Source organism: Primulina tabacum, chromosome 8, assembly GCF_025594145.1.
Source record: "Primulina tabacum isolate GXHZ01 chromosome 8, ASM2559414v2, whole genome shotgun sequence".
NCBI classification, from domain to species: domain Eukaryota; kingdom Viridiplantae; phylum Streptophyta; class Magnoliopsida; order Lamiales; family Gesneriaceae; genus Primulina; species Primulina tabacum.
The window spans coordinates 39,527,793-39,589,659 of record NC_134557.1 but is presented as its reverse complement, the minus strand read 5'-3'; the positions used below and the strand labels follow the sequence as shown (position 1 = coordinate 39,589,659).

The 61,867-nt window shown below is 36.6% G+C and overlaps 3 protein-coding genes and 1 non-coding gene across 13 annotated transcripts; 3 read left to right on the top strand and 1 right to left on the bottom strand.

Moving 5' to 3' along the window:
* The first annotated feature begins 6,927 nt into the window (after positions 1 to 6,927).
* TRNAE-CUC (transfer RNA glutamic acid (anticodon CUC)) lies at positions 6,928 to 7,000 on the top strand. The gene has a single exon. It is a non-coding gene; the product is annotated as a tRNA-Glu (tRNA).
* Positions 7,001 to 10,868: 3,868 nt separating this feature from the next.
* On the top strand, positions 10,869 to 17,913 carry LOC142554110 (kinesin-like protein KIN-7F). The gene is made up of 16 exons (XM_075664753.1): positions 10,869 to 11,021; positions 11,500 to 11,643; positions 11,817 to 11,890; positions 12,274 to 12,726; positions 13,120 to 13,209; positions 13,356 to 13,456; positions 13,610 to 13,723; positions 13,796 to 13,877; positions 13,964 to 14,031; positions 14,133 to 14,198; positions 14,301 to 14,425; positions 14,717 to 15,044; positions 15,492 to 16,427; positions 16,576 to 16,865; positions 17,212 to 17,513; positions 17,638 to 17,913. Exons 4-16 carry the CDS (start codon positions 12,504 to 12,506, stop codon positions 17,658 to 17,660), a joined length of 2,748 nt encoding a protein of 915 aa, XP_075520868.1. The 5' UTR covers positions 10,869 to 11,021; positions 11,500 to 11,643; positions 11,817 to 11,890; positions 12,274 to 12,503; the 3' UTR covers positions 17,661 to 17,913.
* Positions 17,914 to 47,038: 29,125 nt separating this feature from the next.
* LOC142554109 (carbamoyl phosphate synthase arginine-specific large chain, chloroplastic-like) lies at positions 47,039 to 52,649 on the top strand. Of its 4 annotated transcripts, none has more exons than XM_075664748.1 (4): positions 47,039 to 47,175; positions 48,456 to 49,823; positions 49,930 to 50,622; positions 50,906 to 52,649. In XM_075664748.1, exons 2-4 carry the CDS (start codon positions 48,507 to 48,509, stop codon positions 52,454 to 52,456), a joined length of 3,561 nt encoding a protein of 1,186 aa, XP_075520863.1. In that variant the 5' UTR covers positions 47,039 to 47,175; positions 48,456 to 48,506; the 3' UTR covers positions 52,457 to 52,649. The 4 variants fall into 4 exon arrangements, with proteins under 4 accessions (XP_075520863.1, XP_075520866.1, XP_075520865.1 ...); XM_075664751.1 differs by having other exon boundaries at positions 47,045 to 47,187; XM_075664750.1 differs by having other exon boundaries at positions 47,048 to 47,262.
* Positions 52,650 to 52,949: 300 nt separating this feature from the next.
* On the bottom strand, positions 52,950 to 55,029 carry LOC142554108 (uncharacterized). 7 transcript variants are annotated; one of them, XM_075664741.1, is made up of 3 exons: positions 54,738 to 55,029; positions 53,751 to 54,433; positions 52,950 to 53,711 (listed from the first exon to the last, which is right to left on the bottom strand). In XM_075664741.1, the coding sequence occupies exons 1-3, from the start codon at positions 54,889 to 54,891 to the stop codon at positions 53,169 to 53,171; spliced, it is 1,380 nt and encodes a 459-aa protein (XP_075520856.1). In that variant the 5' UTR covers positions 54,892 to 55,029; the 3' UTR covers positions 52,950 to 53,168. The 7 variants fall into 7 exon arrangements, with proteins under 7 accessions (XP_075520856.1, XP_075520860.1, XP_075520861.1 ...); XM_075664745.1 differs by having other exon boundaries at positions 52,950 to 53,696; XM_075664746.1 differs by having other exon boundaries at positions 52,950 to 53,731; positions 53,798 to 54,433.
* Positions 55,030 to 61,867: the final 6,838 nt, after the last annotated feature.

Genomic DNA, 61,867 nt, shown 5'->3' with positions numbered 1-61,867 from the left:
TTTCAGAATTATGTCGAAGATTAATTGAGACAAATAATTCAGGAACCTACGGTTTGATTGACAGGTGATTTATACATTTTTATCTACGTCATTTACTTATTTATCGAATCTGATATATTTATTTAATTGACAGGTTGATTCGTCTTGTTTTAACTCTCCTCGTTCTACGGCAACAACGGAACGAGCATTTTCAGCAATAAAACTTGTTAAAAAAAGCTATTCGTAACAAGATAGAACCAGAGTTTTTCGGAGATTCTATGGTAATCTACATCGAAGAAGACTTGATTGAAAAAATTGATAATGATTTAATAATTAATGAGTTTTATTTTAAGAAGAATCGAATAGCACAACTTCAATAATATTTTAGCTCCATGTTTTTGAAAGTATTAAATATTAAATAATCTTGTTTTATGTTTTCATGAAATCAATATTTACATCATTTTTATTTTAAATCTTGGCTCCGCCCCTGAACACCACGCTCCAGTTCAGGGAGCTTATGCCACTGGCGGAGTGGAGAAATACTCTTTCGGCCATTCGATGGGCCACGGATTACTTGTTGAAAACAGTTTCATAACCCAATAGCATTTTTGTCCAGGTTGGCGAATTCTCGTAGCTCAAAGAGAAAGATGAACAATTTTTTGAGTTGCTTGAAAGGGTCAAAAGAACAAAAAATCTAGCATGAATTCCCGGAATGTGAATTATAGTTGGAGTAAATATGGATATAATTGAGTGTGTTTGCAACCTCTAACACGCAAGAGTCGGGAATGTAATTTGTCAATATTTTTGGGTGTTTTGTCAAATTTTATGAATATTTTATATTTGACCAGTTTTAAATATATGAATGTAATGAAGATGACTGATGATGCCCGTGTAGATTGGGTGAGCTGGGGTGGGCAATCTACCCGAGCAGAGAAGAGTGCTCTCTCTGTAAAGATTGTGATACGATAGGATGAATATGAACTGGCTTGATAGGATAATCCCGGGTGGTCTGGCCCGGTCTCCCAGGTGCTCTGGCCTGGTCTTCCCGGGTGTTCTGGCCTGATCTGTCCGGGTGCTTTGTCCTGGGCTGCCCGGGTGCTCTAGACTGGGCTGCTTGGGTGCTCTGGCCTGGACTGCCCGGGTCAGACAATCTGCACACACTCAACAAGATAATGTCAGTGGGGGCGCCGGAAGGGTTTCCGACGTAGCCACTCCGACGCTCAAGTAAGTACAAGGTTCACCAAGTAGATAGAAAATTTATAGAATGCAGTAGGTTGCCATATCTGTTTAAATGAGCAAACCTGGGTATTTTTAGGGGAAAATATGACCTTGATTATAGTGCATGGACATTGTTCCTGATTAGACAGCTGCCTATGCCCTGTCCTCTGACAGCTGCACATGCTTTGTCATCTGATAACTGCCCATGCCCTGTACTCTGACAACTGACCATGCCCTGTACCCTGACAACTGCTCATTTCCTTTCATCTGTTAGTAGGCATGGCGACCCATATTGTTCGGGTCTTGTCATGGGCACTGATTATCATGCTACTGATGCATGGTGACCCATACTGGTAGGATGACCAGAACCCTGGCGAAAGTACCCTGATCGGGCTGGAGTACCCTGGTCCGGCTGGAGTACCCTGGTCACCCTGGTCGGGCTGGAGTACTTTGTCTAAATTTTACCCACGCTCTACTCTTTGCATCAAATTGGAATTTGAATCGTGTAAGTTCTCTTTCCGCCCGAGTCCAAGAATGGCCCGAGCCCTTTCCAGGGTATCACCACTCTCTCCTTAAATAGTCGGGCTAGAGTCATACTCGCTGTCTCGATTAGTCATGCTTGGTGCTCCACCAGAAAGATAACTAATTTTGGCTATAAAAGCATCGGGGGCTTCTGTTTCCCAGAGATGGGATGAGGTGCCGGGGCCTCATGTATCCCGTGCTTAAATAGAATACCGGGGCCTCATGCCTCCCGGGTTTAAGTATAAGATGCCAGGGTTTTATGTCTCCCGGACTTAAATAGAAGATGTCGAGGCCTCATATCTCCCGGGATTTTTATCGATAAAATATGCTTCGATGGAATAATATTTCCTTTTCACTGTCTTTATAATTATAAACTAAGAATACTTGCAATATACCCGGCCTTTAAAAATAATTAGATTCTTCTTGTTCATAAACTTGCTTTTGAATGCCGAATTTGGAGACACTGTATTTTATCTATAACCAGTGTGCGGAGCCCTGGGCCGAGAGCATATCCCGGGACTTGGGAATGGTCGAGGTGTGGTGCCCGGAGCCAGGGTGTAGTGCCCTGAGCTTATAATGATCGAAGTGTGGTGCCCCGATCCAGGGTGTAGTGTCCTAGGCTTATAATGGTCGAGGTGTGGTGCCCTGAGCCAGGGTGTAATGCCCTGGGCTTATAAGGGTCGAGGTGCGGTGCCCCGAGCCAGGGTGTAGTGCTCTGGGCTTATAATGGTCGAGATGTGGTGCCCCGAGCCAGGTTGTAGTGCCCTGGGATTATAATGGTCGAGGTGCGGAGCTCCGAGCCAGGGTGTAGTGCCCTGGGCATATAATGGTCGAGGTGCGGTGCCCAGAGCCAGGGTGTAGTGCCCTGGGGTTATAATGGTCGAGGTGCGGAACCCCGAGCCAGGGTGTAGTGCCCTGGGCTTATAATGGTCGAGGTGCGGAGCCCCGAGCCAGGGTGTAGTGCCCTGGGCTTATAATGGTCGAGGTACGGAGCCCCGAGCCACGGTGTAGTGTCCTGGGCTTATAATGGTCGAGGTGGGGAGCCCCGAGCCAGGGTGTAGTGTCATGGGCTTATAATGGTCGAGGTGTGGTTCCCCGAGCTAGGGTTTAGTGCCCTGGATTTATAATGGTCGAGGTGGGGAGCCCCGAGCCAAGGTGTAGTGCCCTGGGCTTATAATGGTCGAGGTGTGAAGCCCCGAGCCAGGGTGTAGTGCCCTGGGCTTATAATGGTCGAGGTGCGGTGCCTCGAGCCAGGGTGTAGTGCCCTGGGCTTATAAGGGTCGAGGTGTGGTGTCCCGAGCCAGGGTGTAGTGCCCTGGGCTTATAATGGTCGAGGTGCGGAGCCCCAAGCAAGGGTGTAGTGCCCTGGGCTTATAATGGTCGGGATGCGGAGCTCCGAGCCAGGGTGTAGTGCCCTGGGCTTATAATGGTCGAGATGTGGTGCCCCGAGCCAGGGTGTAGTGCCCTGGGCTTATAATGGTCGAGGTGCGGAGCCCTGAGCCAGGGTACGGATCCCTGGACTTAGAGCATAGCCAAGGCCTCATGTCTCTCGGTTTTACAAGAATCTGTCGGGGCCTCATGTCTCCCGAACTTAATATATGGTGTCGGGATCTCATCTCTCCCGGACTTTAAATATGATGTCGGGGCCTCGTGCCTCCCGGACTTAAAATATGGTGTCGGGGCCTCATATCTCCCGGACTTAAAATATGATGTCGGGGCCTTGTGCCTCCCGGACTTAAAATATGGTGTCGGGGCCTCATATCTCCCGGACTTTTGACTTTTCTGCTTCTCATGTTGTATTATTTTTATTAAAAAACAAATCACTAACCTGAAAATACTGAATCCGAATTTATTTTTGGTAGAGTGAAATGGAAACCATATCTACGTCTATAGATATTATTTTCCACAGACGGCGCCAATGATGATGCCCAGGTAGATTGGGTGAGCTGGGTTGGGAAATCTACCCGAGCAGAGAATAGTTCTCAATGATGATGCCCGGGTAGATTGGGTGAGCTGGGGTAGGCAATCTACCCGAGCAGAGAATAGTGCTCTCTCTGTAAAGATTGTGATACGATATGATGAGTATGACCTGGCCTGATAGGATGATCCCGGGTGGTCTGGCCTGGTCTCTCGGGTGCTCTATCTTGGTCTTCCCGGGTGCTCTGGCCTAGTCTGTCCGGGTGCTCTGTCCTGGGATGCCCGAGTGCTCTAGACTGGGCTGCTCGGGTGCTCTAGACTGGGTTGCTAGGGTGCTCTGGCCTGGACTGCCCGGGTCAGACAATCTGAACACACTCAACAAGATAATGTAGTGGGGCGCCGTAAGGGTTTCCGGCACAGCCACTCCGACGCTCAAGTAAGTACAAGGTTCACCAAGTAGAGAGAGAATTTATTGAATGCAGTAGATTGCCATATCTGTTTAAATTAGCAAACCTGTGTATTTATAGGAGAGAATATGACCTCGATTATAGTGCATGGACATTGTTCCTGATTAGACAGCTGTCCATGCCCTGTCCTTTGACAGCTGCACATGCTTTGTCATCTGACAACTGCCCATGCCCTGTACTCTGAAAACTGCCCATGTCCTGTACTCTGATAACTGCCCATTTCCTGTCATCTGTTAGTAGGCATGGCGACCCATACTGTTCGGGTCTTGTCATGGGCACTGATTATCATGCTAATGATGCATGGTAACCCATACTGGTCGGGTGACCTGAACCCTGGCGAAAGTACCCTGGTCGGGCTGGAGTACCCTTTCTAAGTTTTACTCACGCTCTACTCTTTGCATCAAATTGGAATTTGACTCGTGTAAGTTCTCTTTCTGCCCGAGTCCAAGAATGACCTGAGCCCTTTCCAGGGTATCAACGACGATGACAGAGTTGATTTTAGGAGGTCTGAGTCGGCGACTTATATCAATGCTCCACTTGTGTGTGTTATAGCTTATTTTGTGGCAAATCCTAACATAAGTAAGGAGAAAACACCCCCAAGATTATGTGCATAAATCCCCACTTTGAATCCTCTCTGGACTAGATTAAAGTACAAGAGTCTCATCTCGCAGAAACCAAGAAGGAAGAGACTAGGTGTAGGGCAGAGTAGGGATGACAACTTTTCCCACGGGTTTGGGGCCCCGCGGGGAAAGCCCGAAACGGGGATGGGGATTCCCGATTTTTTCGGGTTCGGGGATTTAAAAAAATCCTCGATGTAATTTGGGGCGGGTATGGGATTATTATCCGCATCCTCGAAATCCCCGAACCCGCCCCGAAAATAATAGTATTATTAATATTAATAATATAATAATAATATTATTTTTTAAAATATTAATAATCTTATTATTATTAATATTGATATTAATATTAATATTATCTCTAATAATAATAGATAATAATAAGTTTTGGTTTGAGAAAATCTCCGAATTCGTCATCCTCTTGCTATATTAATATTTTTGAAACGGAGATGGGGGCGGAGATGGGAAGTTGATCCCCGAAGTTTCGGGTTTGGGGATTCCCCGAACCCGAAAAAGCGGGGATTGGGGCGGGTATGGGGGTGGGGATGGGGATGAGGATGGCAAACCCACCCCCGCCCCCGTCCATTGCCATCCCTAGAACAGAGTAGGTAAAATAGCTCCATTCACCTATTCAGTTAAGTTGACGATGCCATATAAATTTATAATACATTCATTGACATTTATGTGGTTAAGTGATGTACATACATATACACATGATCGCACCGAACATGAGCATTTGCTGGTGGTAACGATGTAATTAATATTTTAAATCGTATAATAACACGAACATCTTATTTCTATTGCTCTACTTAGCAGGATCAATTATTGCAACACAACAATCTGTAAAAAAAAAATAATCTTTTAGAACATTATGTAATTGTTGTTCTTCTGATTGTTTAGAACTTTCATAAATAACACAATCTTAATTTCATTTTATTTTCGAGATAAATAGTTTTTTAGACTAGATTTCAAAATCGATTTTTTTTATTTGGTGTTACAAACAAGAAGATCATCGTCTCCTTGAAGTCAACAATTTCATTAAAAGAACGGAGTGAAATTAATGCACACACAATTTACTATCACCAGTCAAAATCTTCGAAATTTCAAGTTTCAAGCCATACAAATTTCCTCAACTTCTTCACAAATTACATAGCCAAATCGAAATTTGAATGTCATAAATATTAATGTCTTGATAAAACCTAATTATTCTAATATTAGAGAAACACGTAACATTTTGATTTAGATACATATACATAACATTTAATTAAATATATTTTATGTTAAAAGTAGAGATATCAATTAGACAAGACATAACGGATATCCGACCAGCATTTGACTCTTTCCCGACGAGTTTGGATAAGTTAAAAAAGATGTAAGATAAGTAATTGGTTCGACGCAATTAATTATGTCGAAAAATATTATGAAACACATTAGTCTGATGGCAAAAACTTGTGTGAGACGGTCTCACGGGTCGTATTTTGTGAGACATATATCTTATTTGGGTCATCCATGAAAAAGTATTACTTTTTATGCTAAGAGTATTACTTTTTATTGTAAATATCGGTAGAATTGACTCGTCTCACATATAAAGATTCATGAGACCGTCTCACAAAAAACCTACCTAGTCTGATAAGATGGAGCCATTAATTACGGGCATGAGCTTGCCCGTGTTCTGATTTAAAATTTAACCGGGGCGGCGAACTTGATCCGAAATCGTCGGTTTGCCATCGCAAGTAAAAAGTGATGGTCCTCACGCCTAATCAATGATAATTTGATTAGTTGTGGAAACAAAATTGACGTATCACCAACCAAGATATGTGTGCGCCAATTGATGCCACCAACAAACCAATTCATATTGAATTATTTCAGCATAAGACCCAAAAGGGTTTGTTCCATATATTGAGTAAAATGACTGGAAAGCTATGTTAGATGACTTGTGATCCCGTAATTTTCAAAGAAAATATTATAATACGGGTGGGTAGATTACGTCGTCGTATGATTTATTTAGTTCTAAACAATGTCACACACTTAAAATTATACGGTTTTCTATCTAAAACAAGATCATCAATTGAAAAACAAAAGGACAACAAATGTAAAAAAAATTTAACTAACGCTAAATATGGATTAGTATGGCTGCTAAGATTGATTTATCAAAATTAAAAAGTAGTATATATATATACATATAATCTTACTACTGGCTTAACAAATCCGTTGTAGTCTAGTTGGTTAGGATACTCGGCTCTCACCCGAGAGACCCGGGTTCGAGTCCCGGCAACGGAATATTCATTTTTTAAGCGACGTCCCTTGAACTCAATATTTGTAACCTATTGCTAGTGTCTGTACAAAACCACATACAAATTTGGCTTATTACTTAAATAAAAAGAGTAAAAAAAATACATGTAACTAGAGATGTAAATAAAACAATAATTTCTGAACTATTTTTATAACTCAATTCGTTAAAAGCTCGTTTAATGAAGTTCGTTAGTAAGTTCATGTATCATCTCTATTAAAAAAATAATAGTTTTGATTTTACACATTACATGTGAAATATATTAAAAAAATATTAAATTTATTTATTATAATAAATTTACAAATTTTAATAAGAATGTTATATATTTTTTTACATATAAAAATTATTTTTTAATGAATTTAATGAAAATTCAAATGTATAATTCATATTTATTAATCTCGTTTAGGCTCAATAAAATATTGAATAAGTTCGTGAGCCATGTATATATTAATTAATAAAACTCGAGCTCGAATCGATTATAAACGAGTCTTGCTCAAACATTCAAGAGTTCGGCTCGCTTTGACTCAATTACATCCCTACATGTACGTACTTGCATGAAAAAATATTTATAAGTTTATGCACACTTTTCGGGGAAAAAATTAGTGTATTTTTTTTATTTATGAAGTTTGTTTTGAGAAAAAAAAAGTTTGTTGTTTTCTAATATCTTGGGAGAGAGAAGTGTATGCCTTGAGATTTAGAAAAGCATATTGTTTACTAACAGTAAGATCTTGTAAATTTTTTCCATTGATATTTTAGAAATATGTGCATTAATTTGTTGAATATGTCATCTTTCGTGGAAAGTGGTGTAACTAGCGTAAGGATTCAATGTTAATTATTGGGATTTGGCGATAATGATTGTAATTATTTTTGAAATAATTAATTAGCTTCGAAGTCAATAGTTTGAGTAGGTCTTCGTGAGACGATCTAATGAATCTTTATTTGTGAGACGGGTCAACCCTACCGATATTCACAATAAAAAGTAATATTCTTAGCATAAAAAGTAATATTTTTTCATGGATGACCCAAATAAAAGATCTGTATCACAAAATACGACTCGTGAGACTATCTCACACAAGTTTTTGTCCAATAGTTTTTAGGCTCGATTCCAGCCTTATCTTGGCGAGTAGGCAAACTGCCCGAGCGTAGAAATTTACTCCTTTAATTTATTTCGATTTCGTCGATTATATTGCATTACGATTTTACGTTGTGAGACAGACATCATGATACCTATAATATATTCAATGAATTTATTTATACTGCTCGCATAAATATACAAATAAAGTAAATGACATAATTGGATAAAACCATTTACATAAGAGTCAATAAAGCTCAAGCCACGGATTAATTCACTGGCACATTCACTCTAACTTTTTTTTACAGTAATTCAACATCAGATTTTATATTTGTGAGTTTGGGTCTTTTCCAAATGAGGCTTTGAATATCGTGTCAAAGTGTGCATCAAACAAGATTTTATTTCTTGGTTTTTAAAACGTACAACCTAGCATTGATATTTACTATTACTTCTCAACATATAACTAATAACAATTTCAAAATAGTAACACTACAAACTTTGAAAACTCTCGAAAAAATTTCAAATCAAATTCTAAGCATTGATTTATAAAAAATCCAAATTTAAGATGTTATCTGTCACAAATTCGAATTTAAGTATAATTCCATAGAATTAGAATAAATTCAGAGAGAAAAAAGAATGAATGATTATCTTGTAGTGTACGGAAATAAAACCTCGGGGGTTATCTATATTTTACAACATATCCTGGGCTGATTTGAATGTAGAGACAACTTCTCAATGAAGATATACAATTTTGGCAAACACTTGTGTGAGACGGTCTCATGGATCGTATTTTGTGACACAAATATCTTATTTGGGTCATCCATGAAAAAATATTTATTTATTTATTTTAAATAATTCATTAATTTTTAAAATCATAAAAATGATAGCAAAACAAATTAATAGAAGCAAACATACTTGGCAGTATACTATTTATTAAGTATGAAACTCTTTTATGTTTCACGATTTTTTTTTTTTTTTACAAAATTACCTCATCAAAATATGAAAGTACACCCCTTAAACAACAACAAAAAAATTTATTAAATACACAAAATAAAAATAAAATGAACTTGATAAAAATATTAAAATTGCAAAAAATACTCATCAAAGAAAACGATCTTAACAAACTCGACGATACGATGACAATGTTATCCTCGTCCCATCAATAAAAATCTCGGATAAGTGAATAAAAATCGAGACCAAAGTCAAAATATTGCTTGTATATATGCATGTTTATAATATCTTAATTTTATTTATTAATTTTTCAAATATTTTATATAATAATGATGAACAAAGTCAAAATTAAAGGTCAACTATAATTTGGAATAATAATAATAATAATAATGCAAAAACTTATCTGAGACGGTCTCACGAGCAGTATTCTGTGAAACAGATCTATTATTTGGGTTATCCATAAAAAAATATTAATTTTTATGCAAAGAGTATTACTTTTTTATTGTGAATATCGGTGAGATTGATCCGTCTCACAGATAAAGATTCGTGAGACCGTCTCACAAGAGACCTACTCTAATAATATTTAGTTAAAAGTGGAAAAACAGTTCAACGACCATGGATTCGCTGACATCCCGCGATGCACAAAATATTGTAAGCAAAGTTTGAAAATGAAAGTTTTATTATCTTTACTTTTCCTTGAATCTAAAAATAAAAGTGCTTCCACTAAAAAAAAGTACCTTGTAAGCACGTCCTTTTCACTTCAATTTCATATTTTAAATAATATTTTTGTACTTCTTATATATATATATATATACATATATATAAATAAATATAACAATTTTTTAAATCGTTAATAAATTCTATTATTGTCAAAAGAAAATTAAATTATAATCATTATGCAGACTAGGGCTTCAAATGAATCAAGTCAAGCTACATTATAGCTTGATAGAAACATTTTTGGCTTATATTAGATCTCTATCTCCACACAGGATTTTGATTCATCTTATAAATTCTTAAAATATCAAAATTACCCATTGTAAAAATAAAATAATCTTATAATAGCATATATATTAAAGTTTCATTATTTTATTTTATCCAAACTTGTTAATAATTTGTTTGTAAAATGTATTCTATCTATCATTTTCATGTGGTTTGTTGAGCTGAATTTGATAAAAGTCTTATAATAAGATTGTAAGATAGGAAGTTCAAATATTCCTTTAAAGTTTATAATTAGTTCGAAACAGTCTCGTCTCATGATATTGAGATGATTGCGAATGATATAACTAACAAATATGTTCATTCACAATAAAAAAAAATAATATTTTAAGCATAAAAAGTAATATTTTTCATGGATGACCCAGATAAGAGATCCGTCTCACAAAATACGATCCGTAAGGCCGTCTCACACAAATTTTTGTCTTGATACAATTAGTTATCGGGTTGGTTATAACTTCGTGCAAACAATATGTAAATTTTAAAACAATGTATAAATTATTTAAAATAAATTTAATCAAACATCCTCTTTATTTCGAACCAAAGTTGGTAGACGACGTCGATTTGACAGTGTCAAAAGTCTCCCCAGTCCTTAAATGGAAATGGGCTCAAATTCTTAGTCGGGGCCGGTGGTCCCCATCTGATCTAACGGTAAAGTGATTTTGGCAGTACAGATCCTATCGTCCGCATTATACGCCTTCATTTAATACACTTTAATATACCCAAAACACCCACGTGTCTTCTGTGCACCATGTCAGACCTCTTTTTAAAAAGGACAGGGATAAAACCGTCATTCAACAAACTCCCCCACCGTCACATTTCCCACCGCAGTGGGCGACTTCGTCACTCTGTGTTCCCATTCGAGTGTGAGTTCGAGAGAGAGAGAGAGAGAGAGAGAGAGGGAGAGGGAGGTGAAGAAGAATTTCGCGGCGATTTCTTCTTCGCAAGTTCGTGTTCCGTGGGAGCTGCATTGGAGTTTTTGCACAGAGATCGAGGTTGGTTAGCATTTTCTCCCGATTTGGTGGAGTACTCGTGAAATTGTTGTTACGGCGGAGAATCGCTGTCAAGTGTGGTTTTAGGAACAATGTCTTATTCTATTATCGATGGTTGATTAACGGCATTGTTTTCCAACTGTTTCCTGCCATATTCTGTTTGTTCACGGCTAGTTTTTCTCCGATCGTTGGTGGAAGACTCTTAAAATTGTAATTACAGAGGAGAATAGCTGTTAACTATTGATTTTGAAGCACTATCGACCATTGATGATCGGCATTTTTTTAGAACTGTTTTCTGCCGAATTGTGCGTTGAAATTTTATTACTGTTCCATTTAGTGACTTTTGGTTTTCCTTTTGCTTCGAGTCGTGTCATATTATTGCTTTCTTAAAAAACTAGTATAATATTTACTTTACTGGACTTGTAAATTATATTCACCTGAAAAAACTGACGTTATTGTTTTATTGTTATGTATTATACAGTTCACGCTTCCTCGAAGAGGCGACTTTTTTCAGATGGGCTAATTAAGGGTGATAGCTGAAGCGTACCTGAATATTTTGAGTGATTTACGGATCGACCAGATGCAGATTTTCTTTTAATGCGTGATTTTCTCCCGTTATTTAGTGGTATTTTTCCTGGTTGATTAATTGAATCTAATTCAATTTATTTTGTTACCGTTAATTGGGTGTTAATTTGGCGATACCATTACAGATCCAGCATTATTTGATGTATAGTGTGGGTTTATGGCAATTTGATATTTTGTCTTCTGATGAAATATTAAGGTTGTATTTTTTTCCAGGTCAAAGCTTCCTCTCCGCCATTTTATCGAAATCTTAATCTTAAATCTCAGTTCAGAGCCAAAACATTCCTAAGGTAAAATTCATTGTCAATTTCACTCTCCCAATAAAATAACAAATATTCTATGTTTTGTGCGAAGTGGGTGTGTGGTGTACATAATGGGGGTCCACTATTCAAGTTTGGCAGCATTTTGTACATAATCATTACTTCGAGTCGACGCATAGTCGGGGTCCGCATTAAGCAAAGTTAATCTATCTAATTGTGAGTTTTTTGACTCTGTCCCAAATGAAATCGAGAATTCTGTGGGAAGAAATTGCTTTTGGCCAGCCATTAAGCAAAATGTGTAATCACAACCAACCCCTAACAACTAGCCGTCTAGCCCTTTTACCAAAACAAATTGTTTGATAATGGTTTCTTAAGTTTTCTTTAATTATCTCTCTTGCTCTATCTTTTTGCAGATTTGCATGCATTAGAATGCTGGAATCTTTATTTCTTATTGCAAGTCCAACGACTTGATTTACAACAGTGCTAACTGTCTTTGCCTTTTTTGTCTGGCAAGAATGGTCCCTTGAGTAGTTTTGTGTTGATTTCTCTTGTTGGGGTTTTTTGGGCGAGACTTAATTATGGTTTTTCATATTTGGTGAGATTGGAGTGGATTCTAGTAGGATAAAAAGGGGTCGAGGTGAAAATGGGGGCAATTGGTGCAGAAGATTTAATGAATTGGGAGAAGCTACAAGGCATGGGGAACGGAAGTGATGAGAAGATTCTTGTGTTGGTGAGGTTAAGGCCTTTGAATGAGAAGGAGATTGCACGAAATGAAGTTGCGGATTGGGAATGCATCAACTCAACCACCATTTTGTACCGGAACAGCCTCCAGGAGCGGTCTGGACTTCCTACAGCTTACTCATTTGGTAAGTAGTGCATTTGTTGTTATGTACATCTGTATTTGATCATCTTTTTCAGTTTTGATCTTGAAACGAATTTGCAATAATATCTCTTAGTCTTTCAGTATCAGGTACTTTGAAAATGAACTGAAAGTATTTCATCTAGTTTCCCTCATTTTTATGCAAGTTAAGTTCGTTTTTCGTACTATTTCTGAACGGGACGCATCAGAATCCTTGGCAGAATATAGGTTCCAGGCTTGATTGAATATTCTGGACAAATCACAAGTTTTTAAAGTAGCCTGCCGTGTGACTTTAATATCAATTTTTTGACTTGTTTGTGTTTGCAAATCACGACAGCTGAGGAATTCTAATGAAACCATCTTTCTGCTTCCTGTATTGTGTCTGTGTTTGTGATGGTAGATCGAGTATTTAGGGGTGACTGCACAACCAGGGAAGTGTATGAAGAAGGAACAAAAGACGTTGCTCTTTCTGTGGTTGGTGGTATCAACTGTAAGTATGATACTGGATGATTTTGTTTGATGTTTGTTGATTACAACTGCCTTCGTCCAGATAAATGTTTTAATAAATTCGAATGTAGGTATGAAAAAGGAATGGCTGCAACTATTTTGCATAATCTTTTTGACCTTTTATTTCAGCAACAATTTTTGCATATGGTCAGACAAGCAGCGGGAAGACGTATACAATGAATGGTATTACCGAGTATACAGTAGCTGATATATATGATTATATACATAAGGTGTGTAAATTCTAATCCCATAATGCTCATATCAGAGAATTGATGCATTTCTTCATTAGTGCAATTTCTTCCTTTCCTATTTAAAGGAATCTTATTTGCAACCATTTCTTAAATATGGCACTTTCTTCTTTTTTCCTCCCTGTGTCCTTCCAGCATGAAGAAAGAGCATTTGTGTTAAAGTTTGCTGCAATGGAGATTTATAACGAAGTTGTTAGAGACCTCCTGAACACGGATAATTCTCCATTAAGGATACTTGATGATCCAGAGGTAAGTTTTGCATTTGTGGTCTTGTAAAGACATGCATATATATTTCTTTAAATTATATTCTTCGTTCTGTAGAAGGGAACTGTTATAGAGAAACTCACAGAAGAAACTTTGAGGGATTGGAATCACCTCAAGGAGTTGCTATCCATCTGCGAAGGTAAGACATTTTCCATCTGATTATTTGGTTTATATTTCTGAGAATATTATGTCGTATGTTTACATGTTTCTTTAACTTTTGCATAGCACAAAGACAGATTGGAGAGACCTCATTGAATGAAACAAGCTCTAGATCCCATCAAATTCTTAGACTGGTTAGCTCACCTTTCTTCACCCCCCCCCCAGTAATTTTTAGTGTAATTTTTCTGAAAATTATTGAAGTATCATGGTTTGTTGTCATTATCTCATTTTCCAGACAATTGAAAGTTCTGCTTGTGAGTTTTTAGGGAAAGGCAACTCAACAACCCTTGCTGCTAGTGTGGTAGAGTAACATTGATTTTTCACATGAATTTCTTAATTTTTCTGATGGTGGTAATAATTGTGCAAGTATTTAGACGGTTATTTATTCAATCTTTGCCTGCAGAATTTTGTTGACCTGGCAGGCAGTGAGCGCGCATCTCAAGCATTATCAGTTGGGCAAAGGCTGAAAGAAGGCTGTCATATAAATCGTAGTTTACTGACACTAGGGACTGTAATCCGAAAGCTTAGGTTGATGACTCACCCTAATATCTTAAATGCCGATAATTAAATCTGTCACTCATTTATGCACTGAACAGGACGTAGTTCCTTTTTTTATTTACTGGGACTCTGTGTGTGTGTATCTCTCTCTCTCTCTCACGCACGCACACGCACACGCACACCCACACCCAAACACTCTCGCCATTATTCATGACCTCATTAAAATCCTAATCTACAGAAGAAGCATATCGTTTGCTCCTCCTCCATCTGCGAGTCAAATATTTTTCCATTTCAGCTTTTGAATTATATGACTTCATGCAGCAAAGGAAGACATGGACACGTCAATTATAGAGATTCAAAGCTTACACGGATTCTGCAGTCTGCCCTGGGAGGCAATGCGAGAACTGCGATCATTTGCACCTTGACCCCTGCCAGAAGCCATGTTGAGCAATCAAGGAATACCCTTTTATTTGCAACCTGTGCAAAGGAAGTATCAACTAACGCACAGGTCAATGTTGTGATGTCTGATAAGGCTTTGGTAAAACAACTTCAGAAAGAAGTAGCTAGGCTGGAGAGTGAGTTAAAAAGTCCAGGATCAACGTGTGATCACGCAACATTGTTGAGAAAAAAAGATGTGCAGATTGAAAAGGTTATGGACCATTATTCATTTACATGATATTTCACACTTCGCTGGTCTAGTTCTAACAATTTTTGAATTTTTTTTGTTTAACTAGAAATAAATTTGTTTGAAGGGACTTTAGCAAATGCAATTACCTGGATAGAATTGAACTTTGCTTGGAATTATCATCTATGTCCAGTTTCAATAAAAAATTAATGTGCTCTGACATGGTTTGAACAGTTCTTCGGAGTATAAAAAATTTCTCTGTGATTTACATATCCACATAAACACAACACTATAAACCTGCATGGATCCTGTGAAAAAGTTTATGGTACAAATTTCTTCTCAATATTGTTCACAGAGAGATGCTACTATCAACAGTTAAATTTACACAGCTATTAATCTACTCAGTTTTTTCAAATTCCCATTGCTTATTTATTTGAAGTTAATATGGATCGCCTCTGTCAATATTTGCAGTTGGAGAAAGAGATTAGAGAGCTGAAGAAGGAACAAGATCTTGCTCATTCTCGGATTGAGGAATTACTACGAATTGTCGAAAACAACGCGGGTTCACAAAAGCTCATTGGTATTCAATCTGTCGATTCGGAGTTTGAACGTATGGGGATGTCAGATCCAATACTTTCAGAAAGCAGTGAGGATCATTCTTTATCTGATGCTGTATCTGATTCAAGTAAAGGAATAGATGAATCTATAACAGGGATTGGAGAATATTCTGATGACATGTGTAAGGAAGTTGGATGCATTGAGATTGCTGGATCTGAACAAGGTGAAATGTATGAGTCATTGCGTCAGTCATCAAATGGTGAAAACAGAGAAAGAACGCCAAATATGTGGCAGCCTAGGTATGAGACCATCATTGCACAGGAGACCGCAGGAGCATCACCCACCGGAATTAGTGACGCCAAGAGTGGCCATTCTTTTGGTTTACTAGAGCAGAAATTTCAAGATTTGCAGAAGACCATTGATTCCCTAGTCATGCCTTACCCCGATTCATCTTCTCCTGGGGCCACATCAACCTGTATGACTGGTTCTGGAAGATTAAAAATGACACAAAGCCGAAGTGATAGAGCTAACTTAATGGTTGGTTCACCAGACTTCGAGATGCCTGAAGAAAGTGAAAGCACACCACCAACAGTGTTGGAGAATGCTTTCACCGGAAGACCAGAAAGTGCCTTCGAAAGAAAGCACTGGAAAATTCCTCCTGTTATTTATGGTGCGAGTAACGAGACAATGTCCAGAAATGATTCTCTATCCTCACACTCTGGTAGTTTCATAGATGAAACAAACTATAAGAATGCCCAAGGGGATGAGGACATTCCCACTCTTGGTTCGTTTGTTGCTGGACTCAAGGAGATGGCAAAGCTTCAGTATGAAAATCAATCCATGAATCAGGTGAGAGTCGTCCTGTCGTCCAATCTAATCCTCATTTTGCTAGAAATCACACCTATAATTAACATGAGGTCTTCATCTTAGCATGTAGTTTAGTAACATGTATAAGGAGAGCTGTTGCAATGATTTTAACCTGATCTGATGTTCTTAGGTTGAAGAGATAGGAAAGATAACTGAAAAGAATGCCAGGGATGCTGCCTTTGACCCAGTGCAAGATTGGTCCTTGAAATTTGAGAAGCTGCAGAAATTGATTATTGAACTATGGCAGGCTTGCAATGTGTCATTAGTCCATCGGACGTACTTCATTCTCCTTATTAAAGACGACTTCACAGATTCCATTTACATGGAGGTAGAGCATAGGAGACTATCCTTCCTGAGGGAGACTTTTTCTCGGGGTAGTTCAGCAGTGCATGATGGCCGAACTCTGACACTAGGATCAAGGTATAATCAATCAAACTCCCATTCAAACTTTACTTCTTGACAGCCAATTCTTGTTATGCTTTTCATAGACATGATTCTGCATGTTTGAACTTAATTCAGACTCCCAGTATTTAAAATAATCTAGAAACATGAAACTACTTGGAGTTGACAGGAATAAGGCGTGGGAATCGAGTCAGGGTATGCACATAAGATCTCAAAGTTGCATGACGATTTTAAATTTGGTTGTTTAATAGTCAGAAATTTCATAAACACATGCATTCGAATTTCTCTTGGCTTCATTCCTTCAATTTCTTTATTTGGACACTTTACTTTCAACTTCAATTACCTACTTTTCTCGGAATGGCAGCAAGAAAGCTCTTCGACGTGAAAGAGAGATGCTGAGCAGGCTTATGCATAAAAGGTACACTGAAAATGAAAGAAGGAAGATGTACAATGAATGGGGAATCAATGTGAATTCAAAACAAAGGAGGTTGCAGCTCATTCACCTCTTATGGAGTGACCCTGAAAATATGGACCATATCACCAAGAGTGCTGCCATCATTGCGAAGCTGATTGGCTTCTCGCAGCATGGACAAGCCCACAAGGAGATGTTTGGACTTAGCTTCACGCCTCCACGAATGGCCAGAAGATCGTTTAGCTGGAAAAACAGTATGGCGTCTATTATATAATGGATTGTTTCCATAGTATTGTAGTATAGAAGTTACAGCTGGAATTGCATATAGATTCGCGGAATTCAACGATTGTTAACGGAGATTTTTCCGACTTCTGGTAGGTTTTGTTGAGCTTTTTCCATGAGTTTTCTTCAGTCAGCTCTGGCTGAGAGCCTGATGTTCACGCACTGGAAAGTGTTTCAACCGTTTGTATTTGGGCTGTGAGGTAATTCAAAGTATAATTTGAATATTAGTCTGTCATTTGGAAACTGCATTCATTCTCTATGTATGATATGTACAAATCTCGACCATTAGATCCTATAAACATGGGCTGGACAGGACACCCATAGAAGATGTATAGACGGTCAAATATTTATTTTCTCTGGAAAAATAATTATTATTTCGAAATTGTAATTCTATTTGATCTCCAAATCATTCAAATATTGCTTAAAGACCAAATCATTTAAGCTTAATCTTTTGACGTATTGTGAAGTATTTTAAGAAAAATGACTGTGAATATTGGCATTTAGCGTAGATTATGATGTACTCGGTCAACTAATCTCACTATCCGTGAAACCATCTCAATCGGTATGCGTTCTTATGATCTATAGCAAGAAACATAAATAAGTGTGGTATCAAACCACTAAAACAGACGTTGATGTATATTTTACCTTTTATGTATGTTGTGTTTTAAGTTTTATAAACTTGATCATGTTATATTTAAAAGTAAAATGGTAAACTTTATATGAATGAATATTAAATATGTAGGACCGAGTGCTTACCGCTTTACTAAAAGCTATAGCTAGTAGTAATGGTGTAACTCAAATCTTTTAAACCGCACAACAGGTCAAGCACCACTGTTCAATCGCTCTACCAAGCAGAGACAATTATTGCACCTAACAATCTCCTTCCCAATAATTTCACTCATTCCAATCAATGGGAATCGAACCCGTGACCTTGGCTCTGATACCAATTGTAGGACCGAGTGTTTACCGTCTTACAAAAAACTATAGCTAGTAGTAATTGTGCAACTCAAATATTTTATACCGCACAGCAGCTCAAGCACCATGGTTCGATCGTTCTATCAAGCAGGGACAATTATTACACCCAACAAAATAAAAATGTATAACTTAACTTACATAAAAATTAATGAAAGTAACAATCTACACAGGCAAGCATTTATACATATAGAAGGTATGTAGAAAATTTTTAATTTACTGTATACATTTACATTAAACATTATTTATCTTATAAGATAGTCTCAAGAATATATATTCGTGAGACAAGTCTAACCAATTCATATTTACGATGAAAAGTAATATTTTTGACATATAAAATAATATTTTTCATAAGTTGGGTCGGGTCGGAGATCCGTATAACAAAATTGATATATGAGACAATCTCATATGATTTTTTTGTGCATAAATAATTTTGATAATATATTTCACTAATTAATAAAAATTCATTAACATCGCTAAAAGAAGAGTGGGCGTATTGTAAATGGATAAGGGATTTTAAGAGTGAAATTTATTTTTTTTCTTTCGTTTTTTTTAAAATCAGTATCATTGAATTTTTGATAAAATGGAAATGAAGAAAAGGAATTTTAGTTTTTAAAACGGAGACTGATATTTACAACTCAATCTTATTTATTATATAAAATAATATTTTTTCATACGTTGGGTTGGATTAGAAATTTATATCACAAAATTGATCTGTAAACCGTCTCATATGAGTTTTTATGTTTGATTTATTATTATTATTAAATTAACTTTTCTTAGATCATAATATTTTTTTATTTACTTTAGAAACTCAAATACAAGACGTGTTATATGTCAATAATTAAAATTTTAATAATATTTTAAATTTTGTCTTAAATTTTTTTTATCATATCTACATATATTATAAGAAATAAAAAATTAGTTTAATTTTAAATTTTAATACTAACCTATTCTATCTCAAGTATGGGAACCAGATATTGATAATTTTTTTATAAATACATAAAAATATATTGGGATGTAAAACATCCCAATATTTTTGGGATTATATCCACAAATCAAATATTTTTGGGATTATATTCAAAAAACCTGTGGGTGAGCACAATTCATTTAAACACATGCTCTACACATCTTGTTTTTTAAATTTTTACTCATCTACAATTTTTTATTTGGAATTTTATACGTTGAATTGCTTTTTTTTTTTTTTTTGGTTGGAGATGAACTTTGTTATAATTAGGACTCAAATCGGAGACCTTATAATAAACTTAGAATATTTTGTATCAAACTAGCTATATGTCATCGACCATTGAACCATTGTTTGGGTTCTTCCTTCAAGAATCTAATTTAACATTAATTATTTTAAAAAAATACGAGTTTTTTCTACTTTTTCTTCTAATTCTAAAATTTAAAGAGATTTATGTTATTTTAATACATTTTTTAAAAATTAAGCAGACTTTAAGCCAAACAAAACATGATAACAATCGACTCAAAAAACGAAAGCGCAAGTTCTAAACAAAACATAACAATATAAATATAAATATATATATATATATATATATATTTTAAAAATATTGAAATTTGGAATCAGAAAGTTTCTTGAATTTTTAATAAATTTATTATATTTAAGGATTTTACGAGAAATGATTTTTGGGAAGTAGTGATATTTAAATTTAAATCAAGTCCTTTTTTTTTAAGGAAATGTAAATCAAGTTCTTAAAAATTTCCTTAAATACAAAAAATAATGTGCAGTTGATAGATTAATATTTATAAGTGTTGAAAAATATGAGTTGTAATATTTGAATATTAAAAATAAAAAAGCTGAATGTTGAAAATAAGAGTTGTAAATATTTAAAATTAGTGTGTGATGATATATGTAATTATTTTTGGATTATTTTCAAAGAAATTCTATAAATAGGTTTCTCAATGTGTGAAGAAAATCACAATTGAGTAGAGCGAAAATTTTATAAAGTGTGTAGTTTGGTAAATTTTGAGAGTTTGAGATTTTTACTTTTTACCATAAATTTTTACTTTTAACACGTTATTAGCACGATACTCGAAGTTTCGGTTCTCCATATTTTTTCAAGCTCCAAAACACAAGAAAAATGTAACAATATTCAAAAGTAAGAATATTTACTTTACTGTTTATTTATTTTTATTGTGTATATATTTAATAAATAATGTCATGTTATTATATAAAAGGAGTCTGAAGGAACGTTTGTTGAGCATCTTTCGGATCTTCAAACAAAATATTCTCCAATGAGCTGCAATAGCTCGTGTTCTAAGAATATTAACACCGATGAATTAAATCGAGTTTGGTTAGGAAGAAATTCGAAGTAATCCTTCGTGAAGAAAACTGTTATATTAGAAAACGTTTTAACTTATGTAAACTGAATAACCAAAAAAGGATAGATTAGTTTTTGCATTCATCAGTTTAGTTATGATGACAACTGAACTGACGGATACTCTAACTGATCCAAACAGTTTGAAAACAATAGTTAATCAGTTAAATACACAAGATCATGTTTATGGATGTTCGAAGACTTCAACTGCTCCTACGTCACCCCTTCTAACACCTCGGGTAGGATCCACTAGAAGACTTTGATTTATACAAACACTTGTACAAACCCACTCAGCTAGGACTTACTTTACTGCCTAAACTGAACTCCTAGCTACGACTGAAGGCATCACCTTCCAACCAACACTTCTTTAACGTCTATGTGTCAAAAACTACATACACAAGTTTAACGTCTTTGTGCAAGACTGTATTTGAGTGGTTGAGAGTGTTTGTGTGTGAGAACTGACAAGGATGTTCTCACACACTGAGGGAAATAAGCTTCTAATCTAAGCTGATATAACTGTGAAGAGTTCCCTCTGGGCTGATTGCTTCTGAAAGCTGATGTGCAATGAGCTTGCCCTTTCTTTTCATTCGTATATGCTTAAAAGCTTCTATTTGCTCACTCTTCTTCTTGTTGTATCCTTTTGAGTCTTCACTGATCTTCTCTTTATAGGTGGGAAAACTGAACGTATAGTGAGACTCATTTGTTGTATCCGTTGCATCTTGAATTTGTTTCTTGAACTTTGTGTCTCAACTTTTTGACTGCCCTTCTGAAACGTTTTGTATTTAATACTCTGATGCAACGTCCATTATTGCCTTTTACTGGACAATTGCTTTTGTACCTTCACGTACAACTGGACTCCACTGAAAGAGTTTGTCTTCATCCATAACTAAAAGATTCTGATTGATGCTTCGAACTGGTTAGCTGAACTGTTCTTCAGCTGGGTTGGTGAAATCAGTTGACTCGTCAGTTGAACTGATTTCACTCTTATTCAGTTGAACTGATCAGCTGGCTTTCTTCATCAGTTGAACACTCCTTCGGCTGGCCAGGCTTCTGGGGTTCTCCTGCTGAACCACCTACCAACTAGACAATCAGCTTGCCTGCTCAATTGACGTAACAGTTAGACTGATTCAGTTTGTGCGATCAGTTAAGTTTTCAGCTTGCGATGTAAACAGCTCATTATTGATCCTAGCTGCTGCACACTAAGATAGATTATTAGTAACATAATTAACAAGTTTTGTTATCATCAAAATCAAGATTGTGAACTTGAAAAGTTCCAACAATCTCCCCCTTTTTGATGATTAAAAAAATTGAGCAGTTAAGCGTAATATATTCAGTTCCAAGGTTAGTACATTCAAACATCGTTAAAAGCTCCCCCTTTATAACTGAATTTAAAGAAGTTTTGAAAACAAACAAAAACTCCATCTCCAAAACTGAATGGAAAACCTTTTAAGAGAGATAATTAAATCAAGAAAATACTTTTCAGTTGATGAAAAGGAAAGAATTTTTCTCAACAATTGAATTTTAAAACTGATTAACAATAATTTCAGTTTGAGAGAAAAACGAAAAACTCCCCCTCAGAAACTGAATAGAAACCCGTATCTGAAATATCTTTATATAATCATTCATTCAGAGATTATAATCATTCAAGCAATGTAGACAAGAAATCTGGAAATATCAATTCAGTCACAACGAAATACAACTGAACAAATATGATGTTTATTTAAATAAATTTCCTTGTATTTACATCTGAGTACATACATCAGTTGAACAAGAAAAATTACTACAACAGTAGCATATTTTAAACAACATCAAATATCAGTTGGTTTATGCTACAGAACTGGATATACCATCAACTGGTTGCTTGACTGCTTGAAATGCTGCGTCAGTTGTGAGTTCAATTTGCTAGAGAAATGAGTTAAACTGCTTGATCTTGACTTCTTCGCAAACTAACTGGTCGTGCAGACTCTGACTAGGTTCAACTAGAATACAGCTGGTGATTTAATCAAAAAACGTCCCAGCATGGATGAGTTTCGTCTGAAGAACAGCTGACCTGGTAGGCTTGCAACTGAAAACTTGTTCAATGAGCAATTTAGCTGTGCATCTTTGCAGATGATTCTCAGTCCGCTGCAGGCTGATTAAAACCCCGAAGTAAAGAAGCTAGAGAAGTGGCTACAACGTTAGTTGCAGAACCAATCATCTCAACTCTTTACTAAAGAGCGACATATAAATATTTTTAAATAGTTTTAAAAATAGTATGAAATACTTTTAAATAGCTTTTAACATTATTTTAAATTAATAAATTTTAAAACACAGTTTTCTTCGAATGTTCTTCTTAGAACAACCCGCTCTCATACCAATTGAAGGAACGTTTGCTGAGCATCTTTCGAATGCTTCAAACAAAATATTCTCCAATGAGCTGCAATAGCTCGTGTTCTAAGAATATTAACACCGATGAATTAAATCGAGTTTGGTTAAAAACCAAGCGGAAAAAACTCGAAGTAATCCTTCGTGAAGATAACTGTTATATTAGAAAAAATTTTAACTTATGTAAACTGAATAACCGAAAAAGGATAGATTAATTTTTGCATTCATCAGTTTAGTTATGGTGACAACTGAACTGACGAATACTCTAACTGATCTAAACAGTTTGAAAACAATAGTTAATCAGTTAAATACACAAGATATGTTTATGGATGTTCGAAGACTTCAACTGCTCCTACGTCACCCCTTCTATCACCTCGAGTAGGATCCACTAGAAGACTTTGATTATACAAATTCTTGTACAAACCCACTCAGCTAGGACTTACTCTACTGCCTAAATTGAACTCCTAGCTACGACTGAAGACAGCACCTTCCAGCCAACACTTCTTTAACGTCTATGTGTCAAAGACTATATACACAAATTTAAAGTCTTTGTGCAAGACTATATTTGAGTGGTTGAGAGTGTTTGTGTGTGAGAACTGACAAGGATATTCTCACACACTGAGGGAAATAAGCTTCTAATCTAAGCTGATATAACTGTGAAGAGTTCCCTCTGGGCTGACTGCTTCTGAAAGCTGATGTGCAATGAGTGTGCCCTTTCTTTTCTCTCATAAATGCTTAAAAGCTTCTTTTTGCTCACTCTTCTTCTTGTTGTATCTTTTTGAGTCTTCACCGATCTTCTCTTTATATGCGAAAAAACTGAACATACAGTGAGACTCATTTATTGTATCTGTTGCATCTTGAATTCGTTTCTTGGACTTTGTGTCTCGACTTTTCGACTGTCTTTCTGAAACGTTTTGTCTTTAATGCTCTGATGCAACGTCCATTATTGTCCTTTGACTGGATAATTGCTTTTGTACCTTCACGTACAGTTGTACTCCACTGAAAGTGTGGGGCCCTTAACTCCTAATCATTATTACAACACAATCTGATTAGGGTTAATTAATTACAACGGAAAACGAGTTTAATTTTTTTTTTACAATGAGCCTAAATCATTTTATTTGAATACTAAAAATAGTATTTAATCTCATATCATAAAACTCGCCCACACATAATCAAATCCAAATACAGTCAAACAACTCATATCTTCGGGACATGCCCCGGTATATAGATACATATATATACTGGGAACAAAACATAAAACCTCAATTCAAACTGTGACTCCCTCCAGAAGTACCATCTCCGGCCTCCTGATATCTTGGAGTACCTGCCATTGTCCACACACAAAGACAACAATAGCCCCCCTTGGGGGTGAGCAAAGCTCCGTATGGAACAACCATCATATATACCACAAGTATCTAAACAATGATATATGGTATGCAATGCATGTATGTCGTGGAGGTATCAGGTCAAATGCCCATCCACTGAGCACATGTTAGAATCAAACGAATCGCTATCAAATCAATGCTCGAGCTGGCACACCGACCTCAATCAGGGATACTCGTATGATAACGTCAACAAAGCGTCATAAAATCCCAAATCTCAATCAATCATTGGGGCCACAAATGTCTATGTTTTAAGGGTCATGTAATACCAAACATAGCATTGTGTTCACAAACCCCAGAATCCAATCAAATCATATCAGGGTATCCAAGGATCATAGCTCAACGTGCATGTCATGTATCGATGTATGCATCAAACGATGTGTGTTAACAAAATATTTACTTTATACATCGATATTCAAATCACAATGTCATGTATGCCACATAAACTCAACAAATAAGGCATATAGACACGTATTCTCATTCCAATAAATCAAACCAATCCAACATAGATCATATAATACAGATACCTGTCGTATGTTATCCGGTCACAACATACCTCAATTCTTCGTTCCAGTTGATGTAGCTTGAAGATATCAGTATAATAATCTATCTACATCAATAACATATTTATTTCAATTAATAACATGATCCAAAATCAATAATATAAGTTCCAAATATCTTTTGAAACTTTGAAAATTCATATCAAATCAAAATCCTAACATAATTCAATTCCGACTTCGAATATGAGTTTCTTGTCGGCTATTCTACCACATATAGGAATCTCGACTTCAAATAAATGCTATTCAAGCACTTTCATATTTAGAGCTGCTGAAACTAGAAGAAATTTACCTCAAAAAGAAGCTCTCAACGCGAAGATTCCGAATATATAATTTGTTTCGCGTTTGGACAACGTTTCGAAGTCGATTCGGACGAAATAAATCGATTTCCCAACTTTCCCTCGAAGTTTGCTGAAAAAGAAATGAAGAAGGAAAGAAGAAAAAGCTCATTCTTATCCCCACCGCTCTCGCGCTCGGGCGGTAGAATTCTCGCGCCCGAGCGCGAGATGTTCTACCCCCGAGTATCAATTGCACCGCGCTCGGGCGGTCAAAAACTACTGCTCGGGCGCGGAAAGTTCTGCCCGAGTAATAACATGTTCTACACTGGTGCTCGAGCGGTCATTTTCTACCGCTCGGACGCCACACGTTCTGTCCAAAATATTGATTTTGTATTGTTTTGGCGTCCGGCTTCTCCACTCGAGTTCTTACAACTTCAATTCTGTTAATTAATCAATATCTTGTACGATATTTCATTATTAACACTTATTTTCTCATTTCCCATTGTCATGATATACCTCATATACATAATCACATGACAATTTCATAAATTATAGATAATCAACATAGGATTTACGATAATACAATACACGGTCCTTGCATTTCTCCTCCACTTAAAAGATTTCGTCCTCGAAATCTCAAACATCTCTATATACATAACATTGGTAAACATATATATGTCACAAGCTATAGAACATATCAAAACTAAAATCAGTAAACGGATCAGCATACGTTGAATACAATGGAACAGGTGGAAGAGAATCAAACAAATGCGGATATGAATCTCGCATCTTGCTATCCAATTCTCATGTCGACTCTTCCACACCATGCCGTGTCCATTGCACTCGAACTAGCGGAATCGATTTCGCAATATCTTTTCCTTTCGATCCATAATGCGAACAGGTTGTTCAACATAGGAAAGAGAAGGATCAAGTTCAACCTCATCAGGTGCAAGTACATGTGATGGATCTGGTTCATATTTCCTTAACATAGAAACATGAAATACATCGTGAATGGCAGATAGAGCTGGTGGCAATGCCAATCGATAAGCAAGATCACCAAATCAATCAAGGATCTCATATGGACCAACATATCGAGAAGATAATTTCCCTCGCATGCCAAATCGAACAGTGCCTCTAAAGGGAGATATTTTCAAAAACACTTTGTCACCTTTCTGGAATTCCAAGGGTCGTCTTCGTTTATTCCCATAACTCGTTTGACGATCCTGAGCAGCTTTCATTCGCTGTCGAATCAACTGAACCTTATCATTCATTTCTTGTATCATTTCAGGTCCAGTCAATTGTCTTTCACCAATTTCATCCCAGAATAACGGTGATCTACATCGTCTCCCATATAGAGCTTCAAACAGCTTCAAACGGTGTCATACCAATACTCGTTTGAAAGCTATTATTATAAGAAAATTCAACCAATGGTATGGCATCTTGCCATCCCATTCTGAAATCCATCACAATCGCACGTAACATATCTTCCAATGTTTGAATTGTACGCTCATTCTGGCCATCGGTTTGAGGATGATAGGCAGTACTCATAGCCAAACGCGTACCCATCGCTTCTTGGAAACTACCCCAGAATTTAGAAGCAAACCTGGGATCACGATCTGATACAATCGAGACTGGCACACCGTGCAGTCTCACAACATTCTCGATGTATAAACTTCTCTTATAAGGATAAGTCCGCTCATACGGAATGAAATGTGAAAATTTCGAAAGCCGATCAATAATAACCCAAATAGCATCACAGCCCTTGGGCGAACGAGGTAAATGAGTCACGAAATCCATAGCAATATGTTCCCAATTCCATTTCGAAATTTCCAGACTATGGAACAATCCTCCAGGTTTCATTCTCTCGGCTTTCACTTTCTGGCAGACAAGACATTTCGAAATAAATTCAGCAATGTCCTTCTTCAAACGTTTCCACCAGAATTGAGGTCTCAAGGTCAAATGCATCTTTCGACCTCCAGGGTGAATACTGTATTTGCTACAATGTGCTTCTCGAAAAAGGGCAGATTTCAAATCAGAATAATCAGGAACTACCAGCCGACCATTAAGTCGTAAAGAACCATCAGAAGAAATCTGAAATCCAGACTGATGTCCTGCATATACAAGTTCTTTCGACTTTTGGATCTGAGCATCGTTTCGTTGGGTCTTTCGTATTTTCGATATCAAGTTCGGCTCAATTCGCAATGTTGAGACAGTGACAGAATTCCAATTCGAGTGAAAAGTCCAGCCATAAGTACATATATCCTCGTGTACTTTGGCGACACAAACAAAAGCTAAAACAGAATCATGCACCTTACGACTAAGGGCATCCGCAGTAACATTAACCGATCCAGGGTGATACTGAATCTCACAATCAAAATCTTTCAGGAGATCCATCCACCTGCGTTGCCTCATATTCAAATCAGATTGGGAAAAGAGATATTTCAGACTATTATGGTCTGAATAGATAACATACTTCTCTCCATACAAGTAATGGCGCCAAATCTTCAGTGCAAACACAATGGCGGCCAATTCGAGATCATGAACAGGATAACGTGTTTCATGAGATTTCAATTGACGAGACGCATAAGCAATAACTTTGCCATGTTACATCAGAACACAGCCCAAACCTTTACCAGACGCATCTGTGCACACAACAAATCCTCCGGTACCTGAGGGGAATAGTAAGCACATGTGCTGTGGTCAATCTCGTCTTCAATTCAAGAAAACTAGCTTCACATTCATCTGACCAAATGAATCGCTGATTCTTCTGTGTCAGTTGAGTAATAGGTTTAGCTATCTTCGAAAACCCTTCAATAAAACGACGATAATATCCAGCTAAAGTCATGAAGCTACGGATCTCAGGAACATTCGTAGGTCTTGGCTAATTCAATACAACTTCGACCTTCGCAGGATCAACATATATGCCATGTCTCGAAATGACGTGGCCCAAAAATACTACCTTGTCTATCCAAAATTCACATTTGGACAATTTAGCATATAAATTACTAGTACGAAGAGTTTGAAGTACCAGTCTCAAATGTTCAGCATGCTCCTTTTTCGATTTCGAATATACAAGAATATCATCAATAAAGACGATAACGAATCGGTCAAGATAATTTCGAAAGACACGATTCATTAGATCCATAAAGACAGCAGGGGCATTCGTAAGACCAAAATGCATAACCAAGAATTCATAATGGCCATACCTGGTACGAAAAGCAGTTTTAGGCACATTTTCATCTCGAACTCGTACTTGATGATATCCAGAACGAAGATCAATCTTAGAGTAAACAGAAGTATTCTGAAGCTGATCAAATAAATCATCAATACGAGGAAGTGGGTACTTGTTTTTCACAGTAGCCCGATTCAATTGCCTATAATCGATACACATTCGCATAGTACCATCTTTCTTTCTAACAAATAAAACTGGAGCTCCCCAAGGTGATACACTCGATCGAATATATCCCTTATCGAGAAGATCCTGTAATTGTTCTTTCAATTCTCTCAATTCCAATGGTGCCATGCGATAAGGAGCTTTAGAAATAGGCGCAGTTCCCGGTACAAGATCAATACTAAACTCAACTTCTCGATGAGGAGGAAAATCAGGAATCTCATCAGGAAATACATCCGGGAATTCTTTCGCAACAGGAATCTCAGATAAAAAAGGCTCCTTCTTAGAGACATCAATAGCGTAGATAAGATAACCCTCATCCCCGCTAGTCAAAAGTCGAGACATTTCCAAGGAAGATACCAACGGAATTTTGGCTTGGGAACCCTTGCCATAAAAATTCCACTTGGGTCCATCAACAGGTAGAAATCGAACCACTCCATGAAAACAATCAACAGTAGCTCGATTTGTCGTCAAGATATCCATGCCAACAATACAATCAAAGTCGTGCATTGGAAGGACAATCAAATTCAGAAATATCACATTGTCCTCATATATCAATACACAATTATGCACAACTTGCTCAGACAAAATAATCTTTCCTGCTGGCGTGGCTATCGATAATGTATCATACAATGGGGTATACTCAATACCGTGAGATGCAACAAATGGCATGAGATATGAATGAATGAGATGCTCCTGTATCAAATAAAATACGTGCAGGATAATCGCAAAGCATGCAAATACCTGCAATCACACCACCAGGAGCTTCCTTCCCCTGATCCTCCGTCATAGCATACACTCTAACTTGAGGAGGAACTTGAGCAGTCTGACCACCTGGTCCTCGATATCGTGGGACACTCGACTGCTTAAAAGAGGGAACAGGAACAGCAGGTCTCATCATGCTGGGGCCACCTCTAAATCCTGGCTGGGGTTGAGAAGAAGTTGTACCCCTGTTCGGACATACTCGAGAGAAATGGCCTTCCTGCCCACACTGATAACAAGTACCAAACATACCTCGGCACTGCTCGATAGTATGTTAACCCCCACAATGACTACAATAAGGAGCAATCACAGGAATCCCTCTCTGGGATCCACTCGAACTCGAAGAAGACTGAAAAAACAGTGGAACCAATCTTCTTGAAATTTTACCTCTTGGGCGCAATGTAGGCTGCTGAGCTGACACTGGTGGTGGAGGAGTATACTGTGGACCTCATCGCCTGAGTCAAACCTCAGCTGTCTTGGCTCGTTCAACCGCCTTTGCGTAGCTGGTAGGCAAACCAGAAACAACAAAAGTATATAAAGCAGGATGCAATCCATTTACAAACCTGTTATATTTTGATTTTGCATTCCCAGCTATGTGAGGTGCATACTTCAACAGAGTAGAAAACTTCGAAGCATACTCTGCAACAGTCATCGTTCTCTGCTGCAGACTATTGAATTCATTCTCTTGGGCAATACAATAGGAAGGAGGGGAATACTGCTCCAAAACCTGGGCCTTGAAGACATCCCATGTGACTTCAATCCCGGCTTCTTTCAATCCAATCTCAGCGGCTTCCCACCAAGATTTTTCTCGGTCTTTCAACTGATAGAGAGCAAGTTTCAGTCTCCGAGCCTTGGAATATTCAACAATATTAAACAAATGCTCGATATCTTTTAACCAAGCCTCTGCTCTTTCTGCACTCTCAGTGCCAAAGAACCTCGGTGATTTCAAATCCTGGAATCGAGCCATCACTATATCCATGGACAATCCTTCAAATTGTCCGACTATTCTCTCAGTACTGCTACTCGCAGTTTCATTTGTGTGATCCATCTACAAATCAAGGGATGAATATCACAAATCAATATCAATTTCATAATCTCATCATCTCATATAATCAATCTCATCAATAACTTATTCAAACTAAATCAAGTAGGAGCAAGTAATACAAATAAATCAAACACATACGCACAATTCATTTGTGCCTATTTACGTGTACACAAGACTCAATCGAGCATTCCCATCTATGCTCTGATATCATACAATGTGGGGCCCTTAACTCCTAGTCGTTATTACAACACAATCTGATTAGGGTTAATTAATTACAGCAGAAAACGAGTTTAAATTTTTTTTTACAATGAGCCCAAATCATTTTAATTGAATACTAAAAATAGTATTTAATCTCATATCATAAAACTCGCCCACACATAATCAAATCCAAATACAGTCAAACAACTCATATCTTCGGGACATGCCCCGGTATATAGATACATATATATACTAGGAACAAAACATAAAACATCAACTCAAACTGTGACTCCCTCCAGAAGTACCCTCTCCGGCCTCCTGATATCCTGGAGTACCTGCCATTGTCCACACACAAAGACAACAACAGCCCCCCTTGGGGGTGAGCAAAGCTCCGTATGGAACAACCATCATATATATCACAAGTATCTAAACAATGATATATGGTATGCAATGCATGTATGTCGTGGAAGTATCAGGTCAAATGCCCATCCACAGAACACATGTTAGAATCAAACGAATCGCTATCAAATCAATGCTCGAGCTGGCACACCGGTGTGGGGACCCGGACGCTAATTCATGTTTTAATCATTATTAACGTCAAATAACAATTAAGAAAAAGTGGGACTAAAAATTTTATGTTTAAATTGTAAATGCGAAAACGTGATGTAATCTATCTAATATACATGTCAGTATAAAAGTACAATACATGTACTACAGGTATCTATCTCAACTAGGTTCAGCATCTATACATCAAGCGCTGAATCCTACTCTGCTTCTGGGCCCGGATCTCCACGCTAAATATAATCTTTCATCCTTTTCCTGATCCTGTCCCACCTGTTGTCAAGCACACATACAAACAAGACAACAGCCGGATAGCTCCGGTGAGAATTACATTCCCAGTATAAATCATGTATACATGCATTTCATATAAACAGTTATAAAAGCATGAAATAAACATTCATGACATGTATCAAAATCAGAAACATAAATCAATATAAACTCTGAATATAACATGTATCAAATCCGACACATGAATCAACACAAACTCTGAATCACACTCAGTGACTCATGGACTCTGACTCGACTCGTCCTAATCTAGGGATCCCGATCGGAATAAGAACATACACCCACCTACACTCCCGATCGGGGTGGTGGCATGTTCTTATTCACGGACTTTGGCTCTTTCCATATCGAACACCAGTAATAAAAGAAACTCCAATTCTATCCACTCCGATATAGCCAAACGTCCGGCGTCTTGACCTATCCGTCACAGACTGGGCCTATCGACCCTGGCGTCCATATCGAAAATCAGTAATAGAAGAAACTCCAATTCTTCTATCCACTTCGATATAGCCAAACCTCGGTGACAATGTGCAATGGGCCAGTGACGATTCCATCACAATCAGGCACCTCTGTCACGAGATCAAATGTGTACGACTAGGCACATCCGCCTATGACTCAACACATACATTGTCTATAAATCCATAGACCAAAGATATCAATCACATTCAATTGCAAATAACAATGCAATAACATAAAGTACGTGATTTTGGGAAACTCAAGTCGAATCCAACTCGAGTTGTGCAATCCCGCATCAACATCAATTTATACCTTTCGTTTTGTTCTGTCGATCGGACTCTGTCGAAGTCTCGAACTCACTGCCTATCAATATCAATCTGGCAACAACAATATCAATACACTGTATCAATGTATAACTCAAATCAAGACCTGTTCTGATCGATACTCAAATCAAAACATATTCTGATCAACGTCACGATCGAACGATACCATCATAATCAATACTGAATCTGATCGATACCAATCTACTGATGTTTCAACGGCATAGTAACACAGTCTCGATAATTCCGTCAATTTCAATATCACAGATATAATATCACGAGACATAATCGATATCGATACAACTCATAATCCCAGCAATAACAGATCATAATCTCAAATCTGTACGATTTCAATCATATCATTTCAGAAAATCATAACAATTATATAAACAGTCCGTTCTTCGATCTGACTTCAATTATATACTGAGCGGTATACCCAGAACACATAATATTAGTCAAATCACAATTCCCCCAATATCATAATCTCAAACGATATCAGAATTCAATAGAACTTACGTCCCGTTGTAGCTGTCGTCGCTAGGAACACGGTACTAAAGTCAGATTGAAAATCAGACGGTTGGATTTCACGTAACTCACACTTCTACATACGGGCATATGCGCGAGACCTACTGTCTCGGCATGCAACTTCCTCGGCTCCTCGCGCATATGCGCGACATCCTTCCGCGCATATGCGCGAGGCTCTCGGGTCATGACACTCGTTTCTCCGCACCACTCGCGCATATGCGCGCCCACTCCCCGCGCATATGCGTGAGGTCTTCTGCCCATCTCGCGCTTATGCGCACATCCGTGTCGCGCATATGCGCGAGGTGTACTGTCCTCGCACATATTTCGTGTTTTCTCCCGTCTTTCCCGGTCCTCCTAAGATTCGATTTCGTCCTCGAAATCACAGGCAATCAGATCATATCACAGGTAATCATATCAACCAGGATGAAATGTATAAGGGAAGTTAATCAGAAAACTCACCTCAATGAACTAATTCCAGAATCTTTATCTCATCTCAGATTCTATTTTTCAAATAGCTTCTTCAATACTCTAACAACTCCATTGAACTTTCAACAACGGAATAGTTTTCATTCTGAATTATCTTTCTTCTGCTAATTCTGATTCCAAATCTACAACAATAATTCAAGAAGTATAATATCATAATACAACTTGAATTAATTCTGATAGTATCGATCTCAAAATACTGGCTATACAACATCCGTATATACCCATCAATAGCTCATAACAAATCCACATCATCATCTATTATCAAATCCGGTAATCCCAGTCAAGGTTACATTTAATCTTCCAGCTTCAAATATCAACAGTCATCATCCGACGTTGACATATTCAGTCTATTTACTCTGAGCTGTCTTCATTTTCTTTTGAATCATATTTCTGATTCTATCAGATTCAGTCTCAGGTATCTCCGAGATATTGTTCCCATACTACGGAAATTTACAGTTCTTATTGTACAATGCCTCAACTGAAGCTATCTTGATACTCATCTGATAGTTGTGGTCGTACAAAACTCACCACATGGCAATGAATCCTGCCAATTAGTGCTAAAGTCAAGCACTACAGCTCTACTTATATCTTCCAGTGTCTGGATAGTCTACTGCGACTATTCATCAATCCGTGGATGATATATGATATTCAGATGTAACTTCGTACCCAACTTTTACTGTACACTCTGCCCAATATACAAAGTCAATCGAAGTTACGGTCTACTATAATCAACTTTCGGCATTCTGTATATTCTGATCACTTTTCCGAAAGAAATCTCGGTAATCTAGTCGTATCTGTACGTCTTTCATGTACGAAATAAAAATCGCAGACTTTATCAGTCTGTCACTCTTACTCAAATCGATACTTCATCTCGGAAGTATTGCATTAGCTTCACCACGATATCCCTGGAAATGTGCTCCAATTTCCATTCAGGAATCGATAAGCTATATAACCAATCTCCTGGTTTCATTCTTTCCGTCTTTATATGTCAACAATTCAGACATTTCAATACAGACTCTATCATATCTGATCTCATCTGTTTCTATTAAAACTGTCTTTTTAAATTATCATACATTTTCCTACCATCAGGATAGATGCTAAATCAATTACTGTACACATATGACAACACCTATCGTTTCAAATCCGAAACATCTGGCACAACTGATCGGTTATTCACATACAATACCATATCACATACCTGACATTCTGATTGATACCCTGCTCTGACTATCAATATCAAACTCTGAACATTCTGGTCAACTTTCTGAACTGCTTTAATTCTGAAAATCCGTTCTGATTCGGCCGGTACAATATCAAATGTTAATGGTTTACAATCTGTCTCAATTATTCATTCAGAACAACCGAAATTTCGAATCAAATTCACAATATCAGTCATAGATAATAGCCTGCTAAACTCATAGAACTTCAAATATCTGACACTAACATCAATCCCGGCCAACTGCTCACGGCCTCACTGTACTCAGCTCAACAGATATATCGTCTTCAGATGTCACATACTCTGAATACAATCTGTCTTAGGCAAGATTCACATCTCAACAGTTATGTATAAAATATCTCAATTCTTAGAATATTCAATACAATTCTCCGATATGTTACAAAATCAGTCGTATTCTTCAAATATATCAGAATATCACCGTTAACACAAGCATAGAATCATCAAAATATTTCTGAATACTGAGTTTATCAACTTTCAAACATAGCTGATATATCATCAAAGAGAACTACTTAATCAGATGTAACTCTCGGCCAGTAATCTTCAAACTGATTTTTCAACTTTTTCAGTTCTATCAGTGCCATTCTGTACAAAGTTCTAAAGAAAAGAAACTGTACCTGGTATCAAGTCAAGGCGGACATCAATCTCCCTGACTGAAGGCAAACCTGAAATATCATCTGGAAACAATAGCAACACTCATGCCATTGGCAAATCAGCCAAACATAAATTCGATTTTAGTAAATCATCTGAATACATAAGGAGTCCCTCCGCTCCTTCCGATAATCCTCGAGTCATAGAGAATACGGGTATCAAAGGAATTCTAAATCCAGAATCCTTACCGTATCATGTTCATCCTTCGGCCATGTCAGGTCCGAATCTTACCATCTTCTGGGATCGGTCTGTAATAGCTCTGTACTTGGTCAGCATATCATTATTCAAAATGTAGTCACAATCAGACAATACAAGAACACATCAGCTAATTCAATTTCATTCTCATCTTACTGCAGTATACGATGTCTCACAGAATTCACTGATATAAAAACTCTTCCCAAAAAGGTAAAGAGATAACAACTACCGCAGATACAGACTCAACAGATAAAGCATACATCAATGCAATTCATTCAGAAATCAGGTATAAGATGTACGAGAATCTCCCAATACACATGCAACAAAATCATAAAAGAACAGATACCTGTCACTACATCATCAAGTGCATCCTGGATCTGTTCCTTGGTCACTACCACCAGACGCTTCTGCTCCCGGGAATCTTCGGGAACCTCTCTGTGGACATATTCTCGCAAAATGTCCTGACTGTCTGTAGATACGGCAACTACCAAATACTCCTTGGCATTGCTCAGTGGCATGTCTCCCTCCGCAGGTGCTTCAATACACTCCGGTATAACTCTGACTCGAACTACTGGAGTTAGAAAGACTGCTGCCTAACTTCTTAAACTGCTTCTTTCGAGCTTTCAAATAGTCTTTCTTTTCACCACTACTACTACCAGTTTCAGGTCCGAGAGGTGGTTGCTGTGGTCTCGATGCTAGAGGCGCAAACGAAGCTCCTTTCTGTCTTGTCAGATTGGCTTCGGCTCTCTTGGCCCTACTTAGAGCATCAACAAATCTATAGGGTCGGCCTGTATTTACTAATGTCAATATCTCAGGATTCAATCCCTTAACAAACTGATCAATCCCAGCTTCATCATTCCTAGCCACGTGAGGAGCAAAACGTAGCAAGGTAGAAAATTGAGCAACATATTCTTCAATGCTTAGCTGACCCTGTTTCAAAATTTCAAACTCTGTTTTATTATCCTCTCGATACGAACTTGGGAAAAATCTTCGATAGAAATCAATTTTGAAGATCTTCCACATAATCACCGTACCACACTGTTCCAAGACTTCTTTGGTTGCAATCCACCAAATCCTTGCGACTTCCTGTAACTGATGTCCAATCAGTTTAACTCTACGTTCATCTGGGTACTCAAGTGAATCAAACAGTATCTCTCTATCATCCAGCCAATTCTCACAATCAACAATCGTCTCAGTACCCTTCAGAATCGGCGGTTGGAATGACTGAAACCTACTCAACTGTATTTCCATCTGAGTTTCTGACACATCCATCTGATCAATCAAGATACTTCCCTGGTTCTGGGATTCTTCGAGGAGCTAATCTGATTATCATAAGGGTTATTAACCAGATACAACAACATGTTTCAAGTTTCAGTCCTCCTCTAATCATCTTACAGCTGATCAAGAATCGGTTCTGATTCAACCTCAATAATGCATATTACTATATCAAATCAGATAAATCAAGTAACATGTATCAACAAAGCAGTAATTCATGCTAGCAATCACATGCAAGGAAAGAAAATTCATTCTGCCCCGCTCACTAGCCGCTATCTTAGTCTCAATCTAATGGATATATCACTCTGATACCACCTGCTGTGGGGACCCGGACGCTAATTCATGTTTTAATCATTATTAATGTCAAATAACAATTAAGAAAAAGTGGGACTAAAAATTTTATTTTTAAATTGTAAATGCGGAAACGTAATGTAATCTATCTAATATACATGTCAGTATAAAAGTACAATAAATGTACTACATGTATCTATCTCAACTAGGTTCAGCATCTATACATCAAGCGCTGAATTCTACTCTGCTTCTGGGCCCGGATCTCCACGCTAACTATAATCTCTCATCCTTTTCCTGATCCTGTCCCATCTGTTGTCAAGCACACATACAAACAAGACAACAGCCGGATAGCTCCGGTGAGAATTACATTCCCAGTATAAATCATGTATACATGCATTTCATATAAACAGTTATAAAAGCATGAAATAAACATTCATGACATGTATCAAAATCAGAAACATAAATCAATATAAACTCTGAATATAACATGTATCAAATCCGACACATGAATCAACACAAACTCTGAATCACACTCAGTGACTCATGGACTCTGACTCGACTCGTCCTAATCTAGGGATCCCGATCGGAATAAGAACATACACCCACCTACACTCCCGATCGGGGTGGTGGCATGTTCTTATTCACGGACTTTGGCTCTTTCCATATCGAACACTAGTAATAAAAGAAACTCCAATTCTATCCACTCCGATATAGCCAAACGTCCGGCGTCTTGACCTATCCGTCACAGACTGGGCCTATCGACCCTGGCGTCCATATCGAAAATCAGTAATAGAAGAAACTCCAATTCTTCTATCCACTTCGATATAGCCAAACCTCGGTGACAATGTGCAATGGGCCAGTGACGATTCCATCACAATCAGGCACCTCTGTCACGAGATCAAATGTGTACGACTAGGCACATCCGCCTATGACTCAACACATACATTGTCTATAAATCCATAGACCAAAGATATCAATCACATTCAATTGCAAATAACAATGCAATAACATAAAGTACGTGATTTTGGGAAACTCAAGTCGAATCCAACTCGAGTTGTGCAATCCCGCATCAACATCAATTTATACCTTACGTTTCGTTCTGTCGATCGGACTCTGTCGAAGTCTCGAACTCACTGCCTATCAATATCAATCTGGCAACAACAATATCAATACACTGTATCAATGTATAACTCAAATCAAGACCTGTTCTGATCGATACTCAACTCAAAACATATTCTGATCAACGTCACGATCGAACGATACCATCATAATCAATACTGAATCTGATCGATACCAATCTACTGATGTTTCAACGGCATAGTAACACAGTCTCGATAATTCCGTCAATTTCAATATCACAGATATAATATCACGAGACATAATCGATATCGATACAACTCATAATCTCAACAATAACAGATCATAATCTCAAATCTATACGATTTCAATCATATCGTTTCAGAAAATCATAACAATTATATAAACAGTCCGTTCTTCGATCTGACTTCAATTATATACTGAGCGGTATACCCAGAACACATAATATTAGTCAAATCACAATTCCCCCAATATCATAATCTCAAACGATATTAGAATTCAATAGAACTTACGTCCCGTTGTAGCTGTCGTCGCTAGGAACACGGTACTAAAGTCAGATTGAAAATCAGACGGTTGGATTTCACGTAACTCACACTTCTACGTACGGGACTTGAAGCTTCTTCTTCTTTCCTCGTTTCCCTTCTCTTTGTTGCTGAGGAAGGAAGGATTTATATATATATATATATATATATACATACACGTTGCATTGATGAACCAAGTGTCGATTTTTCATTCTGCATGACTCGCGCATATGCGCGCCCGAGCCCCGCGCATATGCGCCGAGAGTTCTGTACGAATATTTATCAGCTCGCGCATATGCGCGTCCTCTACTCGCGCATATGCGCGAGACCTACTGTCTCGGCATGCAACTTCCTCGGCTGCTCGCGCATATGCGCGACATCCTTCCGCGCATATGTGCGAGGCTCTCGGGTCATGACACTCGTTTCTCCGCACCACTCGCGCATATGCGCGCCCACTCCCCGCGCATATGCGTGAGGTCTTCTGCCCATCTCGCGCATATGCGCACATCCGTGTCGCGCATATGCGCGAGGTGTACTGTCCTCGCACATATTTCGTGTTTTCTCCCGTCTTTCTCGGTCTAATACTTTCCGTTTATAATCACATCAATTAATCCATAAATCATTTCAGATTAATCTCCGATTACAATAAATAAAATCCCGGGCATTACAACCGGCCTCAATCAGGGATACTTGTATGATAACGTCGACAAAGCGTCATCAAATCCCAAATCTCAATCAATCATCGGGGCCACAAATGTCTATGTTTTAAGGGTCATGTAATACCAAACATAGCATTGTGTTCACAAACCCCAGAATCCAATCAAATCATATTAGAGTATCCAAGGATCATAGCTTAACGTGCATGTCATGTATCGATGTATGCATCAAACGATGTGTGTTAACAAAACATTTACTTTATACATCGCTATTCAAATCACAATGTCATGTATGCCACATAAACTCAACAAATAAGGCATATAGACATGTATTCTCATTCCAATCAATCAAACCAATCCAACATATATCATATAATACAGATACCTGTCGTATGTTATCCGGTCGCAACATAACTCAATTCTTCGTTCCAGTTGATGTAGCTTGAAGATATCAGTATAATAATCTATCTACATCAATAACATATTCATTTCAATTAATAACATGATCCAAAATCAATAATATAAGTTCCAAATATCTTTTGAAACTTTGAAAATTCATATCAAATCAAAATCATAACATAATTCAATTCCGACTTCGAATATGAGTTTCTTATCGGTTATTCTACCACATATAGAAATCTCAACTTCAAATACATGCTATTCCAGCACTTTCATATTTAGAGCTGCTGAAACTAGAAGAAATTTACCTCAAAAGGAAGCTCTCAACGCGAAGATTCCGAATATATAATTTGTTTCGCGTTTGGACAACGTTTCGAAGTCGATTCGGACGAAAGAAATCGATTTCCCAACTTTCCCGCGAAGTTTGCTGAAAAAGAAATGAAGAAGGAAAGAAGAAAAAGCTCATTCTTATCCCCACCGCTCTCGCGCTCGGGCGGTAGAATTCTTGCGCCCGAGCGCGAGATGTTCTGCCCCCGAGTATCAATTGCACCGAGCTCGGGCGGTCAAAAACTACCGCTCGGGCGCGGAAAGTTCTGCCCGAGTAATAACATGTTCTACACTGGCGCTCGGGCGGTCATTTTCTACCGCTCGGGCACCACACGTTCTGTCCAAAATATTGATTTTGTATTGTTTTGACGTCCGGCTTCTCCACTCGAGTTCTTACAACTTCAATTATGTTAATTAATCAATATCTTGTACGATATTTCATTATTAACACTTATTTTCTCATTTCCCATTGTCATGATATACCTCATATACATAATCACATGACAATTTCATAAATTATCGATAATCAACATAGGATTTAAGATAATACGATACACGGTCCTTACAGAAAGAGTTTGTCTTCATCCATAACTGAAATATTCTGACTGATGCTTCGAACTGGTCAGCTGAACTGATCTTCAGCTGGGCTGGTGAAATCAGTTGACTCGTCAGTTGAACTGATTTCACTCTTGTTCAGTTGAACTGATCAGCTGACTTTCTTCATATGTTGAACACTCCTTCGGCTTGCCAGGCTTCTGAGGTTCTGTTGCTGAACCACCTACCAACTGGAAAATCAGCTTGACTGTTTAATTGATGTAACAGCTAGACTGATTCAATTTGTGCGATCAGTTAGGTCTTCAGCTTGCGATGTAAATAGCTCGTGAGTTAAACTAGCTGTTGCACACTAAGGTATATTATTAGTAACATAATTAACAAGTTTTGTTATCATCAAAATCAAGATTGCAAACTTGAAAAGTTCCAACAGAGTCTATGACACCTCATTATAATAACGTGATATGATTATATTATTATACTGCTTATATAATTTTATCGTGTTACTATTTATTTATTGTATATATATAGTTGAATAATATCATGTTATTATATAAAAAGAGTCTATGACACCTCATTATAATAACGTGATGTGATTATTTCACTGTTTATATATTTTATTGTGTTATATAGATTATATATATTTGTATAATGTCACAATATTATATAAAAAGAGTCCATGACACCTCATTATAATATTGTGATATGATATACATAATTATTTAAATATGATTAACATTATATACATCATATTATTACCATAAAACTTATATATACATACATTTATTTTTAAGAATTTGTAACGGTCATAAACGGCTAGTTTTTACCCTATAAATATGACTTCACAAACACATTCAATCACTCCAAACTTATTCTTCCTCCCTAAAAAATTTCCTTCATCAAAATTTTCGAAGAAGAAGAAATGGCTCTTTCAAGGTTATTTCGTATAATTATTTTGGTTATTATACTTACTAGTCTTGTATTTATCGGAGAATATCCGCCTCACATTTTTTCTTTATTTTTAAGAATGCTTGTACTTGTAATTTATCCGTTACTTTTTTATTGTCATATTAATAGAACTTAACTAATAAAATGCAGTGTTATTTTTATTGTACCATTTTTATAGTACCACAATGTCAAACTTGGCAAAGCTCGAATTTGTTGTGCTCGAAATTACAGGAAAAATATTATATGTCATGGATTCTTAATGTAGAAATGTATATTGAGTCATTGGATCTAATCGAAACCACTAAGAAAATGATATATCTTCATCACAAGATATAATATTTTTGCGTCTACATCTTGATGAAGGTTTAAAATGTGAATATCTTATCGAAAAAGATCCCATGGCTCTGTGGAAATGATTAAAAGAAAGATTTGAACATATAAAGGGAAGTTCTACTTCCGACCTCCCGTGATGAATGGAATATGTTGAGATTCCAAGATTTTAAGAAAGTAAGTTGTTACAATTCAGCGATGTATCGAATAATCTCACAATTAAAATTTTGTGGACATGAAGCTACGGAATCAGAAATGTTTGAAAAAACATTTTTCACGTTTCACGCATCAAATATAACTCTGCAGCAACAATATAGAGTGCATGGATTTATGAGATATTTTGAACTTATCGCCGGTCTTATTGTGGCGGAAAAAAACAACGAGCTGCTAATGATAAATCATTAGTCCCGACCCACTGGATCAACATCATTTCCAGAAGTAAATGTTGTAAGTAAAAATGAATTTAAACCTGAAAACCAAAATCAAATTCAGAGACAAGGTTTTGGTCGAGGTCGAGGTCGAGGTTGTGGTCGTGGTCGTGGACGTGGGCGTGGAAGTGGTCGTGGTCGTGATCGCAGTCGTGGTTTTGAAAATAATTGAGATAGTTATTTTTATAACTCATCTCAAAAGGGCGTCACGAACCACCCACTGAAAAGACATCATGAGAACATGAGTGGTAATGAAAATCACTCAAAACGATTTGAAATTTGTTGTTTTAGATGGGGCACTCAAGGACGTTGGTCTCGTATTTGTCGAGCCCCCGAGCACCTTTGCAAGCTCTATAAAGAGTCAATAAAGGAGAAAGAAAAAGAGACCAAGTTTACTGAGCACAATGGCCGTTTGAGTGATTCAACTCATTTTGATGCTGTAGATTTTCTGAATGATATCTCTGGAAATGATCAATATGCTGGTGGAATAGAAATGAAAAATATTGATGCTACAGATTTTCTCAACGATTTTTCTGAAAATGAACAATATATTGGTGGAATGTAAATATAAAATAATTTATTTTTCATGTACTCATATGATAATGTTTTATTGTACAATTATGATATGTGTTATATTTTTCAATAAATTACATATGTATTGTCAATAATTTTTTTTAATTGCATATTTTTTTGAAGTTCAAATATGGAAAATACTATGAACAAAGCTAAACAAGGAACTAATCCCATGGAAGTTTGCAGACCTGATAGTGGTACAACGCACACTATTCTCCGAGATAAAAGTTATTTCTTGGAACTAAAACCAACAAAAATAATGGTGAATACAATATCAGGTCCTGTAGACTTGATAAAAGGTTGTGGTAAATCATATTTTTTGTTACCTAATGGTACAAATTTTTTGATAAATGATGTTTTGTATTCACCACAATCGAAAAAAAATTTGTTGAGTTTTAATGACATATATTCTCATGGGTATGATACTCAGACAATAAATGAAAGAGATGAGAAATATATGTGTCTTACCACATATAAATCAGGAAAGAAATATGTAGTTGAAAAACTATCAATGCTCCATACTGGATTGCATTATACATATATAAGTCTAATTGAATCAAACATGATAGTTGATAATTCTTCAATATTGATCAATTGGCATGATCGATTAGGACATCCTGGTTCAACAATGATGCGAAGAATTATAGAAAATACACATAGTCATCCGCTGAAAGACCAGAAGATCTTTCAAAATAATAAGTTTCAATGCAAAACATTTTCTCTTGGAAAACTTATTATAAGACCATCACCAGCTAAAATCCAAAATGAATCACCTATGTTTCTCGAACGTATCCAAGGTGATATTTGTGGGCCAATTCATCCACCATGTGGATCATTTAGATATTTTATGGTATTGATCGATGCCTCCAGCATATGGTCACATGTATGTTTATTATCAACCCGCAATTTGGCATTTGCAAGATTACTTGTTCAAATAATAAAATTGCGGAATCAATTTTCTGATCATACAATCAAGAAAATTAGACTTGATGATGCTAGTGAATTTACTTCCCATGCTTTCAATGATTATTGTATGTCAATGGGAATCACTGTTGAGCATCCAGTGACTCATGTACACACACAAAATGGATTAGCTGAATCATTAATTAAACGTCTACAACTGATTGCTAGACCAATAATTATGAAAACAAAACTCCTTGTTTCTATATGGGGTCATGCAATTTTACATGCTGTTGTATTAATTCGCATCAGACCAAGTGCATATCATAAATACTCCTCATTGCAGCTTGCATTTGGTAAAGAACCAGATATTTCTCATCTGAGAATTTTTGGATTTATGGTATATGTGCCTATTGCACCACCTCAACGAACAAAAATGGGACCTCAAAGAAAGATCGGAATTTATGTTGTTTATGATAGCTCATCAATAATTCGATATCTTGAACTTCAGACAGGCGACATGTTTACAACACGTTTTGCTGATTGTCATTTTAGTGAGGAAATCTTCCCAGTGTTAGGGGGAGAAAAGAAAATTATCGAAAGGAAATTACATGGTATACATCATCACTGTTACATCTTGCATCCAAGAACTAAACAATGTGAAAAAGATGTACAACAATTTGTACACTTGCAAAGAATAACAAATCAGATATCAGATGCATTTGCAGACACAAAAATGGTAACTAAATCATATATACGTGCTGTAAATGTCCCTGCTCGAATTGAAATTCCAAAGAAACAAATTGAAGACACTCATGATGTCATTAAACGCTTGAAGCGTGGAATACCAATCGGTTCCACGGATAAAAATCCTCGGAAAAGAAAAAGCATAGAGAAACACGATGATCACAAAATAGAGAATGATATTCCAGTTGAAATACATGATGATAAAAATGTTCCGTCAAAACCATAAACTGACAAGAATCGTGAAATCTCTATCAATTATATTAATACTGAAAAAATATGGAATCAAAAAGATATAAAAGAAATTGATGAGATATTTTCTTACAATGTGGCATTTGACATCATAAATGACAATGAAGATCATGAACCAAAATTATTTGGTGAATGTAAAAATCGACAGGACTGAATAAAATGAAAATACGCCATCCAGGTTGAATTGGATTCGCTAAATAAACGTAACGTTTTTGGGCCTATAGTCCTTACACCTGAAGGTGTAACACCTTACACCTGAAGGTGTAAAACCTGTTGGGTACAAATGAGTCTTTATTCGAAAGCGAAATGAGAAAAATGAAATAGTAAGATATAAAGCTTGACTTGTTGCACAAGGTATTTCTCAAAGGCCTGGAATTGATTATGAAGAAACGTATTCTCCTGTTATGGATGCAATTACGTTTCGGTATTTGATTAGTTTGGCGGTATTTGAAAATTTAGAAATGCATCTTATGGATGTTGTCACAACTTACTTATATGGAGCACTTTATAGTAATATATATATGAAAATCTCTGAATGATTTAAGACGTCTGAAGCACAAAATTTAAAACCCAGAGAATGTTATTCTGTGAAATTGCAAAGATCATTATATGGGTTAAAGCAATCCGGTCGAATGTGGTATAATTGGCTAACACTTAATGAAAGAGGGATATGTAAACAATTCATTATGCTCTTGTGTTTTCATTAAGAAAACAACATCCGGATGCATAATTATTGCTGTATATGTTAATGATTTAAACATAATTGGAACGAATAAGAAAATTCAAGAAGTTGTGTCGTACTTGAAGGAAGAATTTGAAATGAAGGACCTTGGAAAAACAAAGTATTGTCTGGGTTTGCAAATTGAACATAGAGAATGTGGAATATTTGTTCACCCAGTCAAATTATACGGAAAAGGTCCTTAAACGTTTTAATTTGGATAAATCAAATCCTTTAAGTACTCCAATGGTTGTTAGATCATTAAACATAGAAAAGGATCCATTCCGTCCATGTAAAGATGATGAAGTTATTTTTGGTCCAGAAGTACCATATCTAATTGCTATTGGTGCCCTTATGTATCTTGAAAATTACACAAGACCTGATATATCTTTTGCTGTAAATTTATTGACAAGGTTGAGCTCATATCCAATAAAAAGACACTGGAACGGAATTAAACATATATTCCGTTATCTACGAGGATCGACTGACTTGGGACTTTTGTATTCAAAAGATACCAATCAAAGCATAATTGGTTATGCTGATGCTGTGTATTTATCTGATCCACACAAGGCACATTCTCAAATAGGATCTGTATTTACTCGTGGAGGCACTGCAATTTCTTGGCGTTCACAGAAACAAACACTTGTAACAACAACTTCATCAAATCACGCCGAGATTATTGCACTACATGAAGCAAGCCGTGAATGTGTGTGACTAAAATCAATGACTGAACATATCCAAACCTCATGCGGATTATCATTCGACAAGAAGCCCGTGACATTATATGAAGATAATGTTGCATGTGTTGCTCAAATGAAAGAAAGATACATAAAAAGCGACAGAACTAAACATATTCCCCCTAAGTTCTTCGCATTCACACAAGAGCTTGAGAAGAATAAAGATATTGATATTCTTTATATTCAATCAAGTAAAAACTCATCAAATCTCTTCACAAAAGCACTTCCTACGACAATATTCAGAAAACATATATATAACATTGAGATGCGCAATCTACAAAATTTGTGAAGAATCGTTCGTGTTAACATGAGGAGATTTTACGTGACTGTATTCTTTTTCCCTTACTATGGTTTTTATCCTAATGTGTTTTTCCTAGTAAGGTTTTTAACGAAGCAGTATAAAACACGTAATAAAGACAATCATTGTATCATGATCATCATCACAAAGAGGAGTGTTGAAAAATATGAGTTGTAATATTTGAATGTTGAAAATAAGAAAGTTGAATGTTGAAAATAAGAGTTGTACATATTTAAAATTAGTGTGTGATGATATATGTAATGATGTATTTATTTTTGGATTATTTCCAAAGAAATTCTATAAATAAGTCTCTCAATGCGTGAAGAAAACACAATTGAGTAGAGAAAAAATTTATAGAGTGTGTAATTTGATAAATTTTAATAGTTTGAGATTTTTATTTTTTACCATAAATTTTTACTTTTAATAATATGGATTTTATTACAAATGAATTTTTGGGAAATTGTCGTATTGAAAAAAAAGAAGAAAAAAGCAAAAACCCTCGCCAAGAACTCCAAGACTCGAGCACTGCGAGCAGCCAAGCCCCCGTTTTCTTCTTCTTCTTCCTATCCGCCTCCTCCATTTCCAGCATTTAGTAAGTATCTACGTGAGTATTCCCATTTACATAATTAGTGTTTACGGGATTTCTATTTGTTTTGTGTTATTGCCGCCACGGACTCAGGTATTTGTTGAATTGACCCAACGAATATATGTTATTGAAGTGATTGAGTTGTAAAAATCAGAGATGTGAAGCTAAATACGGTATTCATGAAATGGGTGTTCGGGCTTTTCTGTTTTCCGCACCTGTTGCTGGAGTTACAGTTGAATCTAGTGTAACAATGATGAGATATTGTTTACTATGGTTAACAATATGTATAACCGGGTAATGCATTCTTTACATTACATAATCACATGCCTCAAGTTCCAACCTTTAACAAAAAATAGACTTTTTAATTTTCAAATTCGGCACTTTCGTAAAAATCCGACAGGGATTCAATCCAGTGACATTTGTGTAAACATGGTTTTATGGACTTGTGAGTTTTAATCGCTTTATTAGCTTAATATGCATAAATACTTTAAGAATGAATTTTGTGTTGCACTCTTGTTGTCAGTTAGGAACGATTGGTTTGAGTAATTTGATTTTTTGGGTGACTCTGCATATGTTTTTGGGATCGGCTTGATTTAGACCTAGATAAGCTGTATGTTCTAGGTTTTATTACACTGTACAGTATCTTTTTACTCAGAAAAATCTTTGCCACCTTAATTTGGACAGTGTGAGTTTGTTATGTGCTATGTTCCATTTATACGGGTACGGGTACCGTATTGAGTATGATACGGATACGATGATACGACAAATTTTGAAAATATAAGAGAATAAGTCTAGAATTCGACAATTATTCAAATATATATAAATATTATATATATATTTATATAAATTTAATATTAAAAATTAAAAATTATATATATATATATATATATATATATATATATATTGCCTAAATTAGCCGTGTCCAAGACATATCCGACCGGTCAGACCTACAAAAAGTCAAGGACACGGATTTTGCCTTATCTGACATGCATATCGACGTATCGTATCCGTATCCGATACTTCAGAAAAAAATTAGGAGTATCCATGCTACATAGGTTATGTGCTTGATATGATCTATTTATGAATGTAGCGAACTTTTGTACTGAGAATTTGAGGAGTTTTGTATCGCTGCTCCTTTCCCCTGCAACACAAACTCTCTTTTTGTTGTTTGGTTAAATCATTCTTCTTTATCTGGAATTTTTTACTGTATGTTTAAGCGCATAATCACTGATCCCAGGCTTGTATTTTGGGATTTTTTTTAAATGTCGTTGTGTTGATTCCTGCAGGAAAATATAGGAGTACATCAAAAGGCAAGAAAATAGACATATTAAAAGAAGATGAATCATTGTGCACATCAATGTAAAAATGCTCTATATAACCTGGTTCAAGCCAATCCAAGTATACCCGTACGAAAGCTTTCCCCCCACCCTTTCCCCCAGACAAAAGTAGCATTAAAGAGTTCAACAAGTCTATACCTGTCATCTCGCCACTTGACCTTAAAGTCTGCAAAAACTCAGGCTACTGGTGTAAAAAATGGTGATGTTTCATCAAATGGAGGGATTCTTGGAGTTGAAAAAGGTGTGGGCAAAAGAACAGACATAAAGAAGATCCTGATCTTGGGAGCGGGGCCTATTGTGATAGGTCAGGCTTGCGAGTTTGATTACTCAGGCACGCAAGCCTGCAAGGCTCTTAGAGAAGAGGGATATAAGGTGATCCTTATTAATTCAAATCCGGCCACTATAATGACTGACCCTGACATGGCAGACAGGACTTACATCGAGCCATTGACACCAGACTTGGTTGAGCAAGTGCTAGAAAAGGAGAGACCTGATGCTTTGTTGCCCACTATGGGTGGTCAGACGGCACTTAATCTTGCTGTGGCGCTGGCAGAGAGTGGTGCTCTTGAGAAGTATGGTGTGGAGTTAATTGGTGCAAAGCTTGATGCAATCAAGAAGGCAGAGGATAGGGATTTGTTTAAGCAGGCTATGAAGAATATTGGACTTAAGACGCCTCCTTCAGGGACTGGGACTACACTTGAGGAATGCATTGATATTGCCAACTTAATTGGGGAGTTCCCCTTGATTATCCGGCCTGCATTCACCTTAGGTGGGACAGGAGGTGGGATTGCTTATAACAGGGAGGAATTCGAGGCCATATGTAAGTCAGGGCTCGCTGCTAGTGTGACATCTCAGGTTTTGGTTGAGAAGTCCTTGTTGGGGTGGAAAGAGTATGAGCTTGAGGTTATGAGAGATTTAGCAGATAATGTGGTGATTATTTGCTCGATTGAAAATATTGATCCCATGGGAGTTCACACTGGGGACTCCATCACTGTGGCCCCTGCACAAACCTTGACAGATAAGGAGTACCAGCGACTCAGAGATTATTCTATTGCTATTATTAGGGAAATTGGAGTTGAATGTGGAGGTTCTAATGTTCAGTTTGCTGTTAATCCTAAAGACGGAGAGGTAATGGTGATTGAGATGAATCCTAGAGTTTCAAGATCATCAGCTTTGGCATCAAAAGCAACTGGTTTCCCTATAGCCAAGATGGCTGCCAAGTTATCGGTCGGTTACTCATTGGATCAGATTCCTAATGATATCACAAAGAAAACACCAGCAAGTTTTGAGCCTTCCATAGACTATGTTGTTACTAAGGTGATGCTCTCTTTTTTTTCGTTTTTATCTGGCTCGTGCACATATTATGACCTCTTGTTTTCACTCATAAATTTTAGTATCATCAAATATTTTTGTGCTAATGCAGATACCTAGGTTTGCATTTGAGAAATTTCCTGGATCAGAGCCAATTCTAACAACCCAGATGAAGTCTGTTGGTGAATCGATGGCAGTGGGCCGAACATTCCAAGAATCTTTTCAAAAAGCTGTGCGATCACTAGAATGTGGGTATTTTGGATGGGGTTGTGCACAAGTCAAGGAACTTGACTGGGATTGGGAGATAATAAAATACAGTTTACGGGTGCCCAGCCCAGATCGCATCCATTCCATTTATGCTGCAATGAAGAGGGGAATGAAGGTGGATGATATCCATGAATTGAGTTACATTGACAAATGGTTCCTCACTCAGCTTAAAGAACTTGTAGATGTGGAACAGTATCTTTTGGCTCGGAATTTGTCACAACTGACTGTCGATGACTTCTGGGAAGTGAAGAAAAGAGGGTTTAGTGATAAACAGATTGCTTACGCCATAAAGTCTACCGAGAAAGAAGTTCGATCAAAGAGATTATCTTTTGGGGTTAAACCAGTATACAAAAGAGTCGATACATGTGCTGCAGAGTTTGAAGCTGATACCCCTTACATGTATTCATCCTATGAGTTTGAGTGTGAATCGGCTCCCTCTCAAAGGAAAAAGGTTTTGATTTTAGGTGGAGGACCAAATCGGATAGGACAAGGGATTGAGTTTGATTATTGCTGCTGCCATACGTCGTTTGCCCTTCAGGTTTGTGCATCTTAATTGATTGGTGCTCTACATAAGTTTCTCCTCGTTTACTTCTCAAGATATACTTGTTTATGAACTTGTTGAGCCTTAATGTCTTTTTTGAGCAAGAGTAAAGAAATGCCAATTTACAAGTCAATTGAAAATTATCGGAAATTGCGTGTGAAAAAATATTCAGGGACAGCAGGAATCTTATTGTTAAATTTCCGTTCGATCAGATTGTAGATATTTTAGATATAACTTTCTGGGTCGTCTTCTAATCTTGGAATTCTTTCTCTTTGTATAGGATGCAGACCATGAAACAATCATGATGAATTCAAACCCAGAAACAGTATCGACAGATTATGACACCAGTGATAGGCTCTACTTTGAACCTCTCACTGTGGAGGATGTTCTCAATGTCATCGACTTGGAAGGACCTGATGGCATTATCGTCCAATTTGGCGGTCAAACTCCTCTAAAATTGGCTCTTCCTATTCAGCATTATTTAGATGAGCACAAGCCCAAGTGTCGAAGTGGTGCTGGATTTGTTAGCATCTGGGGCACATCCCCTGATTCTATCGATGCTGCTGAGGATAGGGAGAGATTTAATACAATTTTGAAGGAATTACAGATAGAGCAGCCAAAGGGAGGAATTGCGAAGAGTGAAAAAGATGCACTAGCTATTGCGGCAGACATTGGCTACCCTGTTGTTGTTCGACCTTCCTATGTTTTAGGGGGTAGGGCAATGGAAATTGTTTACAGTGATGAAAAACTTGTAACTTATCTTGAAACTGCTGTTGAGGTGGATCCCGAGCGTCCCGTTCTTGTTGACAAATACTTATCTGATGCTATAGAGATTGATGTCGATGCACTCGCTGACTCACATGGTAACGTAGTGATTGGTGGAATAATGGAGCACATTGAGCAGGCTGGAGTCCATTCCGGGGATTCAGCATGCTTGCTTCCCACAAAAACTGTGTCATCTTCATGCTTAGAAACAATTAGAAACTGGACAACAAAATTGGCGAAGCGGTTGAATGTGATTGGACTCATGAACTGTCAGTATGCAATTACTGCTTCGGGGGAAGTTTTCTTGCTCGAGGCTAACCCTAGAGCATCTAGGACAGTTCCTTTTGTATCCAAGGCCATTGGTCATCCACTGGCTAAATATGCTGCTCTCGTTATGTCAGGGAAAACTCTCCAGGACTTGCAGTTCACAAAAGAGGTTATCCCAAAGCATGTGTCTGTTAAAGAAGCCGTTCTTCCATTTGATAAATTCCAAGGAGCTGATGTTATTCTAGGTCCGGAGATGCGTAGTACTGGTGAAGTTATGGGCATCTACTACGAGTACTCAATCGCATTTGCGAAGGCGTTAATTGCTGCTGGACAGAAGCCACCTCTTTCTGGTACCCTCTTTCTCAGCTTAAACGACTTAACCAAGTCCCATCTTGCAACAATTGCCCGAGCCTTTCTTGATCTTGGTTTCAAGATTGTTGCGACTTCTGGCACAGCCCATGTCCTCGATTCCGAAGGTTTTCCAGTCGAGCGAGTGTTGAAGATGCACGAGGGACGGCCTCATGCCGGTGATATGATTGCTAACAGGCAAATTCAGATGATGGTGATCACAAGTTCAGGTGACGATCTCGACCAAATTGACGGAAGACAGCTGCGAAGAATGGCTCTGGCTTACAAGATTCCTATAGTAACTACTGTTGCTGGAGCTTTGGCTACTGCTGAAGCCATTAAAAGTTTAAAAAGCAGCAAGATTGAGATGTTAGCTCTGCAAGATTACTTCAACATTGACAACGAAACACAGAGAAGCAGTACATTACAGTCAATTTCATCTCACTCTTAAGAAATGATGCTGCACTTGTTATAAAGTTATATCTTTCCATCGATTTTACCGTTTCCCACGACTATGCTTGCTGTGTTTTTTTAAAGCTCATGTTAAAAGGCAATTTCTCTTCATATTTTGTGATCCAATGAAGTGCGTTGCGAGGTGTTTTATACCTTATATTTAATGACACGGGTATAAAATATTATTAATTCTAATACATCTTTTGCTGCCTCAATCAATTTACCTGTAAAATAAAATAAAGTAGCAATTAAGGTTCCTTTACGAATAAGGACTTCGTTTAAATCAATATAATATATATGTTTAATACTTTAAATATCATTTCTAATTGGATAAATTAATTTTGAATATATTATTTTTTATTATATGAAGTTAATATCATAAAATTTTAATCATGAGCAGCAGACACACCCATTTATTTAATTAAATCAATGAACAATATGCTTTACACAGATCATTCTATCCTCTGTTTTATATGATATAAATATTGTACTCTCATGCAAACGAAGAGGACAACTGATCATATATTTGAACTTTAATACAACATTACAAAGAAACAAGAATTGATGCAACTTTCCTGTCTCACTCACTTAAAAAAACTTGAAAAAAAATGTAATTTTTGTTATTAGAATGCGGCAAATAATATATTAAACTCTATGATTCATCCTTTTGAGATGAAACAGAAGTGGTAATTTACAGCTTTTTGAGATGATCATGGATGAAATGGAGGGAGTGGTGGGAAATGACCAAACTTGGGGTGGTTCAAGTACTTTGGAGGTAGCTCTGGGACAGGAGGGCAAGGTTTCTTGATCACTGGTGGATAATATGGAGTTGGAAGTGGCAGAGGCTTGGTCACCACTGGCGGCTCGGGTGTAGGCTTGTAGACAGGAACCGGAGGGGGCAGAGGCTTATAAACAGGTGGCTCAGGTTTGGGCTCGTAAACTGGTGGCTCAGGTTTGGGCTCTGGCTTGGGCTTGTAAACCGGTGGCTCGGGCTTGGGCTTGTAAACAGGTGGCTCGGGTTTGGGCTCAGGTTTGGGCTTGTAAACCGGTGGCTCGGGTTTGGGCTTGTAAACAGGTGGCTCGGGTTTGGGCTCAGGTTTGGGCTTGTAAACCGGTGGCTCGGGTTTGGGCTTGTAAACAGGTGGCTCGGGTTTGGGCTCCGGCTTGGGCTTGTAAACAGGTGGCTCAGGTTTGGGCTTGTAAACCGGTGGCTCAGGCTTGGGCTTGTAAACAGGTGGCTCGGGTTTGTAAACAGGTGGCTCGGGTTTGGGCTCCGGCTTGGGCTTGTAAACCGGTGGCTCGGGCTTGGGCTTGTAAACCGGTGGCTCGGGTTTGGGCTTGTAAACAGGTGGTTCGGGTTTGGGTTTGTAAACCGGTGGCTCGGGCTTGGGCTCGGGTTTGGGCTTGTAAACTGGAACAGGTGGCTTATATACCGGTGGTTTTGGCTTGTAAACAGGAACAGGTGGCTTATAGACTGGTGGTTTCGGCTTGTAAACTGGAACAGCTGGGATGTAGACTGGTGGTGTTGGCTTAGAAACCGGAACCGGCGGGTAGTAGACCGGTGGATTCGGCTTGTAAACGGGGACCGGGGGCTGGTAGACCGGTACTTGGGGAGGAAGGAACCAATGGAAGTGCTTCTTCCAAGGATCAAATGGGTGAGGAGGGAACTTGAAAATCGGCCAAAAGAACTTGGAAGTGCACAATGCAGCTGAAAATTTGAGATTCTTGCTTGGGCTAAAGGTATATATGCCTTTGGTTTGGGATTTGAACACAATCTTTGAGGCCTCTAGGCCATCATGGGCTGGGCAAGCAACCGCAGCCGCGCTGTGCAGCTGCGCGTAGCATTCTTTTTTGAGTGTTTGTACAAATGTATTCGGGATCGGGACCTTGAATTTTCCTACATCATCGATCTCACTGAAGCCGATTCTTTCGATCTTTCCGTCTTCGAGCTTGCAGTCTATGCTTACGCGAAGCCCTGATCATTCAAAAAAGTGCAAAAAAGGTAAGAACTCGAGCATCCAAATGAACTATTAAGCCAAGATTAAACAGAAGGAACAAATGATATTCACTCTCTCGGAAAAGTCAAAAGAGCGGGAAATTCCATATAAAATGAATAGCTTTCAAAACCATGTCTTAAATGAAAAAGTCAACCCAAATGTGTTTTGAATTACGTGTTTTAAAAAACATCATATCTCAAAAAATTATATATTTTACGTTGGTGTTTCTTGCTATCTTTTCACAAAAGGACTCTCATTATTTGCAATCGGTTCGTTGATTACCTGAAAATGCCTGGCTGGTTTTGAAGTGATTCTCCTCACAATCCGCACACTCTCCAATCCCTACGACCTCGAACGTATCAGCATTACCGAAACTCACTGCAAATAGTAAAGACAGAACAAAGAAACCCCCGAAAAGGGAAATTTGAAGCCTCATTTTCACCCACTGAGCTTTTATCCCTCCAACCAATTACTCAGAAACAAAAGGGCATTTCCCCACAGGTTGTATACATATCAGAAACTATGTATACATATATATATATATATTTTATTATTTCTGAATGAGTGGATGGAATATATGAATATATATATATATATTGTGTATATATAGTGCTTGCTGGGATCAGTTTGCTATGCATAAAGAACCCAACCAACAGGTAGAACTTAATGAGATCACATGTTGGTTGGTCTCATTGATTTTGCATTTGTCCCGTCGGCCAATAAGTTAAGGGAAGATAATTATTGTAATTTGATAGTCAGCTAGGCCCTTTTTCATGCTCTTCCTTTTGCTTATGAATACAGCTTTGTTTAAAATCGTAAAATATAGCTATGTCTCATCTGTTTTGTCAGACTCTTTTATGATCTTCTGAAACTAGTGTCATTAACTAAGCTTAGAACCCCGCAAATGGGGCAAATAGGCATGGTTTTTAAATATCTTAATTTTAAAAATATTAAGTTTTACATAAGTATTTGCAGTATTAACCGTCTGTCGTACTAGAAGTTATTGTTGGGAAAAACCCATAAACTGCATAGTCCATCATGCTAAATCATTAAGAATTTAACTGGAAAACTTAAGCGGAAGCGTACCTGAAGCCATATTCTGAATTTTTTAGAACGTGCCTTGATCTTTCAAATCTACGCGCTCTTCCCTTAAGAGAATCATTTAGTTTCTCTTCAAAACTATTTTCTTAATGAGTAACCCGAGATCTGGGGACCATGATCTATATATATAGATAATATTTATCATTATCTTCTGATATTTCTGTTTCAATCCATCATAAAAACAGAAATTACACTTATGCATCTACACATTAAAGACACACAACCTATTATATACATTAAAGCCCAATAACCCAAAATTTAGTTTATCACTTTATTTTGAGCTTAACTTAATAGAAACCCACAACACATAATTATTCACATATAAGCCCATATAAATAAAATTGCTCCAACAGTTATAGCTAATGGTAATATTGCACGTATGTATTCAATTTTTTAAACCATACAACAGCTCTATCGTCACTTGTCGATTTCTCTCATAGCAGGCTTGTCCGTTTTACCAAAGCTAACAAATGTTTTATACTTTTCTGAAATCTTTCAAGGGCTGATAAATACAATTTACCATATTTTTTATGCATAAACTTTATGCTAAAGAAATAAGGGGAAAACAATTAGTGTTTGAGTAGGCACAAATTGGATCTAGGTTATCTAAATAGTTATAATAAGTTGACTTATGTTCACTTCTAATTTTTTTTTGTAGGTGTGCTGACGTGACGTAGAACATGTCAGAAACGTTTGATGCCATGTCGAGATCATGTCAACAATATGTCAATTTCCCTATGCTATAATAGTGATTCTTAAAAAATGTCTAAAAAGTGCAAGAAAACCAAGCTATTGAACTAAGACATAATTTTTACTATTGGAGGACCAAACTCTAATCTAGTCAAGCTTACATAATCAATTTTGCTATTTTTCCATTTATGCCCACGTACTAAAAAAATATAAATTTTACATTTTAAAATACATTAAGCTTTAGTAACATTATTAGCTCGGAGAGCAAGTGTTGATTGTTGTTCCTTAATTCGAAATGATAGTAACATGCAATTTTATCATGTCAAGTGTGCGTGGATCATCTATTTATTTTAAAAAGAAAAATACTACTTTTTAATTAAATTTTAATTAGGGTTGCTAAAATAAATATAGATTATAAAATTTTTATGAGAAAATTCATTGTAATAACATTATTTTTTATACCAAAACATTACTTTTTATTGTAAATATGAACATGATTGACCCGTCTTATGAATAAAGATTTGTGATATCGTATCACAAGATACCTACTTTGAGGTAATTATATCTATTATATTGGTTGTGTATACCTTAGGTCAAAAAACCTACTTCAAAACTTGTCTTTCAAGTCAAACACACACACACACACACACACACATATATATATATATATATATATATATATATATATATATATATATATATATGCCATCGTTTTATTTTGTTATTAACCTTTTTGTTTTTGTTTTTTTTTTCCCAAAAAGATACATAATCCTGAGTGCAAACAATATTCAGAACTGGAGAAGCGATATAAATTCATTATTCTATCCATACGACAATGCTTTTATTTCTAAAAAATGAGATGGTTGCTTTTTGAAATTTGAACATAATTTTTAATTTAAGTAATTTTAGGAGAATCGATATAGAATCTGTAATCAAGAATTATAACATTAAATGTAGCCAATTTTTTTTTTTGCATCATTACATCAAATAGTTAAAATGTCGCGATTTCGATGGATGCTGTTTTACCAATAGTTATAGTCGTGGTAATAGTGCAACTCAAATCTTTTTAAACTGCACAACAGCTTAAGCATCACGGTTCGATCTCTCTTCCAGCAAAAACAATTATTCCACTCAGCAATCTTCATCATAATAATTGCACTCTTTGCAACAATTAAGAATCGAACCCTTAACCTTATCTCTTATACCAATTGTAGGATCGAGCGTTTGCTGTTTTATAAATAGTTATAACTGATGGTAATGGTGCAACTCAAATATTTTAAACTGTATAAAAATTCAAGCAGTTCGATCGCAATTATTCCACATAACATATCAATATCATCCACAGGATTATTGAAAAATAGATACATCTCCATAATTTTTTCCCCATAATACAAGTCTTGTTTTTCAAACATTGAACAAATTTAGTTGACAAAAGTCTCTTGTTTCACGTGAATTATTTGACTTAAAGATTTTTGAATGTGGTTTTCGTAATTTCACCCTTTTTTGCTTCCCAACTGTGTGTGTTGACAGGAATAACCCATTATTAATTGGGGAAAAAAAAGAAAATAAAGGAAATAAAATTGTTGATACAATATTATCTTTGAATATGGTCGGACCAAAAGAAAGAAGTTTCCACAAATTGAAGTTAATACAAACCTGTCTCAAACAACTGTGTCAATAGAAAGATTAAATAGACTAATTATGTTATTAATTAAGAAAAATAAAAAAAATAATTGATTTGGCTCTATCTCCTAATATTCATCTCCTATTTGTCCCTTAGCTAATAATGATTTACTAAAGTGATTGTTTTAACAACTCAAAATAAAATAAAATAAAATCATATTTGATTTAATTTATAATAAAATTTAATATATATGCACACATGACAGTTTACTTTGTAAGAAACTCTGAATAAAAAAAAGAGTAGGGATCTTGTGTATTCACAATAAAAAGTAATATTCTTAGTATAAAAAGTAATACTTTTTCATGGATGACTCAAATAACCGATATTCATAATAAAAAGTAATACTTTTTCGTGGATGACCCAAATAAGATATCCGTATCACAAAATACGATCCGTGAGACCGTCTCACACAAGTTTTTGCCTAAAAAAATTAAATGTCCAATTGCTTGAGTATCCAAAATTTGAAATTTGACTCAAGTCTGAAAAATCCGAGATATGTCCATCTTTAATTTTGTACTATCCTTGAATTTTGTGAGACTGATCTCTTATCAAACCCGACTTATTAAAACATATTACTTTTTGAGTAGATCTCTTGTGAGACGGTATCGCGAATCTTTATCTGTGAGACGGGTCAACTCTAAAGATATTCACAATAAAAAGTAACACTCTAAGCATAAAAAGTAATATTTTTTCATGGATGACCCAAATAAAATATCCGTATCACAAAATACGACCTGTGAGACCATCTCATACAAGTTTTTGCCTTATTTTTTATGCTATGGACCGGCTCTATTTGTCTAACTAATATAATTTCGTGAAATCATCTCACAAATCAATCAATCAATCAGTGTTTTGTAAATGCACTTCTATTATAAGTTTTGTAAATGGTTTTCCATTTTATAATAATATAATCCCACAACATGATTAAATATTTTAATTTTTTCATATAAATTTAGTATAAATAAATCCTTTTATATTTATATGATATGACATATATATGCAAGAATAAATATATTGTTGCGTGATATAACAATCATGCATATTATATATATCAACACAAAAATTATTGAGCACCTTTAAAGAAATATTAGAGATATTAAAATGACGTGAAAATAACATTTATGTCATGTGATCAAATGAATAAAATGGAAATTATATTTATAATTAAAATTAATAGTCGCGAGAGAGTGTTTTGGTCGCTTTATTAAAAAAATAAATGTGATTAATTAAATTTCGAGCACAAACCGCAACACGTAGTAGTTTTGATGTCGATTTCAAGATTAAATTGCCAGAGTTTGGCTCAAGTGGTCGACAGCTTAAATCTCAAAATTATGGATGCATGTGACTTCGCTATTTATTTGACAAATAAATTTCAACCGATTTAATCGATCGGCCATGGCATAATTAAAACTGATAACATGATCCACAAATTTATGTGGTTCATATGTTTTTTTTTTAATGATGTAAGAACTTGGGGATAAACTCAGAGACTGACGCAGTGAATTCGTCCGAGAAAATGTTGGTAGGGAGAATCAAATCATGATAACCATTCAAATGCTCATTAATTCCACCAACTTGAATACTATTTGTGCTCGCTCATGTCTACGAACCGGTGTAAAATGTCTAAAAACACTTAGCTATATACGAGTCATGAGACCAACTCTAAAGGAAAGCTTTGCTCTGGTGTGTTCTTCTTGTAGCTTCGAGCTCGAGATCTCGGCCATTAGTACGACACCGCGATTGAGGGATCGATTGGTACACAGCAAAACTCAAGAATGAATTCATATTTGACATGTAGTAGACTTGCACAATGCAAATGCTAGTAACTAGCTAACAGGTAAATATATCCTCCATTGCTATGCAGATATGCCAAAATGAATAGTTTTCTCAGCGAGAAAGGCATTTAGAGACTGCATTTCATCGTTATCAATCATATTTCATGTTCACTATGTCGATCTCAAAGTCTTGATCCATACAAAACATGTATAGAGATAATTTTTTGCAAAAAAAAAAAAAAAAGCAAGTATTTCATTAATTGACTAACGAATTCCCGCACCACAATAACCAACGGTTTGCGAGTCGGGCAAGTTAATAATATGACATTTTCAGTAAATTTTCGATGAGTCTGTAGGACCGAGTGCTTGCCACTTTACCAAAAGCTATAGCTGGTGGTAATGGTGCAACTCAAATCTTTTAAACTGCAAAGCAGCACAAGCACCACGGTTTGATCGCTCTACCAAGCATGGACAATTATTGCATCCAACAATCTCCCTCCCAATAATTGCACTCCTTGCAATCAATGAGAATCGAACCCGTGACCTTGGCTCTGATACCAATTGTAGGACCGAGTGCTTGCCGCTTTACCAAAAGATATAGCTGGTGGCAATGGTGCAACTCAAATCTTTTAAACTGCACAGCAGTACAAGCACCAAGGTTCGATCGTTCTACTAAGCAGGGAACAATTATTGCACCGAACAGAGCCTATGCTACTCTATACTCCTGATGTATTTGTATGAGATGATCGACCAATCATCTCATGCAAAAAAAAAAACCAGAAGATTAACTCTCGACGTAACACAAACTCACACGTAAATATTTGTATGTCATCCTCACTTTTTGACTGGCATCTAAAGAAAATAGGCGAACTTACTTTTCTAACTAAACATACAGTTAGCTCAAAAAATATAAAAATAAAACATATAGTGCATAAAAAAAAATCATAATTCATTTATAGTACTGCTACCTATAGGGTGTCGGTTTGATATTATTTGAATAATATCTCCTCATATAATGGCATAATAATATATAATATTTATAAGGATGATAACAAAACAGAACATCATGCTAATGGGTTGTGTGGATCACATAACTCCATCTATAAGTGAAGCTAGAATATCCATTTAAGTTAGATTGTGAGTAGTAAATGCATTGAAATATGCTTCCATTATTGATGATTTGAATCCTCTTCGTCGTCTCCAAAGATACCTATATATCGACCAAATGGTGGTGTGAAAGATAAAAATTTATCGCGTCTTTGTTTCATCCATCGTTTGATTCGAGTTTAGAACAATTGGAGTATAGAATAATTATGTTATGCATATTTTTAAATTTATTATCCTCGTATTATAGATTCTTATCGTCCATATCACGATGCATGAGAAAGTTAGTATGGCAATACCTACAAATCGGATGGTCGAGCTTTGAAAAATAAGGAGGAATATTATTTGGAATCTATTTTATCTTGGTTGCTCTTTATCCTTTGATTGGCAAAAACTTGTGCGAGACGGTCTCACGAGTCGTATTTTGTGAGACGGATATTTTATTTGGGTCATTCATGAAAAAGTATTACTTCTTATGCTAAGAGTATTACTTTTTATTGTGAATATCGATAGGGTTGACCCGTCTCACAGATAAAGATTCGTGAGACCGTCTCACAAGAGACATACTCCATTTATTATTATTCTTAGTTTTTAAAACATGTTATTTTCAATACTCATTTACTCTAAAAATATATTTAAATACGTGGAAAGCCATAATATCCATTGAACATACAAAACCTGCTGAACAAAATTAAGAAATTTCACTCATGAAACAATTATTATTTTCATTTGAATGTTTTGTTTTCAAAATTTTCATATTAGTATTTTATTGTTACTATTTAATTATTATTTTTTTTTTAAAAAAAAACCTCATCTTAATTGTAATTTCTCTTTATTCACATTCACGTGACATCAACAATGTCTAATTACACATCAATAACGTCCAGTGTTACGTCCGAAGCTCAATGATATTAAAATCGATGTAAGAGTCGTAATCTTTTTTTAAAGATGGCGAAATTGCTCAATATACCGTAAAAAATTGATTATAAAAATCGTCTTTCGAGATAAAACACGACTTATTTATTGTGATTTAACATTATATACCGTGAGAAAATATA

What these genes read in the sequence shown, in the direction of transcription:
- LOC142554110 (XM_075664753.1), top strand. Translation starts at nt 12,504, where the DNA reads ATGGGGGCAATTGGTGCAGAAGATTTAATGAATTGGGAGAAGCTACAA. An exon ending in ACTGTAATCCGAAAGCTTAG is followed by an intron (nt 14,426 to 14,716) that starts GTTGATGACTCA and finishes GACTTCATGCAG; the next exon opens with CAAAGGAAGACATGGACACG. An exon ending in ACTCTGACACTAGGATCAAG is followed by an intron (nt 16,866 to 17,211) that starts GTATAATCAATC and finishes TCGGAATGGCAG; the next exon opens with CAAGAAAGCTCTTCGACGTG.
- LOC142554109 (XM_075664748.1), top strand. Translation starts at nt 48,507, where the DNA reads ATGAATCATTGTGCACATCAATGTAAAAATGCTCTATATAACCTGGTT. An exon ending in TAGACTATGTTGTTACTAAG is followed by an intron (nt 49,824 to 49,929) that starts GTGATGCTCTCT and finishes GTGCTAATGCAG; the next exon opens with ATACCTAGGTTTGCATTTGA. An exon ending in ATACGTCGTTTGCCCTTCAG is followed by an intron (nt 50,623 to 50,905) that starts GTTTGTGCATCT and finishes CTCTTTGTATAG; the next exon opens with GATGCAGACCATGAAACAAT.
- LOC142554108 (XM_075664740.1), bottom strand. Translation starts at nt 54,891, where the DNA reads ATGAGGCTTCAAATTTCCCTTTTCGGGGGTTTCTTTGTTCTGTCTTTA. An exon ending in AACCAGCCAGGCATTTTCAG is followed by an intron (nt 54,434 to 54,737) that starts GTAATCAACGAA and finishes TTGAATGATCAG; the next exon opens with GGCTTCGCGTAAGCATAGAC.